This window comes from Enhydra lutris, unplaced genomic scaffold (genome assembly GCF_002288905.1).
Source record: "Enhydra lutris kenyoni isolate GAN:26980312 unplaced genomic scaffold, ASM228890v2 scaffoldscaffold28, whole genome shotgun sequence".
In the NCBI taxonomy this organism is placed as follows: Eukaryota; Metazoa; Chordata; class Mammalia; order Carnivora; family Mustelidae; genus Enhydra; species Enhydra lutris.
Window position 1 is genome coordinate 19,429,720 of NW_019154112.1, and position 72,089 is coordinate 19,501,808.

At 38.6% G+C, this 72,089-nt stretch overlaps 1 pseudogene; it reads left to right on the forward strand.

The window, feature by feature from the left end:
* The first annotated feature begins 23,663 nt into the window (after positions 1-23,663).
* Positions 23,664-46,465, forward strand: LOC111152482 (annotated as a pseudogene).
* The last annotated feature ends 25,624 nt before the right edge of the window (positions 46,466-72,089 follow it).

Sequence of the window (72,089 nt, forward strand, 5' to 3'; positions counted from 1 at the left end):
AGGCCACTTATACCAGAAGCTAAGATTGCATAAAATTACTACTCATTTTTTTATTTCTTCTGGTTTTGGTCCATATCTTTATTGATTTTCACTTGAAATTACTTTGAAATTTTTTCATTCTGCTTCACATATATTGGTTTCTCGCCCTAGTATAAAAAAATAGTTCTGTAACTTATCTATGTCATAGATAGTAGATAGACTTTCTTTAGAGGATCAATTCCAGTTGAAAATCAGGAGCTATCTGAAAAGGACTCCAAATCATGTCCACCCTCAGTAAGGAGTACATTGCAATCAATTAGCTAAGTTTGCTTTGAGCATGGGAGTGGGTAAAGAATAGGCATGTTATCCCTGACAGCTATCACCGCTTATAGAAACCCTTGTTATTTGATATTTCCCTCTACCTTATAATCAGACATGATTTAACTACACAGTAGAAAAACTTTCTTCATTGTTTCATGTGAGTAAAGGTTGACTTGCTAGCAAAATCCTTTGCTAATAATCCTAATATTCTATACTCAAAAATACTCTGTGATACCACAATATTTCATCTTTCCATTCTATCTAGGTGTCTTAGATCTTTTGACTTCCATTAACAAGAAAAATAAATTTAAATATATCTATAACATACTGTATAGCAGACAATTGGATTGTTGGTTGTCTACCTAAAACTCCATCACTTTCATCCTTTCTTCCAGAAATAATAATGCTGTTCTATTCGCCATCCTTCTCCACAAGTCTCCATGATTAAAGGAATGCTGATGCCACTGCGAAACAAAGAGTTGAAGTCAGTTTGAAAGAAGCCAATCCAAAAAAATAAATAAATATATAAAAAATTTAAAAAAAGAAGAAGCCAATCATGACAATCCTATTCCCCTGCTTGGTATTGGTTTAAGCCAGGAATGTGATGCAGTTCTGATGAGGTAAAGTCTCCTGATGAGGGGTGTCTGGGAAAGCCTTCTCTACTTTTCAAGACTCACAGAAATAGATATTCTTTCTCTGGATATTGCTGTGTCTAGATACTGTCCCCAGAACTGCTATAGACATCATGCTGTGGGTCTGAAAACAAGGCTTACCCAAAATGAGAGTGAAACAGAATAAATGAAAAAGAGGCAGAGCCAAAGCCCTAACAACCTGTACAAGGAGCGTTCCCTACCAATGGACTTCTTGTTAAAAGAAGTAATGATCCCAGTACTTTTTAAACCCACTTAAACTCAATAATACTTCACCCAAAATAATAGATACTCATTCTAAATGATAGCTGTACCTACATATTTGACAGCACAGACATAAAATTTCGGTAATCAAAATAATCTTTTCCAGGTATGTGTGTGTAATTTTAAATGTTCTTTCTAAGAATTCTATAAAGTAGCTCTTTTATAGGAATTATCATCTTCAATTAAAATATAAAGTAATTGAGATCCAGACATGCCAGAGATCACACAACTGGAGTATATTATTCATTCATTTCTCTAAGCCATCTGGCCTGGGTCTAAGAGTGACATTGCTGAGCAATATAATTAATTGTTCCATCCAAGAAAAACTTTGTGCCAGACATCAGTCTAAGGACTGGTGATATGCCTGAAAGAACCTTGATCTCATGGAGCTCTTAGTTTGTAGGGAAGAAATATCATAGACAGCTACTGGGAAAAAAATATTACACAATTAAAATTCTATTAAGTCCTGCAAAGGAAACAGACTTTAAAATTTTTAAGAGAATATGAAAATGTATTACAGAAACCTAATCTGGATCTAGATATCAGCATGGTCTTCCTCGAGCAGCTGAGCTTAATACTAAGATATGAAGGGAAAAGGAACAGTATATGAGTATACGCAAAGCCCTAAGTCAAGAAGGGGTTTGTGTGTCTCCAGGCAGAGAGAAGGCCCATCTTCAGGAACATCATGTTCGTGAAGATGTAGACAGACCATGGGACAAGGTGATAGGGTCAGGAGTGTTAGGAAGAACGGGAAGCCATTACAGAGTTTTAATTAAGTAAGTGGTAGGATCTTCTTTATACTTATAAAGATTTGGAGGATGAATTAATGAGAGGCAAAACTGGAAGGTATACATGTCATTATTGCCATACAGGCAAGAAATGATGGCGGTTTAGACAAACCTAATTAATTTCTCTTTCTCTTTCCTGTTTCTGCCACACAAATCCTCCTGCGCTCCAAAGTAGTGTGTATCTCCTATCTGGGTAACAGCACAGTCTACAAACCTTTACAGCATTGGGATTCAATTGCCTTTCAACCCAAGATAAGTGCGCAAAAGTCACAGGGAAACATTTCCCTGGGGCCTGAAGCATGAGTCACAAAAGTGGATGACTTAAGTGACAGGCCACACTATGCCAGTGTTGAGAAAGTGTTTTTATAAGTTAATTTTTTTAAAGATTTTATTTATTTATTTGACAGACAGAGATTACAAGTAGGCAGAGAGGCAGGCAGAGAGAGAGGAGGAGCAGGATTCCTGCTGAGCAAAGAGCCCGATGCGGGGGGACCTGAGGATCTCAGGACCCTGAGATCATAACCTGAGCCGAAGGCAGAGGCTTTAACCCACTGAGCCACCTAGATGCCCCTTTATAAGTTAATTTTCACGAGTTTGTGATGCTGGTCCACTCTCGCACAGGCCTCCTGCCCGGGGCCTATCACCCCTGGGGTGAGAGTGGCCCTGCTGAGCAACACAATTTGTTCTTTTGTCAAAGATAAGCCAATTACCAATTGTACAACTAAGTAGCTGAATGGACTTAAGTCGCTAATAAGTACAGGGCTGTTAAATACAAACAGGTTAAATGTTGAGAAACAACCATTACGAAGGGCAGTTCTAGTTCCAGAACAGACCTGCGGCCCCTCTCTTTAACAATTACACGGCAAATTCAGTTCGATACCAAGGACACTAGTGTGGCGATCAAAAGACGGTGCGAGCAGCAGAGATGATTCACCCCTATCCACGTGGACAGTCCCAAAGGTCCCCACGGTTGCACTCAAGCCTGGGCGGGGTGGGCGCCGCGCCTCCGCCACGGCAGCTGCAAAAAGGACCAGAGGCCAGTATGGCCCCCATACCACGCACAGAGAGAAAGGCAGGTGTGTGTACTCACCTGCGACTTCCCTCCCAGCAAGGAGCCCGTGGCCAGGAAAGCTTCCCACGCGGTCTGGCTGGGCAACGGGGACCCGTGCTCGGGAAGAGCCGTCGCCGTCGTCGCCCTGCGTTGTCCTGTGGGACCTGAAGAGAAGCCCTGGTGGCCGGTGTCGCCGCCGGCAGCACCTGGCCTGCTTCGTGTAGCTCCACCTGGACGCGGAAGCCCACGGTCCTGAAGGCCCAGCCAGAGCCCAGAACGTTGCTGCCGCCCCTCCCGCCGCATGACCCCTAGTGCTGGTGAGCACCGCGTGGGGGAGGTGGGACGCTCCGTAGTCCCGCCGACCTGGGCGGCTGTACGGGCCCCGGAGGAGAGGGAGGTGGGGCGGGAGAAGGAGTATGGTGGCCCGCAAGAGCCAGGACAGCCCAGGGAGGTTACTTCTCTGGAAGTCACCTGGTCCATCCAAAATTGTTACTATTTCGGGTGATTTCATCTTGAAGACACGTGTGAGACGATGCTAGACGGGAAGTTTTAAAACTTTGGAAAGCTATGTAATTGCTTAACGTAAGAGAGCAATAATTAGAAATTAAATGAAAATATACAAAATGCATCATTATGTTCTGGAAAGGTCATGGAAGACGTTCTCATCATGCTAATGGATAGATGCATGTATTAAAATCATCAGTTCAAGGAATGCACTGTGTCTGACAAAATTAATCCTGTAGGACTAAGTTGGCCTCAAGGGGTTGTATATCATGTTCATATAATGAACAAAACACGAGTCTGAATCATGACTGAAGATTAAAACTAAGAGGAAAGTAGAATAGAAATGTCACTATAGTACATATCAATCTCCTCTGTCTCCTGATCCAAAAGTTTGTTGGACTTAAACGATTCAGTCATTTTATCCAGAGATGATGATGGCAATAACAGGACTAACATAAAAGAAAACATATCTCATGAACTAGATAATGTTCTTCCCAAGTACCATCCTCTGGAAAAGTAGAAGCAATACTAAATAAAAATACCTATGGAATAGACCATGAAGTAAGGAACATTGCAGCAGATTCAGAGTTAAACACAGTTACATGACCAAGAAAAGCAAGAATAAAATTACCAGTTTGATAATTCAATTGCCAACGCACATTTAAAATGTCTTAAGTGATATCTCAGGAAATGTTAGTTGACCTTATATCTTTAAACTAGAAATTCTTTTTAAGGTATCATTTTAAATTGTGTAAATATACCAATAGGAACACTCTTCTGTTTGTAAATAGAGCCTGTCATTTTTTTTGTTGAGATCTTATCATGATACAACCAGAAGAACTGGAAAATGATCCTTTAGCTAGTACTCTAAATGCCTCTGGCTGGAAGGACCTACGTGGCTCAGTTGACTGGTATTGAGTCCCTGCTCGCGCTCTCTGCTCAAAGGAAGCCTGCTTCTGCCTCTTCTCCCTGCTAGTGCTCTCTCTCTCTATCTCTTTCTTTCTCTCAAATAAATAAAATCTTTTAAAAAAAATACCTCTGGCCTAACTAAATGTGAATGGTATAATGTCTGAAAGCTAGGATAGTGTTTCTAGAGATGGTGTAGCAGTTTATCCAAGGCTAAGAATAAGCCTGCAAAGAATACAGATAGAGTTTGGAATAACTGCAAAGGAATAACTTAACAATTCTGGAAGAACAATATATTATTTAACTTTTCAAGCTGGCCTTGATCCTCTACAAATATGATATTTGAAATGATTATTACTAACATTGATATACCAAATAAGGTTTCTAATTTTTCTGTGAAAATTTCCTTTCAAGAAGCCAAGAGCAGATGTATTACCTGTGAAGGCAACATCAAAGGAAGGTGTATATAAAAAGAAAAAAATTTTTTAAATGTGTTCTTTCAATCTAAAGTAAAACTTTGAAATAAACCAGAGTTGTGTTTTGATGGGGAAGAAATTAGAGCAACATCAGTTCCACTGAACCACAAAAAAAAAAAAAAAAAAAAAGGCAGTACATTAAGTACCTCCAACTAAAGGATGCTGTTTACTAATGAGGACCTGAACTACCTTATCATTAAAAAAAAATTTTTCTTAAATGTAAGAATCTCTTAATGAAATTGTCACAGATTTTTGTTTGAAGTAAGTTAATTTTCTACTAAACTTAGCAAGTCTTTATCTTTCTATCATATTTTATGTATTTACTTTCTGGTGTCAAACTGTCCTGGTTTTGAATTCTAACACTCACTTATTGTATGATATTGAGTATAGTTAATCTGTCTCCCCCTGTGTTTCCTCATTTTTAAAATGGGAAATAGTAATATCTCTATAGGGATGCCTGGGTGGCTCAATTGCTTAAGCATCTGCCTTCAGCTCAGGTCATGATCCCAGGGTTCTGGGATCAAGTACTGTGTCAGGCTCCTTGCTCAGTAAAAAGTCTGCTTGTCCCTCTGCCTACCGCTCCCCCTGCTTGTGCTGCTCGCTCTCGCTCTCTCTCTCTCTCTCTCTCTCTGAGAAATAAATAAATAAAATCTTTGAAAAGAATAACAATAAATAAATTCGGCTGGCATTTATCATGTTAGTGTTACAGTGTTTTCAGCTTTTTTTTTTAATTGTTACTACTTTAGATCAGGTAATAATTTAGTGAGCAAGTACAAAGTATGATTTCATTCATTTGCTTCAATAAATATTCTAAGTACTTCCCACAAAAATTGTCACCATTACCATCATCATCCTATATTTCTTATTTTATGTGAGGGTATGGTTTTCTCTAATCCAAAACAGCTATCAATACATTGTGTTACAAATTACTGAGAATCAGAACTCTGTCCCTCTTCTCTGCACAAAAGCAGTTGTTACCGGATTAATCAACAGATGATTACTAATAACCCCAGCTCTTATATTATATATTTTTATTTTTTATCTTTTTAAGAAACTGCTTCTTTTCCATCAACCTTATTTCCATTTTCTTTGCCTTTCTAGAAGAGCAACTTAAGACCACTCGGTGGTTGTTCCTATCTATTCAGTGGCCTGAGCATTGGGAGCTGCAAACCAGTCTTCAGTGGCAAGCCGAGTCCTCCAGTCTTCAGTGGGAACCACTGAATAGGCCCAGAGGGCACCTGTCCTCCTTCATACCAGTCTGTGACCTCGGGTTGAGTAGCAGAGAACTTCGGAACTGAAGCAGTCCATTCACCCTGATAATATTTAAAGCACAATTAAACATAAGCATGAATAACTGGGAGAGATATCAATTTCATTTTGTCTATAATCAAGTCTTGCCCACAAATTGAAGGTCAATTAATTCTTGTCCACAATGTCAAAACTGCAAACAATCTTATATTATCATAAAGACATGTTTCTACAAGGGAGAGAGAGTAAGTCAATAACAGAATAGCTATGCTTAAATCTTGCCTGTTTTTAAGGAGGAACATTAACATAAGAAATCAAACCTGCAATTCACCAAGAAGGATGTGGTCTATATTGTCAAAGGTATTTATTACCTATAAGTGGGTCTGTAATTTTTCCTCTCTAAAAAACAAAAGCATGGATTATATTTAGATAAAATCTGACATTAATAAACAAAGAAATTGGCAAGGATTGGAACACACCACCTTAAGTCTTTGAATAATTCAAAAGACATAAAACCTTCCATAAATAACTTAAATCCTTAAATTGGCTATAGAATATGAGGAGGCATAGGGAAACAGTTCAGTACAAAATACAAGGCAGATAATCTTCCTTTATAAAGCTGACAAAAATAAACATGTCACAAATCCACCAATCCTCTGACTTACTTCTCAAAATTCTACCTCAGGCAACCATATTTCAAAATCCATTCTTTTTTTTTTTTCATTCTTTTTTTTTTCATTCTTTTTTTTTTTTTTAAGAATTTATTTATTTATTTGGCAGAGAGAGGGAGAGAGATTAGGCAGAGAGAGGGGGGGAAGCAGGCTCCCTGCTGAATAGAGACCCTGATGCGGGGCTCAATCCCAGGACCCTGAGACCTTGACCTGAGCCTAAGGCAGAGGCTTAACCCACTGAGCCACCCAGGCACCCCCAAATCCATTCTTATTGCTCAGTTTGATGGAGCTTTCCACATAGTGTTATTTTACCAGATTTTTTACAGGGTTTTAGGATTTGAATTTGATAAAATCACAAGTGGATGCTTCTGATTTTTGTTTCACATGTCAATCACTAACTCGTTTGTTTTTTGTGGTTTTATTTTGTTTTCTATTACTTCTGTTTTATTTGCTACCTAAAAGTCTTTGTCAAAGCAAAAAGGTGATTTCCACATTTCTAGGATACTACATGTATCAAAACATTTTTTAACTTATCAAACTTGACAGGATATATGAAATTTCTCCTTAAGCGACAATCATGGACTGTGATAAGAGCAGGTAACCAATATATGTTAAAGCCTCTTTGTTCCTCTTAGTTTTCCCCACCCTCTAATCTCATTAATCTAACCATGGGTAATATTGGTTCTGGTTTGTTTGTTTGTTTGTTTGTTTGTTTGTTTGTTTTTCCTAAGATGAAAATAAAGCATATTGTCTTTTAATATTTAGTCCAACGCATCCATCCTAAGAGGATATAAGCAGAGATAGTTTAACATTAAATTATCTATATTGCTGGTTTTCAGGGAGGAAATGTGGCTAAAGTCTCCATTAATGTTCCTGCATCTTCCTGTAAAGGGGAAGGCCCATAGAGATAAGACCCACTGCAATCACTCTAGGAAATGCCTCCTTTAGTTTCACATCAGTCTTGGTAATCAGTGACCAGTTACGATGAATTCAGAAAGGTGTGCAAAATAAATAAATTATCATCAAGAAGACAATCAGCATTTGCCAGAAATACAGAATGTACTTTGATTGTAGTGATAAATGTTAAGAAAAATCTCTGTCATATGAACCGAGGGTCTCAACAGCAAACCCAATCCTAATCTCAGCCAACCTTTCTACCTGTCAGCACAAACAATGAAAAATCCAAAACTGAATATGGAGAATTGAATTTCAAACTTCTCTTACAGTTTTATGATATAAAAACTCAAGTAATATTACTACATAGTGTCATGTCTTTCATGACCTCAAATGGCCACATTCTATAATATAGGACAGATGATGGATCTCATAATAAATAACCAGGGAGTTTAAAATCTGTCAAATTCATTGCCTCAGGTACAGAATTTTGTCCCAGATCTTAAAAGCTAAACTCATCCAGTTCAAGGTAGAAGTTCACAGTCTCCTGGGAATAATTCTTGTGTACTAGATGATGTTAATGAAAGAGACAAATTAGGAACTTTATCAAGAACTCTCACCATGAAGACAAGAAATAAAGGGTAATTGATTAAACAATATGTTATTTAATAATAAGATGCAATAAGAAAATAGGTAAAAGAACTTTTTTAAAAAGTGAGAAATGAACTGAATTCTCAATTAGGACTAAATATTAAGAGTTAAAAATACTGAGATAGACATGAGATTTGAGACGTAAAGTCTATGCCAATAGAATAAAAAGGGAGTGCAAAAGAGATAATGGATTTTTTAAAATGTTAATGTAGAAATAGAAAATGTAAAAATATGTAGGATTCAAGTTTAGAAACAGAATTAAGCACTAAAAGAAAAAAGTAAGTAATAGTAAAACTATAAAAGTAGAATGGGAAATATATTTGAAACAATGAAAATACTATGTTTGAGAATTAGAAAAAAATGTAAGACAAAAAATACAAATACACAATTAAAAGCAGAAATAAAACATTTACAGTCTAATAATAACCAACACTTCTCAAGTGTTTTCAGGTTATTACTATTCCTCTTGATCATGGGCTGTGGCATAAATTAAAATTTCTATTTCTTTGTGTATATACTATAATCTCAACTTTATGAATGCTCCTCCTGAGTAACCTTTTGGCTTTTAACAATGATTGTCTCCTTTCTAAAATGCGGATGGCAATTATACCTCCTCAAAAGGCTCTCGTAAAACTCAAATGAGTTAATTCCTATAAAAACCTTAGAACAGTGGGGATCCCAGATTCAAGGAGAGGAGACATAGATTCTGTCTCAGTGGAGGAGTGGCAACATCACATTGCAAAAGAGCAGGTGAGGTGGGAGGTGTTGCAACCATCTTTTGAAACACAATCTGCCACAGGAAAAATACAATAAAAACATATAACAATGACTACCAGAGCGAGTGGGTGAACACAGTGCATGAGATGGAATAAGAGGAAGATGGAATATGTAACTTTACATAGTTAAAAAAAATTTTTTTGGAATCAATTTAAAAAACTATTTTAAGGAAGCCATACTTTCTTTGAAACATGAAACAAATATTGATTAAATGGGCAAATTTTTCCTTGGGACCATTGACTACATTTATGCTCCTTAAGATCCATATCAGAAAACATCAGTTACAGAGAACATCTCACTCCACTTCCAGGCTTATGTTTCCCAACAAAACAACTGAAATTCCACCAAGACATCCTTGCAGGGTTAGGCCGTTCTTCTGGAATCACACCACAATTCAAACATTAAGATCACTGTGTGTGATCACACACACACTCATCCTATTATACCTAGTATGCTGCTTATAAGTTATAAGTTGAGGTAAGAAATTAGAATCTCCTAATCATCTTTATAAGATGTCATTCATATTTTTATAAATAATGTCATATATGTTATTTTTAAAATATTATTAAAGTGTCTGATGCTTAAATATATTAAAAAACAAATACATGTCACTGTATGTTATTAACATCTGGGAAGATGGATGCGTACCTGCCCTTTGCTCAGACAAAACTTTAAGAAGATCCCATTTTAAATTTAAAGATCTCCTAACACATGGTTCTTGATTCAACTATGTAGAACTCAAAGCAATAATTCTAGCCTCCGTCTGCCCCCAAAATGTATGAAACAAAACCTCAAATATAAAACCACAACATCTCTTATATTCTTTTGGGTGACAGAGTAGCTGAGGCATGCTATCACTCCCAGGACAGTACTAGCCTCTATTTTCCTATGAAGCTCCTTAATCCTACTCAGTTCAAAAACGAAGGCCCCAGGGAGCCTGGGCAGAGCTGATGAGAGCCTTCTAGGATCCATCTTTGTCTCCTCAAATCCTGCTTCCTGAGGACCTCTGCTAATCCCAGTGCATGGTTAGATCATATGGGTTGTTTTGATAGCTGGATTTCTGGGCTATTTTTTCGGTCAAAGATCCGCTCAATAACTTCCCAAAGATGCTATGGAGCAAGTAAGCAAGTAGAAAAATCAGGTTGAAATAAGCAGCTGTTACATAACAGAGTATATTACATAGGATCCATCTCCAGAAAAGTCAGTTGGCAATGAAAGCGCACTCTGGCTCTTCCAGTAAGATTTGATGATACCCATGTGCATTCCTGACTCAAGTAACATCACTTTATCCTGATTTCAAAACATAATGAATTATAGTCATTAAACACTAATATAAACCCTGCAAGTTGGTGCAGCTACTTTGGAAAACAGTGTGGAGATTACTCAAAAAAATTAAAAATAGAGCTACCCTATGACCTTGCAATTGCACTACTGGATATTTACCCCAAAGATACAGATGTAGTGAAAAGAAGGGCCATATGAACCTCAATGTTCATAGCAGCAATGGCCACAATCACCAAGCTGTGGAAAGAGCCAAGATGCCCTTCAACAGACAAATGGATAAAGAAGATATGGTCCATATATACAATGGAGTATTATGCCTTCATCAGAAAGGATGAATACCCAACTTTTGAATCAACATGGACAGGACTGGAGGAGATTATGCTGAGTGAAATAAGTCAAGCAGAGAAAGTCAATTATCACATGGCTTCACTTACTTTGGAGCATAAGGAATAACATGGAGGACATTGGGAGAAGGAGAGGAGAAGTGAGATGGGGAAAATCGGAGGGGGAGACAAACCATGAAAGACTGTGGACTCTGAGAAACAGACTGAGGGTTTTGGAGGGGAGTGGGGTGGGGGATTGGGTGAGCCTGGTGGTGGGTATTATGGAGGGCACGTATTGCGTGGAGCACTGGGTGTGGTGCATAAACAATGAATCTTGGAACACTGAAAAAATAAAATTAAATTTAAAAAAATATATATGTATATATATATACACACCTTACAGTTAAAGTAACCTCCAAAACTATATACCATGTCAATTAGCATACTGAGGAAAAGTTTTTTTGGTTTGTTTTTGTTTTTTGTAGCTCATTAATGGTACTTTCTCAACATAGATGAGAGCAAAAGTCATTAACATATGCAAAACGTGACCATTTAGTAAGGAAAATGATGTGTGGTCTAGGAAATTCCATGCTTTCCTTTGTGGTCACATCCACCACTGAGCTGCCATCCCTTCTATAGTATCTATCTTTTCAAATATTTTCTTTTAAAGGAAATCTCATTATGTCCAATACCTAGGCCAAATCAACCATTGCAGTGTATAATAATTTTCCTATATTTTCTGATAGGTGCATTTCACCATGACAAATACTGCATCTGGTGTTCAGTTACAGCAACTGGAAATGTAACAATTTTTACACCATCTCCCAAACTAATCAGAATGCTTAATGGCTTTTTAAATACACGTGGATGCAAGATCATGAAGTCCCAAAAAGCTCATACAGTAATTTTCCCCTTTTTATTTCTTCTTCTCTTTCTTCTCTTAAAAAAAAGTCTCAGAATCAAAGCCAAAGCAATTCCATCAAAGTGTTCTAGAAAAAGAGCCACATTATTATTCATTTGTCAGTCTAAATTATATGCCTCTATCATCCTCCCCACCTTGAAAATAGACTCTTCAATAAACACAAGAGGGAGAAATAAATAGGTTAACCAGGAGAAAGGTCATGCCTTGTCTGTTGTAATACAGTCTGATCACCCAAAGTGATTGATTTCTTAAAAGAATCCATATCTGCAACTCTTATAGACATCCTGCCATCCTACAACCATCTACAAGTAGCTTGCACTTCTAAGGTCATTCAGACTGCTTGAATCCCTGTGGTTCTCTTAGGAAATCCAAGATGTTAAGTAGTTCCACATTTTTTGTGGAGTGAGGTTTTCAGTCTTTTTTTTCCACTCAGGAAAAAAAGAAAAAAGAAAAGCTATGAAAATGGAAGTATTAAATAAGAATGACTTAACAAAACTATGTATATTTGCAAATCAATATTTTGCCTCCATCCTTAAGGTAAAATCAAGGAAAACTATTTTCATTATTATAATCAATCTATTTCTGTTTCTATTCCTATTTCTCTCTCTCTCTCTCTCTCTCTGAAAAATAAAAAAAAATGTGGTAATGAACATTGAATACACTCGGCCCTTGACCCAGGCAAAACAGAGCTAATTCAAAGGAAACATTGATTATTTTTGACTGCTTTGTAGTAAAACAAACAAACAAACAACCATTCTATGACTTCTCCTCCATTCTTGTCTGGTACAGTTTTTCTTCGCTTCCACATAGATGGATTCTTTCTCCTCTTTTCCAGGAAACACCATTATACAGGATTCCTAACACTGTCCTAAAATCAATGAAAGTAATAAGCATTGGGCTTCTACCACAGCAGCTGTCTGATTTACCTTCTTCCTCAAATAAAACAATATAAGAAAAATGAACCAGAATCAGAGAAAAGTAAAAAATTCACTCACACTATGCTAATTGTTCCCCATCTATTTTGTTCTGATCTTTTTCATAACAGCCACTCTTCACTACCATTGTTACTAACACCACTACTACTGGTGATTATTTATCATGGAAAAACTAAAATTTAGTCCAATGCAATTAACCTTAATTTTCCCAAATAATCTAAGCTCTCTCTTTATGTAACTCAGTCTCTGTTTTTATGACTCCAACAAATCTTCCATGTCCCATTCATCCCTCCCCTCCTCCTCTTCAAGACGGCATCAGGTGAATAGGGAGGGATGTGACATACAAGGCATTAGAGGTTGGGAAAGAGAGCCAGAATTTCACTACTCAGGTAAATATTTAATCATACATATTTTTATTTTTTGGTGTGAGGGATCATTTTTTCTTTTTTGTTGGTTCTAATCACTGAAACCCTTGAACTCACCCATTTGCCTCCAGTCATATAGTATAGAATGCTATGTCTCTAGACTCTACCTCTAAGTACCTGCACAGCTCTCCCCAGAACACACAGATGTTTCCAGATCCCTTTAGTAACCAGCTATCTGAAACTGAGATAGCGAACAAACCCAATATGATCAAAACATAACTTCTTAAAAATCCTTCTTTCTTAAACATTTTTTAGATTAAGAAAATCTTCTTAACCCTGCCCTTAAGACTCTTTGACACTTAGAAGCAATTCTTCAGTCATTACAACTCACAAACTTTCTAATTTGATAAATTAAGCTATTCTAGATGATAATCAAAACTCAAAACATGACTTTAACTAGCACCTCCTCTCCTCCCCCTTGCTGGGGCCTGAGCTGCCCACTTGCAGTGGGAAAGGAGGGCTGTGGTCCTCCTCCTTCTGTGCTTAATCCTACTCCTCTTCTTCCACGAGCTTAGGAAGGAAAATTTAGAACTCTCCAAGGTTGGGCCCTGAGGAAGAAATGATTAAGGGCAATGGTAGATCCCATTGTTTTCTGCCGAGAAGGTCTTCAGGAAAAGGTGTTTAAGACTGACTCTTCTTTACAGGGGAGCTCATGTGCTCCTTAGAGATGGCCTTCAGTGAGAACTTCCACTTCTATCCCTTTGACCAGTGCCCTTCCTGGGCCCTCAAGTTTCACAGTGTCTCATTCAATTTGGACTCTCACTACTAAACACCCTTAATCCTCTCCTTGTTCCACATGGGCTACCAGGGGAAACATATATGCTTTGTCCCAACAAGCTCTAGAAGAGCTGGCCAGTTCTCACACTGCCACCTCTACCTTGCTGTCATAGACAGGCACAGTTCTTTACAAAACCCAAGTGCTGGGAATGCATTTCAAACTCTGAGTGGTCCCATTAAAGCCCCTCTCAAACTGAGCCTTAAGTGAAAATGATAGGAACACCTCCCCCTTCACAAACACATGCATGCATGCACACATATACACATCCCTTTCCCCCTCAACACTCTCTTTATATACACTTCCTCTACCTTTTCCTAGTCTTGATGTAGATAAGGACCCCTAGATGAGAGGCTATGAGATGTAAAATTTGGTATTTTCCATTTCTTTTATAAATTCAGTATATGGTAATCTAGAAACTCATTTTAGAATTTTACATAATTTCTATTTGTGTGAGTCCCAAAACCTGAATTGTGCTTCCTTTTATACATCTAACTATTGTTCCTTTGACTTAGGTCATCCCCCACGTGTTATGGCATTGAACAAAAGCTGATTTTCTCCTAAATTCTTATAGTCTTCCTAATAAATTCAGAGAAGCTGGCCATACACTTGCATATTCTTGGGCTGCTTCCCATACTATTTGATTGAACCGAAGTAAAACTCCTCCACATCAAAGTTTAGAGAAAAAGAGGGAGGAAATCAGACATCCTGTTAACTGACTTTCCCATTTCCCTGTCTTCCTGTCCATGATCCACCAGGATCAGAAGGGGGGGATGCTTTTCTCTAGTTCTTTCTGAGGGTCTGTGGCTGTCTTCTCATACCCTTTCATTAAGACTTCCAGGCATTTTTACCTGGGAACAAAGCCATAATATTTCTGCCAGGAATTTTGTAATAAGCAGCAAACCTATTGAAGCAAATGTTCTCTATTACATGTATTGACACTAAGATTGCCTGAAATTTTGCCCTTATAAAATCATGAAGCTTTTTTTTTCTTCCCTTTTTAATTGCTAAAGTAGGAAATATGACAACCTCTATAGTTAAATCCAAGTGTGGCTTATTACCAGAATCACATAGGGAGAACTTTAAAATACTGATTCCTGGGGCACCTGGGTGGCCCAGTAGGTTAAGAACTCTGCCTTCAGCTCAGGTCACGATCTCGGGGTCCTGGGATCAAGCCCCACATCAGGCTCTTTGCTCGGCAGGGAATCTACTTCCCCCTCTCTCTCTGCCTGCCTCTCCGCGTACTTGTGATCTCTCTGTCTGTCAAATAAATAAAATCCTTAAATAAACAAATAAATAAATAAATAAATAAATAAATAAATAAATAAAATACTGATTCCTGTCCTCCCACCTCTCACCAAGAGATCACTGGGACAGAATTTCTAAGGCTGGGGTTGGGGATCTTATCTCCCACCACCCATGATTTTGAGAGTCAACCATGCTTGGCAACTACTATTTTCTATTAAAACTGAAGTCTCTATAGGGGTTATAAACTACTCTACAGAGAAGAAATATTAGGTATACACAATGAGAATCCTCCATAAGACTTTCAATTTTAATCTCCTCCACATTTCCAGCAATTTCCAGAATATGAGGATTCACGGACATTTCTAAAGTTTTGCTACTGATCAGTAATCAACATAAGCCTATTAATCAAGCCTTAATTTTTGGAAAGCCTAACACGTACTACTCTACAGTAGTTTTCACAGTACTTTCATAATAAAAATTGGAATTGATTTTGGGGTGAAATTTTTTTATTGCCTTGCTTTCATCTGTAGGACAGTCATAGAAAGCATTAATAGATTTTGATATACATTTTCTAAAATGCTAAAGGAACAAAAGCTGAATAGCTCTTTGACATATATATATATATATATATATATATATATATATATATATATGATTCTCACATGGTAAAAGAATTCAAAATCCTCTTGATGTCCAAGGGATGTATAATATGTGAATGGAATACACCCGACGTTTTTAATGCCTAAGCCTCACAACTAAGTCAGAAAGAAGAGGATGTTATTATCAAGAAGCTTTTGAGGATGAGAGTCTTCATTGCACCTATTCCAAAATACACTTGCTGCTTTTACACAATGACACAAAAAGAGACTTAGGATAAAAATTTAAAAGACTTCTATCTTAAGAAGTTACACCTCCTCGTGCTAGCCTCTTTTGAACAAATAAACTTGAATAGTTCAGATACAACTCAAAAATTCCTAAATCATAATCTGAAGATGGTTTTAACATCAGTTGTTCCTGCAAATAACAATAGGGGGAACTTTTGTTGTCTCTATATATAGTCATTGTTTCTGCTATGGCTTATGCTTCAAAATTTAGAAGGCAAAAAAAAAATATTTAGAGGAAAAAAATAGAGAAAACAGACTGTATCATGTTTACTCCCACATTAAGGGAAGCTACTATTACCTTTCCCAGAGTTAAATATATTATACCCTGGGGTTTTAAGAAACTACTTACAAAGAAATTAATTCTAATTCTATAGTTATGTGGAATAGTGATTTCCCAACTTATGTGAGAAACAAGTCCCTTTACCAATCTAAAGTCAAGGGGAAGTAATCAGAAGTTTTGTTTTAGGTGTTCTCCCTAAAATAACACTTTTAATCTCTTCTATGCCCGTTTTTCTTGCAAGTCTTTTGAGATCAATTACATTAGTAAATGTTGCAGCTCGCCAACAATCTCAGAGCATTTGTAGCTGTATCTTCATAAGAACCATCTTGTAGCTCACAAGCTCAGTTCTGGAATATTTTATTTTATCTGGACACAGTAGATCTCTCAGAGACTGATAGCATTTCTCATAGATGTTACCTAATGGGTTTAACACTATGCCTCAGCAAATGCATATTTGAGTTAACCTGGACTTTAAACAGTTTAATTGGAACTTAATTGCTGGACTTCTCTTCCCTAAAAAGTTGTCCTTAATGGAATTCATACAGCAGTGGAGTTAAATGAGGTGATTCTAAATATTTGTCAGGAGTCATAGCTACTTTATTGAGGACCTACCGGGATTTTTTGACTATGACATTTGCCTTTACATCCATTACCATAAAATAAAGTAAATAGACAGATAGCTTTTTTAGGTTATCAATTCCATCACATTATCAAAAATGGTCTCCAAAATGGTATTCCCTACTCCTACCAGGGGGTACACAGGCAATCCATGTGAGTTGAGAAGAAAATATTAACATTTCTATTTATTTTTTCATTAAAAAAATTAAGCTTTATCAACTTTCTAGCACTTAATATTCAGGAAAACATTCACTTTCTCATCCATCCATGCATCAGATAGTTTGTCACAAATAGGAGATAAGGTACCTTGAGGGAAAAGAATTGTTTCCCAATGTCGAGAGATTAAAAATAGGGTCACACCTGTACGCTTGCCTATAGTGTAGCAGACAGAGTAGACTTGAAGTGTGATTAGCTATGTAGATTTATCAATTTTTTTTCTAGTTTTATCAAAAGAACTCTTAAAAACTAGACAGTAGTTTAAAAATACTCCTGCAGGGGTGCCTGGGTGGCTCAGTCAGTTAAGTCTCGGGTCATGATCCCAAGGTCCTGGGATCAAGCCTACATTGGGCTCCCTGCTTGGTGGGGAGCCTGCTTCTCCCTTCCCCTCTGCTGCTCCCCCTGCTTGTGCTCTCACACTCTCTCTCTCACACACAAAATTAAAAAAATTCATTTTAAAAATAAATTTTTTAAAAACTAAAAAAAAAAAAAGTAAAATTACTTCTACAAACACCACAGCTTGAATACAATACTAACAATGTAAACATGGGTGAACAATAAATGGCAGAGTGGATACTGTTCCTTACATGAGTTTTTCATTATAGAATGCAAACAAATAATTATAATCTGGCTACCAAAAAGAAATTGAATTTATCACAAATGGTATTTAAAATATGGATTTACATTTACTATGATTAGTAATTGCCCCATTTTAACTCTCTATAAGTGCCATAAACTATCAACAAATTATACCATCATTGACAAGATATTTAAAATAATTTATTTATTTATGCTTAGCTTACTTTGTATTTCTGTGTGCATTTTTTAATGCATATAATATAGTGGTAAAATAGTGAATGTACTTAATATATAAGCAAGTAAATATATATAAAGATATTCGGGAAATGTATTCTAAAAATATTTTACCAACAAATGTACTACTAAAATAGTTTACAGACCATTGACCTACAAAATGGCAGGAAGAAAAGATACAGTAGAAAATATCAAGTAACCCATAAATAAGGTGTGTAGATATAGATATAGATATAGATATATAGATATAGATATAGTTGGGATATATTTTACTGTTTTTATACTTATTCTGAATACAAGTGTGCTTTATGTTTTGGGAATACATAACAAGCTAAAAATAATAAGTCCCACACTGAAGATTTGACTTAGAGAGAGATTAAAATTCCTAAATATCCCTTTTATCTTCCTTTCTTCACCATATATTTTCATTGCCCAATTCAAACTAAAGAAGGAATCACTCCTGAGATTTTAAAAAAAAAAAAAGAAAAAGCAAAAAAACCCCAGAACTTGAGCAGCAATACAATTAGGTTCTCCTCTGTTTCTGGTTTAAGGAAAGCCACACTTACTTAATCCCAGATTAAAATATACCCTGAGGAACTATGGAAGTATTAGCAGGAAACTATCTCTGTGCTAATTTTACAAGCTAAGCTTGAAATTCGGGCCCAGCCCTTGATGCCCTCTGTGGAGTGAAGGAGTTGTCACTAAAATAAGCACTTCCAAGGAAGGTTGAGATAATGGCTGCCATCACCTGAGAGCAGCAGAAGAAAAAAAGAAGGTAGAACTAAAAGAAAAATAAGAATCTTGGAACACTGAAAAAAAATAATAATAAAATTAAGATGTTAAAAAAAAAAGAACTTAAAGATCAAGGACTTTGGCTCTAGAAATAACAAAAACTCATTGTGATTATAATAAAATCCAAAAGAAGACACCTATGAGCCACTTACCACCCAATCAAATGTCTCATTCTTTTATAGAAGTTAAAATATTCTCAGTGAGTTGACCTTTTCACTTTACTATGAGTTTCCCTAAGGGTAAGTCTTTAGTAGAAATAATTTGATTGAGGGTTCCTACTCCAAGGGTGGCAAAAACCTAGCTTTCCCTTGCATATGAAAGCTGCCTTTTCTTGTCTCCTATAATTTTAAAAGGTATTTAAAAAATGTTCCTGAGATCAGACTTTATGTGCAACATGTCACAAGAGAGTGAATATTTATGATTAAATTGCTCTTCTAAAATGTATCATAAAATCAGGTTTATAGTAAATGTTCTTCAGACCATTAGCTACCATAATTCTCTAGTCCTTTTCTTAGCTGTTTTATTAATAGTGTACAATCCTCATTACTACTAACTGTTACTTGTTAAACACAGAGCCATCCGCTATAAGCCAGATTCTCATCTTGCTCCCTGTTTTACAAAATACTTACAATAAATAGTTTCAAGACCCATCTGTCTAGGATCCTTGAGAACCTTCCCTCCTAGGAGCAAGGGAAAGAGGCTCAACTATCTCTTTGGGACTTTTTGATTACTAGAGCTTAGTAAGTCTCAAAACTCACTTTGGAGTTATAATTCATTTGGGGGGAAAAATATTTTTAATGAACTAATCTCCTGGTAACTTGCTGTGCAGAAGAGAAAAAAATAAAAAGGAAATTGACATTCAGAAAGGACAGAGAAAGACTGGAGGAGGAAAACCCAGAAACAAAAGAGAGGCCGTTTCCTTCATGCATTATTACTTTTGATGTCAGTGTCACCTTACAAAGTCCAGTTAGTAAAACTGACAGCAGTGGGTATGTTTTACTTTCAGACTCAGTCGTGTGCTATCAAGAGTAAATGGAGGCACCTTCTAGAGGTCTCTGACAATCCCAGAGGAAATCTTCCTGCTTCCTCACCGAAGCCCAGAGGGGGAGGCTCATGGCAGTTCAGCTGAACCAGATTGCTTATGTGATGAGGATGGACAGCAGGAGGAGAGCGAAGGGATTCTGCACAATGGATGGCGAATAATCAAAGAGAAGACAGATAGCAGGAACTTCAAGGACTCAAGGGACACCATCTGAAGCAAAGTGACATTGATATCAACATCTAGGAAATGATAGAGGCAGATAAATTGCTCCGGCAAGAAAAAAAGAGATAGGATGACCCAGTTTAAGCAAAAAGTAATTTGCTAATCACAAGGTAAAGAAATAACACAATAGGCTCCTCTCTCATTCACACGCAGCAGGTAGGGCCGTTATCCAGACAAAGCGGTAGACAGGAAAGGAGCTCCACTCAAATGTAGCTGGTGCTCAAACCACAGAGGGCTTCTTTGGAACAAGAGCTCACCCCAAAGAAAAATTGGCAGCCAGTGCCACCTGCAGAGGAAAGATATATCTTCTGCAGGCACCAGCTCTCCAAAGCTGACAGGCTGATATATTCTGCTGAATAAATCGAAAAACTTTCAAGTGGTCTAAAAAAGGTAGTCTGAAGTAGACGGCACTGCAGGGATCCAATCAAGTTAAGAATGTCAAGAGCCTGTGGCAACATCCACACCAGGAGAAAAGGCCCCCAAACTCTGAGTTAAGAGCAAATGAGAAAATATCATGGTGTGTTTTGTTCCTTTGTGTGAGTATATTTTGGAATTTTTTCTAACCATGGTTGTATGTTGTGATTTTTTTTTAAAAAGATTCGAAATTGAACATTGCTCTTTTCATATACGGAGAAAAGCAGACACAGAAAATACATATTCACAATGCACATATCGGGTGCATTACTTTTTCCTGAATTTTTTCTTCAGCTTTTCTTTTTTTTTTTTTTTTTTAAGATTTTATTTATTTATTTGACAGAGAGATCACAAGCAGGCAGAGAGGCAGGCAGAGAGAAGGAAGCAGGCTCTCTGCTGAGCAGAGAGCCCGATGCGGGGCTCGATCCCAGGACTCTGAGACCATGACCTGAGCCGAAGGCAGCGGCTTAACCCACTGAGCCACCCAGGCGCCCCTTCTTCAGCTTTTCGACTCCACCTGGAACTGACTTTCCTTTCCTCCAGGCTCTGCTCAAGCCCCGCCTCCTTCGTAAATCTTTCCCGAATGAATCTTGCATTGATCTCTCTTCTCCTTCAACTCGTAATTTGCTTATTGCTTGAACCATTCAATGCAGAGCTTAATTAAACACTGTCTTACCTTCTAATTGCTTCCTCTGGGTAAATGTCACCTCCCCAACAAAACTACAAGATCTCTGAAAGCAGGGTTATGTCCAACACATATATTCTGTTCCCTCAGCTAAGCCAGACATCCATACTGAGGGTTTGTCTTCTATCATCTAATTCGAGTAGTGTGAGAAAGTCCTCCTTACTCAAAAATATCTCCCTCCTTCTGTGTTTATTTTCTTTGAGCCAAGTATTCATTCCTCACCCTGAGGTTCCTAGGATGATTTATACATTACACTGTTCCATAATGAAATGCGACGGTAACCCTTGGGACTCCCAAGACCTGGATTTTACTCCTAACTCAGTCACTTCCTGATGATGCAATCTTAGCAAGTTATTTATATCTTCAGTGGTTTGTTCATCTACAAAATGCGGAAATAACATTCTACTCATGATTGTATGACAACTGAAAGAAAAGATATACGTGATATTTAGTCCATAGTACCCGCTTAGTAAGCATTAGCTTTGTTAGCAATAATAGTAACAGTAAGTGCTGAGAGATAAATAGTGGACGGTCTGAGATTTAACCCTAACTGCAGTCTGACAACTGATCCGCTGGTTCCATGCTACCAGAGGTCACTACACCACTGAGTCAGAGACAATGGACTTTGCTGATCACAAAGCAGCAAGAAGCCTAAGCATTCTGTTCACATCGCTTCTACTCACTCCTCAAGTTCCATGAGCTTTGGGTCATCATCCAGAAACTCAGCCTAGGAAACTCAAATCTCTTATAATGGGCTGCAAACGAACTTACCCAACCTTTGCTCTGGATGGGGAATATTATCCTTTCTATAATCAGTCTTCAGGCCTACCCTCTGCTCTGGAGGGAAACACTATCTTCCAAGGCAGTTTGCTGTACAAACATCCCTAAAAAAAAAATAAATAAATAGGCCGGGACCAAGGCTGTCAGTGCCATCATTCTCAGTGTGTACAGGAAACAAGCAATCCATGCAGAACTGTCTCCCAACAAAAGTTACCCCCTACTAGCAAGGACCTTACAATCCGTAGGAAAAGAGAGAAGTACATTTAAATACTGAAGGGGAGGGAAATAGGTACTATTCAGAAAACCACTGGATACAAAAAAAGCATGCAATAAACAAAATACCATGTAGCTTTACAAAAGTGTGGAGCCATGTATCAACTAACATGAAAAATATTTCTGATACATTGTTAAAGGAAGTGGATCTGAAAGATAAGCATATAGTCTCCTCCCATTAACATTTTCAGGTAAATCATTATATGATATAGTGTCAGTGCTCAGCAAGTACATTTATTTATATAAAACATTAAATTCATAACACATGATATTTTTAAATACAGGTATCCCCCACTTTGCAAAAGTTTGCATCACACCCCCTCACTTTTCAGGAAAGCCCTGAATTAGTACCTTTTTTCACTAGCTAAAAGTGTTCCTTTTGCAGAGTGCCACTAGAGACAGCGTTCACCGGCACCCCGAAGGGCAGAGTGGCGCCGCCAAGCTCTTCCCACAGGAACTACAGGCAGCATTTCAGCATCAAGCCCCCTTAGCGATTAACTGTCAGTGAGTCTCTGTCCTTTACCTTGACCTTGGTTGTGCATCCTAGCAAGATGGGTCGAAAGGTATCAGAAAAGCCTAAGAGAGGTTATATTTGGGGTCTGGGAACACTCAAGAATTTTTCTACATAAATTAACGGTAATTGCTTCTTCTCTTTACACCATTTAGGCTTTTGAAAGTTTTCATATGGATGCTCTACTTTTGGATAGCAGGGGAAACTTATATTTTCCTGGAAGGATATAAGGTTGGTCACACACTCCAACTTAAGAGCTGGGCATCAGAAGTTATCTAAAAAAGATAGGGAATCCAGGCAGGCTTCCTAGAGGAAGTAATGATTGAGTAGACTTTTAATTAGATATAAAAAGAAGAAAATTCAGTAAAGACAGATGTGAACACACTAAAGTCAGGATAGCTTGATGTATCCATGAAACTGTAACACTGCCTGTGGTTTGATGTAGCTGGTGTGAAAGACGGATGTGAAAAAATAGTCCAAAGTGGGTCTAAAGATGTAGCCATGGACCAGATTAAAACAGCAACCACTAATGTGCACTAAAAGGTCAGGAGATCGAAGACAGACCTTACCTATTTCAGAGTTCTGCCTAGTAGATCAGGCCCCTTTCAAAAAGCCAGGTTCAATGCTGTGCATATGTTGCTGCTTGCCGAAAGGGGATTTGAACTTAGTCTCCACTTCTCTTCATCCCTGGGCTACATTCATGGATCAAACTAGTATAGGATATCTTCACCTGGATTACCTTGGGCACCTCAGATTTGTCATGTCCAAAATGTATATACATCATCCCTTCTTCCCCCATATACCTACTCCTTTTTCCATGTTTCCTTCTCAGGGACTGACACTGCCATCCCTCTTGTACCCCACACCAAAACCCACTTCTCCCTGCATCCTCTTTACCACCATTCCCCTCCCTGCCTTCTCCCCTCCCCTACCACAGCCCAGTCAGACATATTTTCTTTCTGTTACATCCACAGACTCTTAGTTCAGCCCCTTGCCATGACTCTCTGGATGCCTATAGCAGCCTCTTGCCAGGTCCCTACGATGTATGTCCTACACAGCCACCGAGATGGAAGTGTTACCGTGCTCATGCTCACTGGTAACTACAAGGTAGAGTTCACATTCCTTCTCATGGGATATGAACCCATTCATGAGCTGTCATGTTTTGCTTCTCCAGCTTTGCCCTGCCTGCCACCCTAGGGGCACTCTGCCTTCCCACATCGAAAACTACAGAAGTTCCTCAGAAAGTATCACGTCCTTCCATTCCTTCTAATCTTCTCATGGGCTACAGCCTCCACCCAGAAAGTTCCGTCTCTCCTCCCAGCACCCCTAGTCCTTACCTTAGCCATCTGGGGAACTATTTGTTATCCTTCAAGGTCCAGAGGAAGCTTCTTCTGGGCAGTTAAGTGCTTCTTCCTGTGCAAGTAACTAGTGTTGCATGGAGGTTTCAGCCCATTCGATACAAATACAGCAACTGACACATTGCTTTATTTCTTTATTTCTCACTTTGATATAAATATTTACTAGTTTGGGAAATCCTGGAAGGCAGGGAAAATATCTTACTCTTTGCATTTTTAATGCTCACCACATGATGGATACCTTACAAATGTTGGTTAAATGATTGGCTGGTTGGATAAATGGATAGATGGATGGTTTCTGGTTATTTGTCTATATTAGCACAACTGAAACTTTAAAAGAATTTTTCCAATAGAAGAGACATGTTGTCTTAATCTCAGCTCATCTAGGGCTTTAATCTCTTTTTAAATACATGCACATGCATACACACACACATACATAAGAAATTGCTTAAATGAAGGTCTTGTTGTAGGAAATACGCTAACTATTCACTGAAGCCAAATATATTCACTAAATGTAATAATTATTTAAAGAACATTTAGCGGGGCACCTGGGTGTCTCAGTAGGTTAAGCCTCTGCCTTGGGCTCAGGTAATGATCCCAGCATCCTGGGATCGAGTCCCACATCGGGCTCTCTGCTTCCTCCTCTCTCTCTCTCCGCCTGCCTCTCTGCCTACTTGTGAATCTGTCTCTGTCAAATAAATAAATAAAATCTTTAAATAAATAAATAAATAATAAAGAACATTTAGCCAAGTTTGTCTATTTATTGCATGTTCATTAAAAGCCTTATTTATCTTATCTTCCTATGATGTGTGTATTGTTATTCCCTCTTTATAGAAGACAGAACTGCCTATTAGAGCATGTGAAGACACGTGGTTAGGAAAACTAATGCAGACTGGGACATTAAGCCATGAATACCTAATTTAAAGTCAATGCTTTCATCCACTACTGAAATCAAATCATCAAAACTTACATTGGGAAAAAACAGCATAATGGATGTTACTTTCTCTTACATAATTATAAACAGTATCAGTATTTTCTTGTACATGTTAAAGATAGGATTTAACCAACAGCTCCACCATGAGTACAGCTGGAAAGCAATAGCAGAACTGGTCAATACAAAAATTCATTTTATACCACATAGTTTACACTGGTCCATTTATAGTTTGTTTAAAAAAAAAAAAAAAGAGTTTGCCAACAATAATCTGTAATTATTTTTGCAATGAATATGAATAAGACAGCAATGTTTCTGTTTCAGGCCATGTTCTTTAAATTGTTTTCAAACAATCCCAAAACACTCCTAGCAGGTTAGAGAACAGAATTCTCAGTAAATATTGTCATAAGTGTTTCTAGTTTTAAGAAATGATTTCTTTTGGTTTTTTTCTTCCCCTAATGAGAGTGAAGAGTACGAATGAACTGGAACTTAGCTACACTGTAGAGAATATTTTGTATGGAATTTGGTTTGCTCAGTTTTGTTTCACATAACTGCTTAGAGTATTAAGAAATCCTAGAAGCTCAAAATAAGAAAAAACAAATACAGCTTACCTTTAATGACACTGTGGTAGACAGTCTCCAGGGTGATCCAGATTCCTGCCTCCTAGTGTTAACACTCTTGTATAGTTCCCTCCACCCTCACGGTTGATTTGTGGGACCAACTGAATACAGAAGTTATAATATGTGACTTACAAAACTAGGTCATAAAAGATATTTTGGTTCCTCTATCCTCCTTTCCCTTCTCTCCATTCCCTCTCACTCTGGGGGAAGCTAACTTCCATGACATGAGCCGAACCCACCTGCCTCTCAAGCAACCCTATGTAAAGGTCCACATCATGAGAAACTGAGGCATCCCGCCAAAAGCCAGTGAGGAACTGAGGCTTCTGGCCAATACTGTATGAATGAGCCATCATGGAAGTGACCTTCCAGCCTGTCAACTTCCAGATGATGGTAGCCCTTCTCAACCATATGAGAGACTGTGAATCGAAGTCATCCAGATTAGCTGCTCCCAAATCCTGACTCTCAGAATCTATGGGAAAAAAATAAATGTTTGTTGTTTTCAGTTGCTAAGCATTGCAGTTAATTTGTCACCTGGTAATGGGTACATGACAAAGACACTACCTAAAAGTCCACACACTTCTTGAATCCCATTGCCCAAAAATGTAGTTTCCCAACCACAATTTGATAAGTGTTGGTATAGAAAACACAGTCTTTCTTCTGGCTAGCCATGCATCCTGTTAAAAATTAGGAAAAAAGGCAGAGGTGCACAGATAACTAGGAGATACACAGCAGCCTGTAGGAGACTCTGACATGGGCAGCCTCCAATAAACCACACCTCCCAGAAGTCATACCCATGTAAAGTTTCCTCCTGTGTGGACCTACCCACCTGACTCACATTGGCCAATGGCATATTAGCAAGCATGATGCAAGCAGAGGCTCACACACTGAGTCTCATCCTCTTGGCTCACTACCTTTTAAGAACCTAGCTGCCATTCTGTAAGGAAGTCCCAGTGATCCTGCTGGAGAGAGAGACCATGTGAAGAACCAAAGTGTCGCAGCCAAGCTTCTGGCTGACTGCAGCTGCATGAGTGATACCAGCCAACACTATGTGCAGCAAAAGAAGCCACACAGAACCATAAGAGAGAACCAACGTTGTTTCAAGCCATCAAATTTGGAGGTATTTTGCTACCTAGAACAGATAACTGAAACACAGTCTTAGCACATACAAAGTAATTTACCTGAAAACATACTGCAAACTATAAACTATTTTCTAAATAAAGGAATTTTTAATTCTGCCACACAATAGCAAATCTTCTGTCCTTGATTTCAACCAGATAAGCCAATTGACTTATACAACTGAATCACACAATTAAAATTTCTTACAATAGAAAGGGTATATCTTACAGATCACAGTAATTAGCTATTCTTTTTTTTTTTTTAAGAGTTTATTTATTTGACAGAGAGACAGCAAGAGAAGAAACACAGGCAGGGGGAGTGGGAGATGGAGAAGCAGGCCTCCCGCTGAGCAGGGAGCCAGATGTGGAGCTTGATCCCAGGACCCTGAGGTCATGAACTGAGCCAAAGGCAGACATTTAATGACTGAGTCACCCAGGTGCCCTAGTACTTAACTATTCTTATACTGTATCTAATGTTTGTTTTTTTCCCTAAAATAACATTTCTTCTTTTTTTCTTACAGATCTTATTTATTTGAGAGAGAGAGAAAGAAAGAGTGCATGCATAAGCCAGGGGGTGGAAGGGAGAGGGAAAGGGAGAATCAGACTCCCCCCCGAGCAGGGAGCCCAACATGGGGCTTGATCATGACCGGAGCCACAGGCAGATGCTTAAATGGCTGAGCCACCCAGGTGCCCCAAACATCATTTCTTAAACTGTGACATGAGGACCATGGATTGACATCGGGGACCACATGAAACAGGTGCCAAATTTTTTGTCTTTAATTTTTTTCTAGATATATTTGTGATAAATGTCAAATAAGACTTTGTGATGTATATTCTATTTATAGCAAACTACATTATTAAAGCAGTGTTGACTCCAGATAATATAGCATAGTAGTGTACTATCTGTACTGTACATGGTCACTTAATTTATATCCATTATTGTTTTCTTGCTAAGATATATAGAATAATTTTCCTTTAGAAAGAATAAAAGAGATCTTAAACTACCTTATTTTTGTAGACATAGTATTTTCAGAAATTGTTTAATGGAACTTAGATGTAAAATACCAAAGAAAATGAAGTATGATAAATTTTTTATATTTTTTTATTTTACTTCTATAATTGAACATAAATTAAAAACAAAAATCTCAGTGCTTTATTAAAAGGTCTTTTCCAATGAAAACGTGAAGCCAACAAAATTCAAAGAGTATCTTATGTCCATCATGATACATTAGACCACGTAAATCTTCATGAAAAGACTGGATTTAAAAAGGCTGGAATTTTACTAACTCTTGGATTTGTCCCAACACAAAAGTCTTGTCTTGAAGAATTTGAAAAGGCGCTACACCTGACAGAAAAGATCTCATTGAAACCATGTGTTCTGTTTTGTGACTTGGAGCAGAAAAGTGATAATGAAACAGTGTCCTTGTAAAATAATGTCCCTGACTCCATGAAGCAGGTCATGAATTATAGGTAGCTCTGCCATTTCCCTACACCTGAATGAGACCATCTGGAGCTCTCAGTATAGCTAAAAATCTCAGGTTCTTACATTAATATACACTGATTTTTGTGAGGTTTGGGGGGGATGTTGTAAAGACCATCTTTATTTTTTTTTTTAAAGATTTTACTTGTTTATTTGACAGAGAGAGATCACAAGTAGGCAGAGAGGCAGGCAGAGAGAGAGAGAGAGGGAAGCAGACTCCCTGATGAGCAGGGAGCCCGATGCGGGACTGGATCCCAGGACCCTGAGAACATGACCTGAGCCAAAGGCAGAGGCTTAACCCACTGAGCCACCCAGGCGCCCCAGACCATCTTTAAAATAGGAAAATGTTTTGGGGTGCCTTGGTGGCTCAGTCAATTAAATGTCTCACTCTTGATCTCAGCTCAGGTCTTGATCTCAGGGTTGTGAGTTTAAGCCCTTAAAAAAATAAGAAAATGTTTCTTTATCAAGAAAATATCTGTCTTGAGAAAAATCATGAGAATCTTTCAGAGATGCAAAGCCACAAATCTTAGTGCCCTTCCTTAAAGAAAGGAGCTCCACATATCACCAGGGTTCATTGCTTCCAATAGCATTATTCCCTGGTATCAAAGACTGCCACCACCCATGAAAAAATTCACAGGAGTCTCTCTGAAAATCATTAACATGCACAGTCGAGGCCTTTACTATGTAAAAGTTCACCAACATTCAAGAGGATATAGTGGAAAGAAGCCAACCGAAGTTGATTTCAGTTTCATATTGGTCACTTACTAATAGGTGGTCTTGAGCAACTTCTCTAACCCTTCTGAGACTCGACTTTTCCCATCTGTAAACTGATAATAATATCTATCCAGGGGTGTCTGGGTGGCTCAGTCAGTTAAACATCTGCCTTTGGCTTGGATCATGATCCCAGGGTCCTGGGATCAAGCCCCACGTCAAGCTCTTTCCTCAGTGGAGAGTCTTTTTCTCTGCCTGCCACTCCCCCTGCTTGTGCTCTCTCTCTCTGTGTGTGTCAAATAAGTTTAAAAAAAAAAAAAACTTAAAGAAAACACCTATCCAAAAGTGCATGCTAAAGATTAAATATGATAACATTTAAATACAGGAACTATAGAAAATGTTTCTGGTACTCAGTAAGTTTTGGGTTGCTTTAAACTGAATAAAGATCTCAAAACTCTCTTGTTCTGTCTTCTAAGGCCCCAACTCTCAATTTCCCTAGTGGGCTAAGAGCTTTTTTCCCTTAAACCTCATCACCATTACTTGCAGTTCTCCAGGACTGGCAAAACCAAGTTTCTCCTAGATCCACCACCCAAGAGGGACCCCTTTCTCAAGGTCAGCCTGTAGCTGCCCTGACAGAGCCACCAGGGGCAGCCTCTCTCCCCACCCAGATCTGGGCACTATGTCCTCTCACACACCTAAACTCTTAGCTGCTCTCTCAAGGTTTAGAAGAAAGCCCATCCACTTAATAACGCAGTTTTTCTCTGAGCTGCGTACAGCTGTCTTCTCTGATGAGCAGCACTGCTCCAACTCAACATCTGTCGTTTTAATTTTTAGTCAGTTAGCATCTGACATCCACTAATCTAACCACCCTCTACACATATGGATATTGGGTTAAGATAGCAGATGACAAGTACAATACTCAATTGAACCCTAATTTACTTTGATGTTTTAAGCTAATTCATCACTCCATCTGAAGATTTTACAACTCACCATTTGACCATCGAGTAATTCTATTATTTTTAACTAACATCAGTTAGTTAAAAATAGTGTTTTACATTTACAGTTAGTGTTTTACATTTCAAACATTTTTAAATAGGTAATTTGAACTTCACAGAAATTCCGTGTGGTAGATAAGCCAGATATTATTAGTTCCTTTTTTTTTTTTTTTTTTAGCTGAGGGACAGAAAATTTCAGTCAACTGGCTAAAAAACTACTTGGTTAATCCACTGTCAAATAAACTAGATCCTAGGTCTTGTGGTTTAAAATCCATGTCTTTCCTGCTACACTATGCTGTCTCCTAGTGTCTCTGAGTATCTATTATCTTTTATCTAACTGGTAATAGAAATAGTCAAAACAAAATGAAGCCTCTGACATTAGCCACAGGATATGTGTATCAAATCAAGTGATTAAAGAAAGCAAAGCTGTACCAAGAAATGCTTTCTTTAATTTGTATATAAAATGTTATATTTCTTATAAAAGCAGAAATGTAAAACAGAATTATTTTCAGGTTATAAAAATTACATGTGATAATTAGAGAAAATATTGAAAATGTAAATGAGAAATAAAAAATCACCTGAGTGCAATTTTGTGTGTACTAAGTATGTCTTGAGCATTTTGAGTATGGGAATAATACTTAGGCTTATGTGATTTCTGGAACTGGGGTATACTTCGAACATCCAGTTGATGGGCTCTATGTAGGATGTGAGCAAAATAGAGATGTCAAGAATATCTCAGGATTCTGGTGCAATGGGAAAGAGAAGGTGAGCAGTAGGTTTAACAGGAAGAAGTCTTAAATCCTGTTTTGGATGTTTTATGGTTGTTGTATCTGTTGGTCATCTATGTGGACTCTCCAGTGGGCAACTGAATGTATGAGCTTAGAACACATGGGCAAGTTGGGGCATAGGACAGAAACGTAGATGTATTATTACGCCCCACTGTCTCAGTGCAAGAATGCGTCTTGAAGTTTGTCTCAAACCATGCCTATATGATTTAAGTAGCTGAACAATCAGCAGTTACTTCAGTCATTTAAGAAGGTCAATTTCGATCAACTCATTTAAATTAGTTGACTATGTGCCTGAAAGTATTAATTTGATAACACTACACTTGACCAAGCTGGGTAGAATTTATACAAAGGAAGACATTTGCCTTCTTAATAAAAATTTGTTTAATGATTATTATAAGAAATTTTCCCAGGCATCACTCAATCCCACTTGCTTTGTTAGTTTGGATTTTTTAATTTTTGTTGTGTTGTTTGGGAATTGAGTACATCTTCGTTTCTTTGTATTTATGAGGCTCAGATAGGTTTTCAGACACTCAAAACAATTTTTTTCTATTTTTATTTTCAAATTATTCATTTTAAGTAGTAGCAATTGCAAAATCTTCAGCTGCATGGTTTGATATTAATTCAAAATAATTTCTGAATAAAAAGTACTTTTATCCTCTCAAGCCTGCACCAATAATGGCTGAATCGAACACCTATGTTGGGGGGAGGGGGTCACTTCATGTCTCTAACACTGATTCCTAGAGCACCAAGCAACCTTCTTTTTTTTTTTTTTTTTTTTTAAAGATTTTATTTATTTATTTGTCAGAGAGAGAGAGGGAGAGAGAGCAAGCACAGGCAGACAGAATGACAGGCAGAGGCAGAGGGAGAAGCAGGCTCCCTGATGAGCAAGGAGCCCGATGTGGGACTCGATCCCAGGACGCTGGGATCATGACCTGAGCCGAATGCAGCTGCTTAACCAACTGAGCCACCCAGGAGTCCCACCAAGCAACCTTCTGATTATGTTAGCTTCCTATCTTGTGCCAGTAAGAATATGCTAGTCTGCATAAGTTACAATTCTCATAGAAATGATTGCATTGGTCTTCTGAAATACAATACATACATACATACATAATGAAACTTTTCACATGAGAAGCCAAGAAGCAAAAGAGATGTAATAAGATTTGGAAGAAACATAATAAAAGGAAAAACTTAAGAGAAAACAGATTCACACGGATAGCCAGTGACTTCACCCATTAGAAATAAGGGCAGGGGGGCACCTGGGTGGCTCAGTGCGTTAAAGCCTCCGCCTTCGGCTCAGGTCATGATCCCGGAGTCCTGGGATTGAGCCCCGCATCGGGCTCCCTGCTCAGCTGGGAGCCTGCTTCCCCCTCTCTCTCTGCCTGCCTTCTGCCTACTTGTGATCTCTGTCTGTCAAATAAATAAAATCTTAAAAAAAAAGAGAGAGAAAGAAAGAAAGAAAGAACGAACGAACAGCAGGGATTCAACAGCTGATAGTGATGCTGGAGAAACAAACTGAGGGTTTTGGAGGGGAGGGGGCTGGAGGATTGGGTGAACCTGGTGGTGGGTATTAAGGAAGACACGCATTGCATGGAGCACTGGGTGTGGTGCATAAATAATGAATTTTGGAACACTGAAAAAAAAAATAAAATAAAACAAAATTTAAAAAAAAAAAAAAAGAAAGAAGGATGGCAGTGAAGCACAGCAGAAGAAAAAGAGAAAATTAAATAACTTTAAAGCCTAAAGGGATGCCTGCCGCATGGACACCTGTCCTACTAAACTTAGGTGAACGTCTTCGAAGAAATGATGCATTGTTGATGTGGGTTAATAATTATCTCCCTGAACCACATTGGTCCTTGACAGTGTCAGGGTACCAAATGGTGTAGTAGACTAGCCCAAGAGGCAGAGGAAGAGATTGCTATGCCCCCAACACAGTCTATGACAAGCTAGGCTATTGATGATACAGTACTACTGAGTCAACGACAACGTCTTTCTAGTGGGCACTTTACGATAGGCACGATGCTAAGTGCTTCCCATACATTTTCTCGTTTACGTCTCAAACAATCTTGCAGATAAATTTCACCACCCCGTTACCACTATGGCAGCAGAGTCCGTGAAAGATGAATGGTCTGAATGGTATACACAAAAGCAACATAGCAGAGCTGCTTTAGGCAGCCCTCTACTGGGTACCAATGGTAGAAAACCAATTTGAACAAGCTTAAGAAGAGAAAGTAGGCTTGATTCAGGCAAGCCAAATGTGTGCACATGCGTGTAGCTGTTACAAGGACACTGGCACCAGGACTGGAAAGCTGCGGGACTTCGGCCACTCCGCCCTGCTTTTCTCCCTGGGTTGGCTCAGTTGCCTCGTTCTTCAAAGGGGCTTCCTCCTCACCACGAGGAACAGGGCCGCTGGGCAGCTTCTAGCTCATGTCTCCCAACTTCACCCCCTGAGAGAGATGCCCTCTTGCTAAACACGGACCACCTAACTAGCTGGGGGTGGGCTGCCCTGACTAGCTTAGCTCTCCCGGCTTCTCTAACCTCCGCATTCATCATGGCCAGCGGCGCAGGGGAGCAGCACACACACCGTTCCCTGGGGGATCCCGGCGCCAGGGACCTCCACAGATCATGGGCATTACACTGTCCTCAGAAATGAAATGACTTGTCAGACAAAGAGAAGATGCAACACATGAGAGGAAAAGAAATGAAACTTCACCACAGAATTTCAGAAGTTTAGTTCCAGAACATTCATGACGGATTAATTACCAGTTTGCCTGCATTACGTGGTACCGGAACCCAGAAAATGAAATACTTTGGAATGTTCACATTCTCATTTACCTACACCTGGGAAGCAACACCTCCATACATAAAATAATCCTCTTCCTCAAGTATTCAGAAATAAACAGCAGAAGTGTTAACCTTTGGAGTTCCGGTCCCCTTTAAGGATTTCATGGAAACTGTGGGCCACTGGCCCTGAGTTTATTTAAAGCTCTGAATCCACCCAACTCCGCCACGCTGCAAGCCGCATTTCCGCTTCGCGGGCTGATGCCTGTCAGAGTCTGCCAATAGGGGGCGCTTCAGGGAGACCGCAACGGAGGAGGAGGAAGAGGAATCTTCCGTTGGCTTCCAGTCACCTTGTGGTTCCTGGGAGCAGCACACCACGCAATGCGTTGTGACCCCAGCAGAGGCAGTTTGTTTAGGAAACTGAGTCTAACGAAGAGATTCCAGCATTCTCAGAACCAACCTCTTTCTGCCCCCTCCGAGAGCTGGCACCAGCCTCCCCTGTTCCCCCTAACAGGACAGAATCCCAGCACCACGTGGACGGTGGCTCCTCCAGCCTCTGACCTGTTTTACTCCAACTCTAGGAGTAGCAGCTGCTTCCTGAAATTAGCTGCTTCTCTTATAACTCAGAATGTCTTTTTGCCTTTTCAATTACCGTGTTGATAATTTTACACTTAGCAGTCTTCGTAATTCTCTCTAATAAAATAGCTGGTGTGATTGCTGTCTCCTAAATAGATAGTTACGGCCATATTCCCAGAAATAAGCTCATATTAGGTCCTTACTCCCCATTTTGCATAAAAATTTTAACATGTTCATCAATACACTAAAATTAATTTACAGCCACTTATAGAATCCATGAAGCCAAAATTAAGAATCTCTAGTCCAATGCAGGACATGTTCCATAATGGTGCTTAGAAAATAATTTGAAAGTTCCCTGGGTTCAGGCTACCACTCACTAGGAAGTCCCAACAGTTTTATAAGTAAATGCACTAGTACCTGTGTTGTGTGCTGTTTCCGGAAAGGTGGCCTTGGCATTTCAAGTGAGACATCACAGTAGAAGACTATATATTCACCAGTGAAAGATAGTTAATAAATCATGATCTTGAAGGAGAATTTCACAGTCTTGAGGACCTTCATTTTGATGATAGTCTATTCTCTGAATAGTTTTAGAAAACTGATTTTTTTTTTTCAAGTCTATTCTTGTAATGTTTTTCAACCTTTATGTTGGCAGGTTCCAATGAATCAAGTTCCCTTGGGTTTAAGTAGACTCAAGGTAAAAGCTGATATTAAGATCTAGAAAATTGCAGGGCTGGAGTCATGTGAGAAGTGTCATCTCTTTCCTCTAATAGAGAGAACTCCAAGATGAAATGCAGATTCTCCAGGAAGTGGGCAAGATGATCTCCTGAGGAACAGAAAGAACCTTTAGAGCTCCTATTTGTATCTACGCTTTATCTGACACTTTTAAATTTCTATTTTTGGGGGCGCCTGGGTGGCTCAGTGGGTTAAGCCTCTGCCTTTGGCTCAGGTCGTGATCCCAGGGTCCTGGGATCGAGCCCCACATCGGGCTCTCTGCTCAGTGGGGAGCCTGCTTCCTCCTCTCTCTCTGCCTGCCTCTCTGCCTCCTTGTGATCTCTGTCTGTCAAATTAATAAATAAAATCTTTAAAAAAAAAAGAATTAAATTTCTATTTTTGTGCATGTTTTATAATGCACATAGTATCAGTTGGATAAAAACATGTGAACATTTTATAAATAAAAATAAATACCTATACTCTGAGTACAAGTTCAAAGCTTTTTTAATAATAAAGGTCCACTTTCAAAATATTTTGGAAAACACTGCTTTAGTGGTAAAGAACTATGTTTTGGAGCAAGTTGCAACAACATTTAGCTGCAGGCCAAGTCAGATCCATGATCTGTTTTTGTCAGAAAGAGAAGGGGGAAAATCTATGACAGGGACTGTATATGACCCACAAAGACTAAAATGTGTACTGATTTCCCTTTACGGAAAATGTTTGCAAACCTCAACTTTGGAGCAAGCCCATTTGAAACACCTCTAAAATTCTTTGAAAGGGTAAGAGAGAGCTCCTTTCTCAACTTACCAATGAAATTAGTACAAATGAGAAGGGATGGTGGAAGTAAGTTCATAGACTCATGCTTGTGGCCCAACTATAGAATTATTAAATATGTAATTATTAACAATTATTTGAATAGGGATGAAAAGTCAAAAGTAGAGGGAGTAACAGTGAAGGCACTGACTAACTTCTCTAAAGATGATGGAAGCATCATGGTATTGGGATGGTATTGGTATTTGGGATGGTATTACACCATCCCAAAGAGTCTGACAATGAAACAGTTTTCATTTTATGAAAAAAAAAAAAAGCAAGTAAGAAAAGAGTTTTATATCAGTGTATATGACTATAAAATTTCATAAGAACTGATGTTCAAAGGTGATTCTGAACCGTCAAAATTAGGATAGGTTATTTACAGTATCTCTTCATTAAGGATTCTGAAATACATTTTAGTAACATTTATAGCAGAGAAAAATCACTGAAATAAATAATCCTGAACTTAATAATTTATTTCACATCCAAAAAAACTAGGCTACACAGAATGACTTGATGCCCAGTTGACCAATTCTTCATAATATAAAGATGAAAACAGAAGCTTTAAGCCAAAAAGTGCTGAGAGCCAATTCATTGAAGATGCCCCTTAGTACCTGTTAATGAAGAAGAGGAAATTAAAATATAAAGTAATTAGGCTACCTATGTTAGGGGCAATAAGGCTTTCCAGTAGGCCTAATTAACTGTAATATGTTCATTCTGTTCCATTTCAGGCTCCACCAAATATGCTATTCACAGTGCCTGAAATCTGGAAGCTGGGAATATATCTGTCCTTTGACCACTGGATTGAATAGAATTAACCTTTTCAAATTTAAATATAAATGTCTAATAAAAAGCATACACCTACCACAGTCTGTGACTGCCAGGAAGGAAAAGTTTTTATTGCTCACTGAAGCACCATTTTAGAACAGCTTGCACACAGGGATTGTGTCTGGGGCAGACATTGCTACCATTGTTGACTACCAGTATCCATTCCACATCTTCCTGTCACACAGAATTTCAGTTTTGTTTGGGGTCACTGTGTACACAACTAAAAATATCTCCAAGCAAAGACTGGCCATGGAACCCAGAACCTGCCAATGAGAAAATGCAAAGCTTGCAAGCAGAAGACTTTGGTCCTTCCACCTCCTTTTTTCAAGGCTGCAGATAGGTATGGAGGAGCAGCAACCACTTGCCACCATTAAAAACAGGAGCCACCAGCTTAAAGCCCCATGAAGGAGAGCAATCCTGGGACAGGCAGCATTAGTGAGGAGCTGAGCCAGTTCTGGGCTGTCTCTCTCTGGCCTTGTTGTTATGTGAAAAAAGAAAACCCCTTGGTTTTTTAAGCTATTGCTGACAAGTGTTCTGTTAATCTCAGCTAAGGCAGCCCTAACTTTTAGAATGTGTTATTATGATTATCAAATTACAGTACTAAGTACTATAAAAACACTGTCTCACTTGATTTTTTCAAGAGCTCTATGATGAGGAAACTATTACCATCTATTTTACAGGGATTTTAAGTAACTTACCCAAGATGGCCTAGCTAGTAAATAGCAGAACTCAAATTCAAATCCAGATCTAACGGTCTCTATTGCTTCTTGCGCGATGCCAAACCCAGTGCATTATACGTAGATGGTTACCAGATAATGGCTTTGTTTAAAGATGTTTGCATAACCCACAGCCACAGAAGCTAGAGAGAATGTCACTCTCCTGGTCAGAGAGCACATTTATTTTATTGCTCCAAGATAAAAAGTCTTCCTGCTTTCCTTAGAGGAGATTTGTTTGTATTCCAAGGTTTAAAAAAAAAAAAAAAAGAATGTCTTCCTTGGGGGCAAAGATTGGGCAGGTTTGCCAACAGCCCCTTCTAAGCTTATAGGATTTAAAAGATCTCAGGGTTCCTCACCTGTGACCAATAGCCCTGTGTGCACAGTATCCCTTGGGTCCTTGTCTTGGAACCTCTCATTCTGTGACCATACTGGAGAACCATCTACAGGAAGATGGGTCTCTAGGCTGAGGCATCAGAAACCAGGAAGCATTGATCACCTACCTCATGGTCCCAAGGACCATTTAGTTCCTACATAATTGAAATCCAGAAGGACCAAACATCTTCAGGTAACAGAAAGCACCCCAGGACTTCAGACTGTGAAGAAAGTAAAGAGCAACTAACAAAAAGTTATGAATCTTCCTGTGAAAGCCATCAATTAAGGTATGCAAGAGAAGAACCTGCCCTTTTCATCTCCATTTCTAGAGAACTCTTCTATAGGAAATGTATCTGTGCTCTAAGGTCCAAATGACTGACACAAGCCTTCTCTAGAGTATCAAAAATAGTTACAAAAATGAATGTCCATGGTATGCAAAGCATCAGAGTAACATCTGGTGGGAGATTGGCTGAAGTTTATCACAGAGCACTAACCCTCAAAGAGAAAACCTTTTGCTCTGTTGTAAGAGCCGGAGGGGATAGGGGTCAGAGAGAACTGATACATCTATCTAATGAGTACAGGTTTACTGCCAGGCAGCAGTTAACCTAAAAGTGTCCCTCTAAGGAAGACAAGAAAGGATCAGAGAAAAATCTTCAGATACAACCACAAAACAATAAAATGGCAAAAATATTAAAAAAAAAAAACAACAACTACCCATGGAATTTGGGGCTCAAGGGAAACTGATGTAAGCATTAAGCTGATGCATAAACTGTCTAAACACATTTGGGCTTCTTCTCTCTTCACAAAAGAATCTATGGAGGGGCGCCTGGGTGGCTCAGAGGGTTAAAGCCTCTGCCTTCGGCTCGGGTCATGATCCCAGGGTCCTGGGATCGAGCCCCACATCGGGCTCTTTCCTTGGTGGGGAGCCTGCTTCCTCCTCTCTCTCTCTGCCTGCCTCTCTGCCTACTTGTGATCTCTCTCTGTCCAATAAATAAATAAAATTAAAAAAAAAAAAAAAAAAAGAATCTATGGAAATGTGGCCATTCGAAGTAGGAACCACAGTGGTCTTTGTGGCTTAGGGCCCACTTGACCACTTGCCAGTAGATAGGAGATATTTTAAATTAGGTAATACCTCCTTTTAGCCCTAAAGAATGATGTTGAAAGAATTAAGAACTTCACATTCAAGTGCCTCATACTATTTTCTTTAAGATGTAATTATGCCAAAGAAGTAGTTTTCAATCATATTGGAATTTGTCACACTCTTGAATTTTAGAATTTTGGCAGCACACGTGAAGGAATTAAATATCAAAATCATCATCAAAGTTACTAACAATAACATGGAAATCACTACTGTAATATAACATCTCATGGTTTCCATAAAAGCTTCCCTAGGTATGGCTTCATTCGTTCTCTTGCAGTCTTACTGTAAGGTTTTCTGTACGGCTGTTTGAATACAGCTGTCTTGTCCCCTGACCTCTAATATCCTCAAGGTGCAAAAGATCTCACATGTTCCAATAAACAAACCCTCTTTCTTCAGTGCCAATCTTATATAGACCACACTGTATCAGGCAACCCATTTGCTCTCTTACATCTCACTGAGTTCTGAAGGACAGTATCCAGTTATAGCAAAGACAAAAATGTTATACTCTGATAAAATGTTGTGTCGTGTAATTTGGTAAAGGAATATGGTATATGCCTGCCTAACACTCCAGATGAGAACCTCTGTCCTCGGGGCCCTGGACAGCGAATCAATGTTTACTAAACACCCATTGTGCACAGAACATGATGTTCCAGGCACAATGGAGCAAGATGACAGGTATTTTTAAATGATCCCTGCTATCAGATATAACATACTTTGGAAAACAGGACATGTGTGAAATACTAAAGAACACATCTATAAATAATACCATTATAAGAGCCAATCAGTGCAGTGGCTATAAAGCTCAGTCCACAATCCAGGTGCACAGAAGACATTAAATAAACTAAATTTAAGCCCAAATACCCAGCCTACTGAGTTCTCCTTCCCTTCAGAATACACAAAAGTTATATGTGTAAAAGGACCATGGGTAGGTGGGAACTCCCTCTCACCCCCTGCTCCCCACCTGGTCCTGGTTCATCCATCTTCACCAATCACTGATGAGATCTGGCTGAGATCATCCCTTCATTGGAACATGAGAGTCTTAGGCAAGGCTAGAAGGCCCTGTGCTCAGAGTGAAGGCTCTCTGTGTGAAATGTACAGCCTTCAAGAAAACTCTCTACTCACTCAGAGAGTTTGTTTCCATGGAAGAGTGCCAGGACCCACACTGGCTGTGACCCACCAACCTCTCTCCCCTTCCTTATCACAGGGAAGACCCTCTCTCTCTTGACTTCCCTCTTTCTTTCTCTCCTCTATACTTATCTTTTTTCTTGGACACCTAGAATTACCTCAAATACAACACTTATTCTATTATTATACACTACAACCAAACTAACAATTAGGTGGTATTTGTTATGTGCCAGACACTGTTCCAGTGCTTTATTATATTTATTGTATTTATTCATTTAATCTTTACATAAACTTCTATAGTACTATAGTTATCACCATCTCACGGTTGAGAAAACTAAGGTATGTAGAGGTGACTTTGTCCAAGGTCATATAACTGGTAAAACTGGCTGATTGCTAGTTTTGACCTTTAGTACAGTTAAGAAGAGCCATTGACCTCAAGAACCTTCTGTTTTTCTATATAAACCTGTTTGCACAGTGTTGTGGAAGCTTTCTCATAGAATACAAACCACAGACAAAGATAGGACATGAATATGTTCTAGTTCCCCCTCGCCTTTTTAAACCATAAATTAGAGTCAGCCATATTTTAAACACCAGACGAAAAACTTAACAGTTTTCTTATGATAGTTTTTTAAACTTGGAGTAGGGTCAGATTTGAATACTATTTGGGCTTAAAAGGTTTCATTCAATTGCTCAAAAACAAGGAACATTTGACTCTTGGAATTTATTACTCAATTTTATCTGGATGTTCGATAGCTGGATACTATCCTGTGGCAATGAGTCCTAGCAATATCAATTTGTGGCTTTATAGGAAGCAGGGTCAAGACTGTTTAGATCACAAATCCTCAAGCCTGACCCCAGATTTGCCATCCACAGGAAATTTCAAATAACCCTCAGGTGAAAAACAATCTCCTGGACTCCCAAAAAGTACTCTTTTGAGGGCTCCTGCCCTTTTGGGATAGAGGAAAGCTGAAAATAATGATCTCTCTCTCTCTCTCTCTCTCTCTCTGTCTTTCTAAGGAGTTTTATTTTTTTTTTTTTAATTTTTTTTTTAATTTATTTATTTGACAGACAGAGATCACAGGCAGGCAGAGAGGCAGGCAGAGAGAGAGGCAGGCAGAGAGAGAGGAGGAAGCAGGCTCCTTGCTGAGCAGAGAGCCCGATGCGGGGCTCGATCCCAGGACCCTGAGATCATGACCTGAGCCGAAGGCAGCGGCTTAACCCACTGAGCCACCCAGGCGCCCCTTTCTAAGGAGTTTTAAAAGTTAAAGCTAAATCAGGATACTCTTGATAGTGTATTCCCAGAAAGTGAGATTTCTGGGACATCTGGCATTTGTTCCCATCTAAATGAACACTGTGAAAAACCAAGACTTATTTTTCTCCTGACGATTCATCCGCCGCGATCAAAAGTGAAAATGATATAAATTTCTTGTGTCATATTTTTCTTATTCCCAATAGTAATCATTATGAAGCAGCCTTCATTTTTAAAGGGGAAGTACAAAGTCTGATGGGTATTTCAAGAAGAAAAAACAACAATTGATTCACTCTATCAAAGCTTGTCATGTAACAGCTGAGCCCTGGCACTACCAACAACAAACAACAAACGTGCCAAAGACAGCAAGATGCATTAGGGAGATAAAGCACAGCTTCCTTCGTGCCAGAGCACCACTTGAACGGATGAAGAGAGGGCATGAATGCTGCTTGAAGAAGGTGGGTGCTGAGAAGGGGCTGGTGGCAACACGACACTGGGCAGTAATTGAGAATGTCAGTCTCGTTGCAGACCTCTGCGACGGGGCAGCTGCGAAGTGTCTTTTGACATTGCCACTTGGAGCCAAGTCATCTTTCTCATTAGGCTGTTTAAATGCCACCTGGCCATGCTGAGAAATCTTCTGCAACACAAAGAAGAATGTCAGTGTTCCCCCAAAGAAAGGTAGAGCAAAAAGCTAAACAAAGGCAATGTTAACACAATGCAAAACTCTAACCTGCCACGGGTACATTATCTATCCTTCGGAGTTGCCACAGACCATGGTAGCTTAATCTGAAAACCTAACTGCCAATTATAGAATGATTTGGCAGTTTCTCCCTTCTATCGTTGCTGGAAGAATTATTCATGTGTCGAAGCTAACTATGCCCATGACTACTGAACTCTGAATGTCATCTTTGAAACTCAAATCAAGAATTTGGTGGCTGGCCTCTCGGTTCCCAGATGTAGGGCAGTCAGAATATGTTTCAATGCATCTTCAATCTATTACCATAAAACATCCAGAAAGATTCCCAGAAAAGATAGAGAAGATTTTTGTGAACTACTGGAAGGTTACTTACCACAAAGTCTCTGACTTGATCTCTATCTACTTCTTTGGTACCTCCCTTCGCTATTCTAATAAGGGAGCAGAGAAGAGACCAAAAAATTAAGAGTTCAGATAAAATAAGGTTGAGGTGATTGCTGTTAATGCATCTTCTGACAGTGAAAAGCAAGGAAATGCTAATCACTTAACAATTAGCCATGTTGTTCCCTTAATTAGAAGTGTACTGCATTAAGGAGAAACTTGACCGAATAATTTGCTACTTGATTGAGATGATTATCAACCCTAGAAAGACCACTGGGGCACAACTTAGGGAGATCTGTAAATACATGCCAGATCTTTGTTGCTAATATCACTGTGGACAACAGCTCTCAAGTGTGGTCTGCAGACCCACTAGGAGTCCTCAAGATCTTCTCAGAGGAAATATTAGATCAAAACCATTTTCATAATAATAAGAAGCAGCTTTTGCCTTTTCTACTGCGTTGACATTGCACTTATAGTACAAAAGCAATGTGAGTTCATGAGTAAACTTACTGCCTTGAGTCAGTCATTGCATTCTTCTGTACCTAAGAGTGGGATGAAAGGGTTGTTTCACTTAAGAGTGTCCTTGACGAATCAGTGAAAAGCATTAATTTTTTAAATTAATTCTCAGTTCATAAATTCACTTCTTCTTACATTTTCATGTGACAAAATATACATAAAACCCTTCTGCTCTATACAAAAGTGCAGTGGTTGTCTCAAGGAAAAACACTTACGTGATTGTTTGAGTTGTGAGGTGAACTAGCTGGCCGGGCGTTTCAGTCAATAGAGAATGATAAACCATTCACTCATTCAATTAATACCTCCTGAGTTCGATGTTCTTCTTAGTGAGAATTAAGCGTAATCGCCATCAACTCCCTTTCAAAGTTGAATTATACATTAACAAGTTTCCAATCCTTTCTAAATAATATTGATATAAAATTCATATTCTGTACAATTCATAAATTTTAAATACACAATTCAGTGGTTTTTAGTATGTTCACAGAAGTGTGCATCTATCACCATAACCAGTGTTAAAACATTTTTATCACCTTAAGAAGAAACCATGGCAATCCTTAGCAGTCTTTCCCCATTTCTTCCCAACATACCCAGTTCTAAGCAATCACTAATCTAGCTTTCATCTTTATAGATTTGACTATTCTGGGCATTTCAAAAATCATACATTATGTGGTCTTTTGTGACTGGCCTCTTAGCATGTTTTTGAGGTCCACCTATGTTGTACCATATAATCTTCATTTCTTTTCATTACCAAATAATACTCCATTGCATGGATATACCACATTGTATTTTTCCTTTCATCAATTGATGGAGATTCAAGTTGTTTCCACATTTTGGCTATTATGCTAACAATATGCTGCTATGAAATTTTATATACAATTTTTTGTGGGGGTTACATTTTTGTTTCTCTTGGGTGGATATAGAAGTACAATTGCTGGGCTATATGATAACTCTTTCTTTAACTTTTTGAGGAACTGCCAGACTGTATTCCAAAGCAGCCAGGAAATTAAAAACTCAGCACTAATGCATTCACTCATTTAGGAAACATTATGTCCAGTTCCATGTTCTATATGTTACAGATGTAATGGCAACCAAAACAGAGTCTCTGCCATAATGGAGATTATAACCTGGCAGAGAAGATAGACAAAATCATAACTTTTGGGCTAAATATAATGATAAGGAAAGTACAGGATATAAACGGTCAGATAATCGAGGGACCTAACCTGTTTAGATGCCTGGTAAGATCTCCTGAGGAAGAAATGTTTTTGCTGAGACTCAAGTGAAGGGATAATCAGAACTAACTTGGCAAAGAAGGAGGAAAGTGTTTGGTACAAAGGAGCAAAGTCATGTAAAACCCTAGAGGTAAGGAGGGAGTATATTTTGTTTGAAAAACCAAGAGAAATTCACTGTGACTGCAAAGTGTATAGTGTGCAAGATAAACGAGGGTAAAGATTGAGTCTGGGGAAATAGAGACCACTGAAGGGTTTTTAATAGAGCAGTAATGTGATTAGATTTGTGTTCCTAAAGAACACTCTTGTTTCTATCTGGAGACTGGATTGGAGGAAAGCAAACTAGAAGCTTCACACCAGTCCAGAGCATATAAAGAAAGGGTGCCCAGAAGTTATGGTGGCCCAGACTACAATGATGGCAGTGGACCTGAAGGAAATGGAATGGAATCAAGAAATATTAGAGAGTAGAATCAGTAGGACTTGATGATTGATTGCAAATGGAGAGCAAGAAACAGGAAGGAGTCAAGTAGATTTTCTATTCAGGTACTGGGTGAATGGTAATGCCATTTACAAAGATGGTGGTAACACAGGGAATATGACAAATCATGATCACAGCTCAATGCACAAAGAAGGAACATTTCCCATGCACTCACTTCATGCAAGGCACTGGGGCTAGAGCCTGAATATAGAACTAAGTAAAATACATATGCTCTAGACAGATAACAATCCCTCCAAATATGTCTGCATTCTTATTCCCGAAACCTGTAATATGCTACCTTACATTGTGTGAAGGAAAGAGTTAACATAGCAATTCTAAATGTCTATCCTTGAAAAGACCTCCTTGCAAGATTAGCCCTTGGCTAACCTCTGGGAATTTAGATTTTGGAGTGTTCCTACCATTAACTGGTAGGAACGGCTCACTGTGCCTAAAATGTTTGTGCAAGCAATATGTTTTGTGTTGAACATCTGCATTCCTTCTAGGAATCTGGAATTCTGGCACACAGCAGACAAAGTATGCCTACATAACCAGCTCCAATAAAGACCCCAGGCACTGAGTCCCTAATGAACTTCTCTGGTTAGCAACATTTTACATGTGCTGTCAGAACTCATTGTCGAGGGAAGGAAACACATGCTATGTGATTCCATTGAGAGAGGACCCTTGAAAGCTTGCACCTGTTTTCCCTCAGAATTTGCCCCATGTGCCGTCTCCCTTGGTTGACTTGGCTTTGTTTCATTGTTGTTGTGACTGGTGTTTGTGCTCTGATAAATTGTAGCTGTGAATATTATTATATGTTGAGTTCTTTGCATCCTCTCAGCAAAGCACCACACCAGAGGGTGGTCCTGGGGAGCCCAAACACACATAGCAAAAGTGATTTTGCAGATGTGATTAAAAGCTTTGAGATGAGGATTATCTGAGCGGGCCCAGTGTAATGAAGCAAAGGTCAGAGTGAAGATGCAGGAATGGGCCATGAGTCAAGGGAGGCAGGCAGCCTCCAGAAGCTACATAAGAATGTAGACTTTTCCAAAAAACCTCCAGAAGGTTTTAGCCTAGTGAAATTAATTTCAGACACTGACCTCCAGCACTGTAAGATAGTAAATTTGTGCTGTTTGGAGCCAATACATGTGTGGTAATTTGTTATGGCAATACTAGGAAACTAATATAAATGACCTGAGGGACCATGAAATTTTGTGACTGAGACAAATACATATACACACAATACTTCCCAAACATTTTAATCACAGTCTTTAACTACTGCATACTATCCAGTTTGCCAGAACTATTCCCTTTTCCAAGTGTAATGACAGCATTTACGAATTATCAGAAAGTAAAGGCTTTCCAACCTACCCAGAGAAGGGTCTTTGTTGTGTTGTTCTGTGTTTCCATCCTAACTTAGAGGGAAACTTTCATATCAAGAGTCCTTGATGTCCTGCACATGAAAGAGGAGTCCTTAAATTCCTTGCAGCAGGAATCCACTGAGGTGGCACCAAATTTGACTTCCATCTACAAAAAGAAAAGCAATGGCATCCACATCATAAATCTGAAGAGAACCTGGGAGAAGTTTCTGCTGGCAGCTCAGGCCATTGAAAGCCCCGTTGATCTGAGTGTCACAGGCTCCAGGAATGCTGGCCAGCTGGCTGTGATGAAGTTTGGGCTGTCATTGGAGCCACTCCTATTGCTGGCCACTTTACAACTGGGACATTCACTAACCAGATCCTGGAAGCCTTCTAGAAGCTGAGACTTCTGGTGATTACCAATCCCAGGGTTGATCACCAGCCTCTCACAGAGGCAACTTATGTTAACCTGCCTACGTTGTTCTATGCAACACAGAGAAGAGTCTGATGGACATTGCCATCCCATACAACAACAAGGAGCTCACTCAGCTGGTCTGATGTGGCGGATGCTGGCCCAGGAATTTCTGCACTTGCATGGCACATTCATGTGAACACCCACAAAGGTCACACTTGATCTCTCCTTCTACAGAAATCCTGAAGAGATTGAAAAGGAAGAGTAAGCTGCTGTTGAAAAGGCTGTGACCAAGGAGGAATTCCAGGGTGAAAGGATTACGGCAGGTCCCAGATTTATTGCCACACAACCCAAGGTTGCAGACTGGTATGAAGGAGGGCAGGTGCCCTCTGTGACTATTCAGTGGTTCCCACTGAAGACTGGAGCACTCGGCTTGCCACTGAAGACTGGTCTGCAGCTCCCAGTACTCAGGCCACTTGAATGAGAAGGAACAACCACCGAGTGGCTCTAAGCTGTTCTTCCACAGACTCTTAAATGAAAACTGGAAATAAGATTGACAGAAAGTAACATTTCTAAAAAGAGAAAGAAAAAAAGGAGAGAAGGAAGGTAGGCAGGAAAAGAGAAAGGAATTCAAGGGACAGCTTGTTATATATTAAGAAAAGTAAAATAAAACTCTCCTACTGGATATTTTTCAACTCTTGTCACATATAACAACACTATGCAATATGTAAAGTTAAATGACAAGCTGGTTTAACAAATCATGAACCAGAATACATTTTATACAGGTTTTAATGCTTGCTTTAAACCTTTTTTTGAGGGGTGCCTGGGTGGCTCAGTGGGTTAAAGCCTCTGCGTTCGGCTCAGGTCCTGATCTCAGGGTCCTGGGATCAAGACCCACATCAGGCTCTCTGCTCAGCGAGGAGCCTGCTTCCCCCTCTCTCTCTGCCTGCCTTTCCGCCAACTTGTGATCTCTCTCTCTGTGTCAAATAAATAAATAAAATCTTTTTTTAAAAAAAAAACATTTTTGAGGGGGTGGGGAAAAAATACTAGCTGGAAGTTGATCAGGTTAGAAAACTCTGATAGGCTTTCTTGATAAAAACTAGAAGGTAACATGATGTTAATTATTGTGAGACAGAGTTAATTGATGTACTGGTCAATTATACATATAAAATAAGGTTTCAACTACCAAGAAAACAGGTGTCTGTTTGATGGAAAGGCAAAGTTAGACAATACAACCGCCTTTAATTTCACAGTCTGTGATTCTTCATAAAACTTTTAAAGATCAATTATGTCCTATCAATGTTAGATCCAAGCCAAACTAAGTGATTTATGTACAAATACCCTCACACATGGAGTAATTGTTGATTGAGTAACTTATCTTTATTAAACATGAACTCAAGAGATTATATTAGGAAGCAATTTACACTTATGACTTTCTACACACTTTTTAATTCACCTCCACTTTCTTTTTAAAAAATATACCCCTTAAATAACTGGAGGACAAGAGATACTGCTTTTTTTTTTTTTAGAAGTAAATTAAACACAGTAGTTTAATGCGGTGATTCAGATGTGTCTATAAAATTTAGGTGATATTATATTTAATGCAGTTTTTCAAGTAAGAGCTTTCAGTGGTGTTGCACGTCAACAAAAATTCCAGTCCCTGAGAGCTCACTTCACTATTAATTATACAAACACTCATATGGTATTCACTACTACATTAAAGACACAGTGCTCAGCAAATATGAATAAAGAACAGCCTCTGATCTCAAGCAGTTCATAGGCTAATGGTGGAGATTGACACATGAACAGATCATACTATAGACGGGATGGAAAATTACTGAGATAGAAATATGCAATACACAGGCACCTAATCGAGCCTAGTGGTAACAAGAGAAACATGCTAGAATCAGGACACTTACTATGAACATGAGTTATGTGGGCCACAGCAAATGGGATTGAGTCAGTAAAGACTAAAAGAGAATAAAACCTTTTATTTAGCAAGTTGTTAGCGGGTGGTTTGTTTCTCTGACAGCTACAGATCTAAGTTTGATGTGAGTAATAGGTGAAGTGCCATAACATAGTATGCATGTGATTGGGGGAAAAGATATTTAAAATGCATTTTTGTTTTAATAGTACTATTTTTGATCGATCCCTCTGTCTACCATCCAATCGCTAAAAACAGTTAATGTGTGGAGTTCGTTTAACACCTTCCCAAATTTTTATTGCTGCTTTCCACTGTACTAAATGGCTTTATATTTAAATGTTTAGAAAAGGAGAATCCCAGGGCACCTGGGTGGCTCAGTGGGTTAAGCCTCTGCCTTTGGCTCAGGTCATGATCCCAGGGTTCTGGGATCGAGCCCCGCATCGGGCTCTCTGCTCAGCGGGGAGCCTGCTTCCTCCTCTCTCTCTGCCTGCCTCTCTGCCTACCTGTGATCTCTGTCAAATAAATAAATAAAATCTTTAAAAAAAAAAAAAAAAGGAGAATCCTAAATTTTCTTTTGCTATATTTCTTTCTTAGATTAAGCACTGACAAAGAAAATCCCTTGGAAATAGTATTAAATCCAGGAAGAATCTGGGAAAATACCCACATGCAGCCTCACACACCAACAGCATTCCTAAATCTTTGTTGTCCCCCAGTTCTCATGTCATCCTGAGCTGTAAATGAGTTGAGTGTATCTGTGGAATCCACCCTGTGGAGACAATCGGATTACTAGGAAGGTATTCCTGGAGCAGACTGCAGCAATAGTAAACTAACCCACTCATCGCCCTTGAATACCTAGAACTTAAAAGAAAACTCAAAGCTCACATAATAACTGGACTCAGTAATCCCACCATGAAAAATGGGTGATAATGGATTGTACAACTGGCTTCTGAATGAATATATTAATAGACTAAGTAGAACTAACTATATGCTTTCTAGTCATTTATATTCTCAATAACCAATAAGAGAAAAAAAGGAAATCATATCCCTATTCAGTATTTTCTCCAGTGAAGTGCCAAGTACAATACTGAGAACAATGCAGTCCTAGAATCTAAAGTGATCATGCTTTACAAAATCTCAGTGTACTTTCAGTTTCTTCGACTCATCTGCTCAAACTACGTGAGGCAAAGAGGACTATCTTAATGTTTCGGGTGCAACTCCTCTAACAGAATGTATTTTGAGAAAGAAAAGCTTAAAGACATGAAAAAAATGAATCCTCTCTTTGTAGAAGATGTAATTTCAAGTTAAATGTAAACTCAGCAAGTCAAAACTTGCATTTCACAATTGCATTTACAACCATTAAATAACAGTCCAGTTTTTTGCTAAAACAAGTTGTTATGGATCACATAGAGACAGAGCTTTAGATATAAAAGTGCAACAAATTTCATTTTACTTATTAAGCAGCTACCTAAAAAAGAAAAAATATTATCTCCTCTGTGCCAAACACTGAAATTCCCAGGAATACAAAATACCATATGGAAAGTGTTATACGTGAAATATGAACAAAGAATGGGGAATGCAGAGACAGCTTCACAGATGAAGAATTCTCACAAAAGAAGAATCTAAGCCTTGAAGATTGAAGTTCACCAAGCAAAGATGGAGAGGAAGGAAATCTGGGGCCCAGGAGTCAATCAAGGCACTGAGGCATGGAAGACACGGGAGTGTGGGGGGAACTCATCTAGTCTGGTGCTGCTGGGGTATGAGCACATGGCTAAAAATGGCAGGAGAATAGTTAGGGCACACAGGGAATGATTGTGGGCTACACTGAAAATAAGCAAGAGAATGAGATGCAGGAAAGTGTGAGTAGAAGGACGACTCAGGAGCCATGCAATACCCTGGAAGCAGAGACACAATTAAGAGGCTACACTACTTGGGGCGCCTGGGTGGCTCAGTGGGTTAAAGCCTCTGCCTTCAGCTCGGGTCATGATCTCAGGGTCCTGGGATCGAGCCCCATATCGGGCTCTCTGAGCAGCAGGGAGCCTGCTTCTCCCTCTCTCTCTCTCTCTCTGCCTGCCTCTCTGCCTGCTGTGATCTCTGTCTGTCAAATAAATAAAATCTTAAAAAAATAAATAAATAAATAATAAAACTTAAAAAAAAAAAAAAGAGAGAGAGAGACTACACTTCTTGTGCTGGTGAGAGCCGATGGAGACTTTCACCAAGACAGTGGGAAGAGAGAGAGAAGGAAATGGACCTGAGAGACACACCAGAGGCAGAATAAAAAAGAAGTGAAGGCTGAGTATATAGGGAGAGGAAGACAAACGTGATAATATCGAAGCCTGGAATAATGCTATTTAATAGAGAAAGGGAACACAGCAGGGTAGGGCTACAAGGAAAAATAATGCATTCTGGCTTTTTCTGCGTCTGGTGTGCACTGCCTACAGGACTTCCAAGCAGAGATGTTCAATGTATCATTTGGGGGTGGGACTTTAGAGGAGAGGAGCTGAGTATAAATGATTATCAAATTTGTGAGAGGCTAAAGTCTTAGAGGCTGGAAACTTTGCCTTTGACTGCCTTGTTCCTAGTGCACATTATCTAGCATATCGTAGGACTCAATAAACTTTTATTATGTAATTCTATTTCTGAAGGAATGAGAATAAGAAGGGAAAGGTAAGGCATTAAAAAGAGAACCTTATAAATACACTTGGGGCACAATTATATGTGAAGACAGGGAAAAGTAGAGATTGCAAAAATAAGAACAAGAAAATATCAGAGGGAAGGAAGAAACCCAGGAAAGAGACATGTCTTAGAAGCCAAGAGAGCAACAATAATGTGTAGGGAACAAAACAAAGAGATCTAGTGTACAGGCTGGTAACAAATTACAAAGAAGAAAGCTGACACCGAAATGCAAATTAATTTATTTCTAAAACATACTTAACCTATGTAGGCAGATCATCTGCTATAAACTATCTTTAGGGACTGCAACATTTTAGTCTGGTTATTAGTTAGCATTTACATTTGTCAATGCTTCAAAAATATTCTTTATATTTAACATTATAAACATGCAAAGATGGTTTCATTTAATCCATTTAGTTAGTAAGACAACTGGGACCTAAAGAGACATGTAACATCCTAGAGTTCCCACAAAACAGAAATCGCACAAAACTGAAAACTCTATTGTTCAACAATTTGTTACACATCCCTTCACTACATTTTCAATGACAAGAGTCTTCGACCTAAACTATTGGTAAAAGCTTATCAGAGAGGCAGTCCCACTCCCTCTTGATGTAAGCACCCTCTCAACTGATAATTTCCCAATACCTTCTTTGGGGATTCAGATACTTTCTCTCACATCTGTTTCTGATCTTCAAGGGGCCATTGCATTTGCTGGAAATACTTCTCCAAAATGTAGAATCTCTAGCCAGAAACTAGACTTAATCAAGTAAGTATCCAGAGAAAGAAAAAACAAAACCAGAAATCAACGGCAACAAAAACATTCGGTAGGCAACCACAGGCAAGTTTAGCTCCAAGAATCATAGAAACCAATGGGTTCAAAATTTTTACAAATCATCTAGACCAAAAGATCCCAAACTTTACTGCTTATTGGAATCCCCTGGGGAATTATTTATTTATCAGTGCTTCTCAGTTTTTTCCCAACCCATTCGCGTCAGAGCGTAAAGAGCTTCAAGGTGCATCACACAAATGCACAGATTTAAAGAAAGATAAATGTTACTGTTTGTTAATTTGGTTAGTTGTACCAAAATCAACTTAGAGTCCATTAAAAATAGAATAAATTTGGGGCACCTGGGTGGCTCGGTAGCTTAAGCATTCGCCTTCAGCTCAGGACAGGATCTCAGGGTCCTGGGGTTGAGCCCTGAGTTGGGATCCCTGCTCAGTGGGGGAACCTGCTTCTCCCTTATCCTCTCCCTCTGCCCTTCCCCCAGCTCATGTTCTTTCTTTCTCTCTCTCTCTCAAATAACTGAAATCTTAAAAAAAAAAAAAAAGAAAAGAAAAGAAAGAAAAGAAAGAGAAAAGCAAAGCATAAACTCTCCTGGATGATACCGGGCATGTGGATAGGGAAGAGAATATATTTCCAAGGAAGGAGAAATGGAATTTCTGACTCATGAACTTTGGAGAAAGTGCTAAGCCAGTGTGGTATGGTACTTCCAGGTTCTCTTTGGTAGATGTCTACCTGCAGCCAGGGTACATCTTGTCAGCTTTCTTCCATGAAGACTCTGTCTCTGTGGAGTGTGGCCTGTGGTTGGGGCAGCTAAGTCTGCCTATGTCAGCAGTAAAGTATTAAAATGTGTGCAGCCACACATCACTCATGTCCTCCAATTGAGTTTCCCTGGGGGGCGGGGGGGAGAGACTGATAATCTCCCCAAGTGTCTAATTCCTGTGTTTTCCTTTCAATATACTTGAGTTTGGGAGGGCAAGAAAAAAGGTTTACTTGTTGGTTCCCTAAAATCCGTCTTCTTTTTCCATCTAGGCTTTACCTGGGTCACAAGTTTCTCTGTGTTTACAAGAAAGTATGCGTTGCAATATAAATTGATCCTCCAAAGTTTTAGCTCCAACCACACCTTCCTGAGGCTGTCCTGACCCTCTAGATTGGACAGAAGTAACTTTTCCTCTGATACCCATTTGGAGTCTTCCACTTATTCCTTGCTAAATTTATTTCCATTTCATATACATAGATGCATTTCCCAGAAGTGACTGTAAGCTTTTTAGAGGGAAGAAGTATTATATTTCTCCTTTTTGTCTTTTGGTTGCTTTCTTAGTGCCATGCACAGAGGAGGCAATCAATGATTGTGGATGCCCAAGTGGTCCTCCCAAGAAGTTCTGACAGCCACACTTGAAATGGTTTGTGAGTCACATTAATCTCACGGTCTACAAATAACTAACCTCTCCTCTCTTCCAATTTGATCCATAGCAGGATACAAAGCTTATTGCTGTGAATTCCTGCCTCTCTACAGAGCTGTTCTGCTACTATAAGTTAGGTGCCAGTGTGCCCTTGAAGCACTTCTTCTGTCCATTTCACTTACAGTCATATCCCTTCAATTCACCACACATCAAGGGCGCTGGCATCCTGGTGTCATCCATTCTCATTGCACTATTGGCCAAGCGTCATGGAATTGTGATAAGCTTGGCATGAATGCCTATGGAAGGTCTCTTGTTTCCAAACCTCTTCACTAAACACCATTTGATGTGAAATAAAGCAAGCAGGTGTGGCAATGAACTCTTCCCTAAAGCCAAAAGAATATTGGCTGCTAAGAGGTCCAAATGTCACACCCATCCCATAAATAGAGCAAATTTTGCTTTGTTGACCTTTGCATTCTTTAAAGGCTGAGCTCTCTTCTCCGCTATAAAAATCTGTTAGAAAATTGCCTCTCGGAGCCAACTGTAAAAACCAAATGTTTCTGTACGTGTGGGCCTAGGAGGGAAGTGTTAAATAATTCCAACTTTTTAAATACGTTCCTAATATTTTTTCTTGTTTTGTTCAGGGAGGGGGATTAGGCATAGACCCTTTTAGCTGAACTGCAAAGGCATCGGGACGTAGTCCATAATTGAAGACATCCAATAAAGCTGACAAGCAAAGGTGCTAATGGAGACTTGGGGTTAAATAAGCTGGTGGAGTCAGAAACATCGAGATCTGGATGCAAAGTAAACATTCAAGGTCGGGATGCAGGTTGAGGCTAATAGGGACATGGACTCAGGGCAGCAGAGTTCACCAAAAAGCCAGGATAATCAGAGGCCAGTGTCAGAGAGGACAGAGCCTCTCCTTAGGGCCCAGAGCTTGGAAGGGAAAGGCAAATTGGCGGGGATGCCCTTCTCACCTTGACCACTCAACCTAGCTAAAGCTAGCCTCAAAATGTACACCAACATTTAGATAGCAATGCTTCTCAAATGTTTAATGTCAATAGGAATTTTTTTTTGAGATTCAGATTTGGATGCTGTTAAGTCAGGAACAGGGCCCAGGAATCTGCATTTCTAATAAGCCGCTGCTGCCATTGGTCTGCAGACCACACCCTGAGTATCCCCAACAGGCCAGATACTGCTTTCTGCTCTTCACCTATGTTTACCCATTTCATTCTCATGACAGGTACCATGATTATCATCTCTCTCATCCCAGAGGACACAAAGAGATCATAAATGTGCCCCAATTTTCATCGCTAGTAAATGGCAGAGCAGGATTTGAACCCAGGCGGCCTAATCCCGTAGTCTGGGCTGTTGTAACCACCAAGGTACCCTGCTCCTCCGAGGCCAGGTAGTGCAGACCTCTCTCAGCATCCCTGAGTAGAACTAGCACTGAGCTGAGTCAGGGTGCCCCGCCAGAGCTAGGTCATTGTACCCATCACTTCAGTGTCCAACTTATTCCAACAGGGAGAGCAAGGGACTTTAATACTATTCACTCAGTTGAATAAGAGTCATGCGAGCGGCAGCATGCCCGCTACCGGCTTGTCGCACAAAATGGTGTGTGTTTGCATAGACCTTCTCCCATCATTTATTTATGGTATCATTCCTACCTGAATCTGTCCCAATTGAAAATAGACAGCAGATTAGGACCATGAACAATATACATGGATTTACTCTCATTTTTCCCCCAAGAGAATCTGGCTCAACTTCCTCGTCTAGGTTGTATCTCACCAGCCTCTGCACAGTGTTGCTTGTCTTTGTGAGGCACAGAAATGCTGGCATCTCCCGTGGATTAAAATAACTGTAAAAACCCTGATTTGAAAGGGCCTCTGGGCCCTCTGCCTGGCGGCTCCCGGCAGCTAAAGATTAGAATTCTATTGAATTACAATCTACCGTGGTCAGAGGCAGCCGTGGCTAGGGAGGGAGGGAGCACCGGGCTTTTCGCCCGCCAGCACGGCTGCCCTGAGCCTCTGCACGGCTTCCCAGCAGCTCTCCAGCTTTCAGCAGCTGCAGCCTCAACCCACCAGCCGAGGCTCCTTCTCAGAAATGGCAACCCTCCCTCCTCAGGGAGGCTTAGCTCCTCCGTGTGTTCCCCAAACCCCGGAGAGGCTCATCTCAATGCAACAGACACATGCAGGCAGAGCGACAAGAGGAGGGCGGCAAGAAATTGTGAAATGACGCCGCACGCCGCCCTGGAGAGGGAGAGTAGGAAATGAATATAATATTCCCTTATAAACAAGTGGAAACAAAAATTGGTCCCCTCCCCCTTACTTGAAAAGACGTCCCTTCTTTAATATTTATTGAAATTTTTTCCTGATAAATTTCCATCTTGGGCACAAAGGAATAACATGCAGAATAGGCAGGAAGCTTAAGTGTGGAAAATGGCATGTGACTCCAGTCACTGTTAACAAAAATATGTAGTGATTTGCCTTCTTTTGTGATGCTATCAGTTTCATAAAAAGGAAGGCAACGTTCCTATAATGATACATTTTTTAAAGATACATTTAGATTTTCGAGGTAAATTAAACTATTATATGTATAATAAGTATGTTCAGCCTGTGAAGTATATTATTATAAAGCTAAGAGAATATCCAATTCATATCTCTGCCAAATGCCAACATAAAGTGCTTTTTACTTATCATAATTGATTCTTTCAGGATAAGTGGATGTAAATATATGTATACATGTTTGGATAATACAAATATTTTCCAATTAACTAAGAATTTGAAATGCAATAAAAATTTTACATGGTTTTCTTTTTAGATTTTCTTTTAATTTTAATTCATTAGCCAGGGTAGCGGGATAGCAAATATTTAGTTCACAAATCAAATCAGATGTGCAGAGAAAATGTAATTTTTTGATTTGTAATTAATCAGCCTTCCTCTCAAGCTGGTTGGCAAGGGAAAAAAAATAAACTACCTGTCCAATCTCTTTATTTCATGTCTGATCCTGTAGTTTAAACAGTATCTTTTAGTATGACTCCGTTTCTTTTGGACAAAAGTGCTTCTCAGAGGCTTTCCTTCCTTCTGCTTCTCTCCTTGAGTTTGCCTGTCAAGCTTGGGGGTGAAGCAAGACATGGGATCTCTTGGCTTTAGGGCTAGTTGTCATTCTTAGAGCCATAATGAGTCTTTGTATCACATCATATGCTGGGCCCTTTCGTGTCAAGGACCAGGATATCTCTTCACTGACTGGACATTGTTTGACCTTCTGTCATTTAAAAACGACGCCGTGTCATGTATAAGTTGTAGTTTATTTGCTTCTAGGTCAGGGCCTCGTAGTGTTCCCGCGGTGATTCAGCTTCAGCTCAGTTGGCAAGAGTAGTTAGACTCCTTTGAGGTTTAAACTGAACTTCCCAGACATTTTACTAAGTGAAAAGACAAATACTGCATGATTCCACTTGTATGCGATACCTAAAATAGTCGAACTCACAGAAGCATAGAACACAGTAGTGGTTGCCAGAGGGTTAGGGAAAATGGGGAGTTGTTAATCAGTGGGTATAAAGATGCAGCTGCATGATGAGTAAGTTCTGGAGATCTGTGGTACAACATGGTACCTGTAGTAAACAATACTGTATTGTATGCTTCAACTTTACTAAGAGGGCAGATCTCTTGTCAAGTGTTCTTCACACACACACACATACACACACAAAACAAAGAGACACAAGGAAACTTTGGGAGGCAAAGGTTGTATTTATTACCTTAATTACGGTAATGGTTTCAGGGAGGTACACAGACGTCCAAACTCATCAAATTGTATACATTAAATAAGTACAATTTTTTTGTATATCAGTTATACCTTGAGAAAGGTTTAAGAAAAGTAAAATAAGTAAATTGGACCTCCCATTGGCCTCAGCTCAGATGGTCCACTCTATAGCTCTTGCCCTGGCCCTCTTCTCAGCCGCTGGTATATTCAGCTATGCCATATGGAAGCCAAGAGTAAATTGGGAAATTAGAACTTGAGAGATTGAAATCTCCAGAATCCAAAGAGAAAAACCCAAGGAACGGAAATCAGAGCACATACCTGATCAACTCCCATTTTTCTCACCTCTTGTCTTCCTCTTCCACAAATCCCCTAAGTTTTACTTTGAAAACATTTCTGCTAGTCTTGCCCTTCTACCATCAAGCAACAATCTATCATTGATGAAAATGTTAAAATATGACAGAATTCTATGCACAGGGGTCTTTCATATTTGGTTATTAGACATTTTATAGGAAGTGATAGATTTTATGAAAATGGTTTTCCCTGCATCTCAAGATTTACTTGAAAGTCCCATTTTGCATATTAAAAATTGGCCATTATCTTACTCTTTCTCTGTGTTATTTGTGATGAACACTACATTCCTCATATAGACAACTTGGCCTTGGGAAAAGATCTAGTCTTCAGAACTTGGGAGAAGATCTAGTCCTCAATTAAACAAAAGAAAAGAGCATATTGCTAAAATGTAAAAAAAAAAAAAAATCCCATTAATTTGCTCAAGGCAAACTTAGATTGGATTTGGAAATTAGTGAGCTATCCTCTACATCTCTGCTATCTTAAGTGATTATTGTTAGCTTATTACATTTAAAACACATTTAGAACCAGCCACTTGGTGGAGAATGATGTATCTAAAGAAAGATTAAAAGAAAAAAGTTTTCCAGAGAAATGTACTCTTTGTCTTTGGGACTTAACTATTATATGAAATAAAAATAATATAAACAGGGGTCTTCCAACCCTTGTGGCAAAGAGCCACAAGAGGGCCGATTAAAACTACCTACTTCTCCTATCCCTCTGCTACAGGCAGATTGAGCCCCCCCCCCCCACAAATTCCAACATTAAAATCCTAATCCCCAGTATGAAGATGTTAGAAGGTAGTGTCTTTAGAAGGTGATTAGGTCATGAGGTGGCGCCCTCACAAACTGGATTTAGTGCCCTTATAAAAGAGATCCCAGAGAGCTCTCTACCCACTTCTGCCATGTGAGGACACAGTGAAAAGTTAACTGTCCATGAACCAGAAGTAGGTCTTCACCAGACATTAAATCTGCCAGTGCCTCAATCTTAGACTTCCCAGCCCCCAGAGGACTGAAAAATAAATTTCTGTTGTTTTTAAGTCAGCCGGTCTATGATACTATGTTATAACATCTCAAAAGCCTAAGACAACCTCCTCAGGTTGAGTCTCTGAGAAAATCTCTGACTATAGAAGTTCCTCTGCTCCACATCCCACCAGGGGGATTCACACAGCATCCATCCACTTTCTTTTAATTAAAGGCAGCTTTCCTCCAGTTCTGTGAAACATCAAGACCAAGATCATGAAGGCAATGTAATTCTCAGTGTACCTTATAGAATGACTCTTTTCTGGAGCTTTGTCATTGTAGTAGCTTTTCAAACAAAAAGTACAGTAGGAAATATATAACTTTGGATAATCTAACATCCCAGGCATAAAACTGAATCATTAGAAGTTTCTGTTTTGCCTGGAAGAGTTCATTCACATTAAGCTGTTGAAGAGTATAACAGAGACTCCTGGGGCCCATAATATCCTTTTCTTCTCTTCTGGGCATCCAGCTAAACTACATTTTAAACTCTCCCAGTTTGGCTAAGACCATGTGACTCACTTTTGGCCAACAGTATGAGTGAGACAAATATATATTATTTTGTGTCTATATAGCCTAAACGAGACTAATCCAGCAGTCAGCAAGCTATAGTCTAGTGGCTAAACCAGCCCACCATATGTTTTTGTAAATAAAGTTTTATTGGAACAAAGCTATAGCTACAGCTGTTTTTCTATTATCACAACAAATTTGAGTAATTGCAACAAAACCAAAATATTACAAAACACAAAATACTATCACAAAATGCAAAATATTAACTATCCTGTTGTTTACAGAAAGTCTGTGAAGCCTGCTCTAGTCCCTCCCTCTTCCTGCTATGCAGTAACTTTGGAGTCTATGTTTGAAGATATTGGTCCCACAGTATAAAAGAAGTCTGAATTCTTGAATTACAGAATATAACAAAGCTCATCCTACCCCACTGGACTGGATGATAAGTGATAAATGAGTTTTTATCATGCAATGCCACAGAGATTTTGAATTATCTCTTGCAACCACTAGCATCACTTTCCCTGGAAGACCCAAAGGCGATCATGAATTTGCCTGTGTGCTTTTGGTTAACCCTTGACATGCAAACTGGCAATATGTCATTTTATAATGGAATCACTCAAAATATCTTCCTTATCAATGCCTGTGACACTACACTAACTCACATAATTTTTAACTGCACAGGATCCAAGCTAGCAGATGACCATAGAAAAGATCTGTGTTCTCTACCTGGAAAAGTAAAAATTCTGCTGGTTTAGGATAAAATTAAGAGGGCAAGTGACTCTCAAACTCTCTAGGTATCAATGTGGATTCCTAGTCCCCACACATTGAACAAGATTGTGGAAGGGCATAGCTCCTAACAGGAGCACTTCTTAATACATTTACTGGAGGTAGTTTACCTGGAAGGCCACACATGGGAAAGACGTTAATCACCGCAACCCACTGTCTCCCACACGAGACTCAGTTACGATATACAAGGATAAGCCCTTTGCAAATGTTACTTATGGATTTCCCTAGTCAAAGCAATACCTGTTCTTTTTCAACACAGTAAGAATTTCCAAGATTTTTAGTCACATCATCCGATATATGCTTGAAAACTACAATTTAGATCCTAAGGGTAGAAGAGAGAGCATCTTAATCAAGACCCAGAGATTTCTTGACTCGGAAAACATGAAGAGTAGACCATAAAATGACTCTAAGACCTTCATTATCTCATTTCTGTGCAGCAGCTGTAGCTGGAAAAAACACAAGATCGCTTTCAATGGAGCCAAGTAACTCTTCTGACTGTGGGGCATCGATAAGAGGTTAGCCTTGAGAATGAGCTCTCACTAGGACCAGTGTGTCTTGATGATGAGAATAAACTTCTTTCTATAAGCCAGTGCCAGGGAAGTCAGAAGGGTGAAACAAAGCAGTCAGGAGGATAAGCACATTTCAGATTTTAAGTTATCCCTTATTGGGTGGTTTTGGAAAAAGAAAAAAAAAAGAAAGAAAAACAACAGGAAAGATGGCAAAACAAATATAAAATTATGCAATTCAAAAAAGGAGGAAAAGATTCCAGTTGTTCCACAGCCCAGACTACTGAAGACTATTAAATTATCGACAAAAATCTCCCCAAACCTGTTTTTCAGCAGGCATGGGAAGCTAGGTACATATCATCACCTTCAAATGTGGCTTAAGTGCTAATCTAAGCATATTGGTTTTTAACCAGAATTGTACTTGTGAAAGGACATATAAACATTCATTCCAGTACAAATGTCCTCATAGGAAATCTCTTTAAAATGTATTTCTTTGTACAGAACATATATAGAGAAAAGTAATATTTTATCTAGACAAGTTTTTATGATAGTTATTCTCAGAAGAAACCATTTATTATCTTTTAATCTTTTTTATTGAAGTATGATACACATACATTATATTAGTTTCAGGTGTACAACATAATGATCTGCTATCTGCTATTTGTGTATATTGTGAAATGATCACCACAATGATCTAGCTATTATTTTTTAATCTTACGAGGAGACTGGTCATAAATCATGACACTGCAAAAAACAGACAAGTAAACAAGCACTTTATATCAAAGTATACCCCCCTGGTCCCCCTCCACCCTTACAAGCATCACTTCCCTCTGTTACATAAGGAGAAAAGAGGTAGGTTTTCTGTGAGTCCTTCCTGTACTGCCTGCTTCACAGTGACTCTCACCGTCAGCATCTGTCTCTGACACTTAGAACAGCAGAGTGGACCTGCCTGGTGCCTCCCAGGTCCCTGGGATTGAGGTTATTCCTTTGTTATATCTCTGGAGAGCTTATGTGGGGGCGAGTCACATTTCTCTTTACCTCACTTTATCCTTAACAACTCTACCACACCCAGCTATATGGGAGTACTCAACTTCATTCGGGTTGAAGAAATTAAAGAGAATTATTCATTGGAGAAAACTGAAACTGTATAGTAAATACGGCTTTTCTGATAGTCCAAAGGATAAAAGCCTGGAGAAATAAACCTTCCTGGGACTCCTTGCTTGGTCACTTCCCACTCATAACCTTTCTCTGCTCTTCTGAGGTCTGCATGCTTCCACCTTCCTTCCATGCCTCTCCCAACCCTGTATGCTGTTGGAGACCACCTCATGGCAAATCCCACTGTATGCCCACAAGTACTGTTTTCAAAACAAATTCATCTCTTTTTTTTCACGCACTTCCCCAAATCGGATTAATTTGACCTGGAATAAAATTTTGGAGGGTTTCAGCCATGTGATCAGTGGTGGTATTTGGCATTCTATATTTGAAGAATAGGCCTGAACAATGAGGTATAACATAACACTGATACTCCAAAGGCCTCTGGGACAGAGAACACGTCAAGTCTCTTGCCCTTCAAAATTTCTCCACCAGGTACTTTTGATCACATCTTTTGATTTTCCTAGCCATTGAAATATTTGCTTACCTACACACACAAATACATACACAATCACAATCATATAGAGACTTCAACAGGTAAGCATTAATTCTCCAAGAAAGTACACGCTAAACAGTGTTGCCGTTTTGTAAAAGTCTTTCCTCGTGTCTTTGTAACTTCCTTTCCCTGATGTCAAATTATATCTGCTCCGACCTGCTGAGAATATAAAATAGCCATGGCTCAGCTATCTTTCCCTTAATAGCTGCTACTTAATAGCACAATGACTGGCCTTGGGTAAATTTCCAAGTTTGGAGGCAACAAGATAGCTGGACCTGATTCACCTTCTCTTGCCTTCCAGTTAAAGTTGCTAAAGACTCAAAGTTGTAAGAACATTTAAATAAAGAATATCAATGAAGAAATTATCCAGTTTGGGAAATAAGTTATCTCTAAATACAAAGCAAATGAATGGATTTCAGAAATGATTAGCACACAAGTCATGTCTAAAGCACATCCATATTGTGGAGATAAGAGGTGAAAAAAAACACATCCATTACCCTTAATTTATACATTTGAAACTGTAATTATAACCTAGATAGCTGAGAGTCACTCCCCACCGCTCCCATTGTACAAAGAAGCTCTTTACCCAAAGGAACTTGAATATCAGTGTCTCTTTACATCCATTCAGGAGACCACAGCGCCCAATAATACAATACAGGGCAGGGGTGCAGCACTTCCTCATCTGTGACACCAAGAGTGAAGCTCTGGTGGTCAAGAACCATAATTCATTGCATCAGTTGGCAATCAGGATGAAGGCAATATAGTTTAGCAGCAAAGATTATTAACACTAGAGTCAGAGAGATGTGAGTTCTAGCCCCGACTCTTCCTCTTACTAGCTGTGTGATGTTGGGAAAATAACTACAGCTTCCTGAGTCCTTTGTAAAAAGTGGACAATACCTCTATGATTGTTTTTGAAGAAAAAATGAGTTAATTTAAGAACTTGTCACAGTGTCTGCCACATGGTAAGCATTTAATAAATAGTATTCAAGAGCAGATAGAGTATGAAATAGTTTAAGACACAGGGTTGAGAGCCCAAGCTTCCCTTCCAGCAGGTGTGATTAGGTTCAGCTAGTTACGACTAAATTCTGGCCAATAGTGAGCAAAAATAATGTGAGCTGCATATGGATCATGTACTTAAGGAGAAGTCCTCCTCTTTCCCTTTTCCTTTCTGCTGGATGAAATGCAGACATGGTCGTGAGCCATTTTGAATCATACAGATTAGGGCAACACACTAGAGACCATGAATTAACAAGACCTCTCTCCTCCTGCTCCAACTTAGACTGATTACATTCTAGATCTGATCCACAGCTGTCATTGTGAGACTGCCTGCATTTCTCTTTTTAGGTGATTCTTTTTGTTCCCAAATGTCACATTCCTATCTTATTTCATTCCCTCATTTTATTTCAGTGAAGAAAAATACATGAAAAGCAAACTTTCTATGTCTCTGCATGTCTCAAAATGGTTTTCTGTTCATGTTGAGGGATAGTTTAGCTAGGTATAGAAGTTGAGGTTGAAATTCATTTTAGGGCATTTTTTTTAACATTATACTCCACTGCTTTCAAGAATCCAATATTTTCCTTGGGAAGTCATATATTCACTTAATTTAGCATTCAATAATTCTCTTTCATTTGAAGAATCAGTCATTCTTTAGTTGTGAGAAACTACAGGTTGTATTCCGTTAATAATTTTCTTCTTTGAATCTTTCTGTTCTCTCTTCCTGGAAGGCCTATTATCACATGTTGACATATCTGGAATTATTCTGTATGTCTCTGAAACTTAACTCCTATTTTCCCTTTATCATCTTATTTTATACTATGCTGTTTCTTTAATTTTTTTCTTCCAATTCTTCTATTGAAATTCTATATTTATAAACACAATTATATTTACCAAGAATTCTTTATTGTCTGTAAATATGGACACATTTTTTTTAACTATCAAATTGTGCCAAAGTCTTTGTATGGACTATCTTATTATTTCCCAAAATCATTCTCTGTGGAATAATGAACAAATATTATTATTTTACAGATAAGAAAAAGAAGTATAGCAAAATTACATTAATCATAAAAGATCATTTTTTCAGATCATAAAACAAGCAAACTTAAGTGATAGAATTAGGATTCCCACTCAACTAGTTTGACTTTAGAATTAACAAATTTAATGACCATGTTATACTACTCTTATTTTCTTCAGATAGATTACAATAGTCTGAATAATGAACCCCCAAAGATTTCCACATCTTAGTGCTGCAAATCCCTGAGTGTGTTACATTTCATGGCAAAAGGGACGTTATAGATGTGATTAAGTCAGGGACCTTGAAATGGGGAGATTATCCTGGATTATCCAGGTAAGCCCAATGTAATTACAGTCCTTGAAAAATGAAAGAGGGAGGCAGAAGAGTCTAAGAAGAAGCAGAGATCCAATCATGCATTGCTGGCTTTGAAGATAGAGGAAATGGTCATAAGCCAGGGAATGCAGGAAGCCTCCAAAAGCTAGAAGGGGCAATGAAATATATTGTCCTCTAGAGCCTCCAAAAGGAATGCAGCTGTATGAACCTATTTTGGACTTCTGAATTCCAAAACTTTAAGACAGTAAATTTGTGTTGCCTTAAAATGCTTATTCTGTGGTAATTTAATACAAAAGTGATAGGAAATTAATACATAGATCTTGCACATTTTGGTTAGAGTTATTCCTGGATGTTCTAAGCTTTTTGGGTATCTTATTTTTAAAGATTTTATTTGTTTGTTTATTTATTTGTTTATTTGAGAGAGAGAGTGCACACATATGTGGAAGCAAGGGGAGAGGCAGAGGGAGAGGGAATCCCAAGCAGATTTCCCACTGAATGTGGAACCAACCGCAGGGCAATCTCACAACCCCTGGATCACCACCTGAGCCATAACCAAGAGTTAGACACCCGAACAACTGGGCCACCCAGGGACTCCACTTTTTGGCTATTTTAAAGGATATCCTTTCATCAATTACATTGATGAAAATTCCATTTCTAAATGTTGACATCTTTGAAGTATATTGATTTTTGTGTGTTGACTGAATAACAAGCCATCTTCCTTAATTCTTTTAAAAGTCCTAATGGTTTTGGTTAAAAATTTTATTATGAAATCTTAACGTCAGAGTTCCCAGGTGGCTTAGTTGGTTAAGCATCCAACTCTTGATTTCAGCTCAGGTCATGATCTCAGGTTTGTAGTCTGCACTGCGTGCAGAGCCTTTCTGTCTGTTCCTGTCCCCCAGTCCCCAGCTCCTGCACACATGCTCTCTCTCTCTTAAAAAAAAAAAAAAAAGTAATGTCTGAAATTACTCATTTTTCCCCACATTTTTTGTGTGTATCTCTGATCTATTTCTCAATTATTTCTTGTTCTATTTATTGCATCACCTGAAAAATATTAACAGTGATAGTTTCTGATTTTAATGTCAATGCTCATGATATTTCAAATTTAAGTATATTTGATGGACTTGAATTTTTAACACATTATTAAGGCTATTTGTGCTTATGTTTAGAAATAAAACAGATCTTTAATTTCCTCTTTTTGTGGTATCCTTATTCAGTTTTCTTATTGATATACAAGTCTTGCAGTATTGGTAAGCCCTCCATCCTTTCATATAAAATAACTGTTTCCTTATTTTAAATAGAAATTGCTCTTAAATTCTTCTGGCCAGGTACTTTTTATATGGATAAATTTCTAACTCCCTTATCAATATTTCTATCAGGAAATATTTCCAATAAGAGTTATCAGCTCTTATAAATTCAGATGGGTAGCATATTTCCTTGAAAACACTCCATTTCCTATAGATTTTGTTTCTTAGCATAGCAATGTATATATGGTGATTGACTAGCTTCAGAAAAAAATCCCAACATTTTGTCTATTTAATCTGATTTAAAATTGATCAGTCTGACTAAACATAAAATAGTTTCTTGGTTCTGTGATCACCACAGACAGAAGAATTAACATTTAATCATGCCATATTAGTCTAGTCCAAAGTTGCAAAGTTATATAACCAGCCTACAATAAATATATTTGGAGTGGGAATTTAATAATTAAAAGCAAATAAAAATAACACTTAAAATAATACTTTTTTCAGAATTACTTTTTTGTAATACAAAAAAGAATATTATAAAATATTTTGCAGAAGGACAAACACCTTGATTTTTCCTTTAAAGTGAGAAGTATATCTTTTTAACCAGTATTTTTATATTTAAACACTAGTAATACAAGTTCCACAGCTCTACATAACATCGACTTTTTTAGGTCTTGCTTTCTAAACTATAAGCATCTTAATGTCAAGAAGTCCCAGTGCTTAAAAAGGTGTCTAGAGCAAAGCACAGAGGATAAAAATCAATTGAATGAATGAAAAAAAAAAAAGCATGGAGATCACAAATACAAGTAGCATTTCTTCATTATTTTGCCAAGTCCTATTAAATACAAATAGCTTTGATAAAATAATCCATTCTCTCAAGTATTTTAAGAGACTAAATTTAAGACTACATTTTTTGGCATTATTTTCATTACAAAAATACACATTCGAAGAAAACTTTTAACTTAAAATTTCGTTATTTCAAAACTCACTTGTAATTAAGAAAATTTTGTTTATTTGAGAAGTACTAAGCAAACAGAAAATGTGATTTTTGCCAATTTAAGTGAGACATGATTTCACATACGCTAATACCCAAGATCTCTTTTAGTGATTGCATGTAGTAATTACTTTTGGTGTTAAAAATCAATACATTTTACATGACCACAAAGAAATCACAAGTGTAAATAACTTGGATATGCATGTATGTAAGTGTATTGTCCATGAATTCCTCAAAAACAAAAATCATACTTCATGCACCATTCTTATCCCCAGCCCTAGTACCTTGTCTGAAAAAATGGATGGGAAACCAGAAGTAAGGAAAATGTAGGAAAGGAGGTCAAACAGCAGAAACACAAGAAGATAACATGTAGCAGTGTCTGGCCCATAGTACATAATAAATATTTAATGCATGGAAAATAAATGAATTTTAAAAAAGAAATGGGAAAAAATGGGATGAAGTGAAAGGGTAGGTAGCTGGGTATTTATTGTGAGAATTTTACCAATGAATAAAATGCATGACTTTTTATAATAGTGCCAGAGAAATGTTAAACTATTTTATTGTTCATGTTTTGCTTTTATAAAGACCTATGAAAGAAAACACTTGGCAAGGAATTAAGTGCTATTCCAGAAGGAAGTGTCTTAAAACACTTACAAAATAAAATTTTATGTTGTTTTAATTAAGACCAAGGAAAAAGACATCATAAAGCTATTCTTTAGTGTCTCAAAGATAATCTGCAAGCTCGGAAATTTATGAAAACCTCAGGAACTCATGAGTAATGTGTTCTCAAAATTAAAAGAGAGATGTTTTGTTTATTTAAGAGGAACTTGGAAAGTATGTTTTACTCCCATGATTCCTTGGAAAGCGTGTTTACCAACTTACAGTTCTTTCTTTAAAAAGTATGTAAGCTGAATTACAATAGATTCATGACAGGAAAGGGGTAGAGAGAGGATGCTCCAAAGTATAATTTTTGGTTTCTATTTATTGAAATCATACCTTGGCTCATGGCCAATTCAAACATATTTTTGAATAAACAATTCCATAAAAAAAGTTAAATTTAAATGAGATTTAACTTTGGCATTAACTTGCTTTATGAGTTTCAATATGGCACAGATTACTCTTCTATGTTGTTCTTAAAGGTAGGGTAAACCCATTAAAAATATTTGGATACAGAAGGAAACTAGTCATTCTTGTCCACAACTGCAGTAAGAATTTTGTTGCTATAAATAATTTTTATGACATGTGACATAAATTTATATGTACTTTATGTCATATAAATATTTGTATATATTCATATATATTTATATCATATAAATTTAAGTGTCTTCAGGTATAAATGATTTTATCAGTTTGTTTTCATATGCCCAATTGAAGGCATGAATTTCCTAATTTTTTTTTTTAACCAGTTCTATCCTCTCTAGGCCTAAACTCTTGCAGATTGGCAAACCCAATGGTTTTTCCTTTCTCAATCCACCAAGCCCTGTCAATTCTATCTCTGGCGACTCTCCAGCTCCTTCTCTCCATTCCAATTGCCTTAACTGAGGCATCCTCATCACTCCAAACATTACCACAAACTCCAATCTTATCTCCCTAAACCTTATCAATCCACCCTTCACATGCAGCCTAAGTGGGTTTTGAGAAAACAAGCTCTTGTTAATACCTTCTTACTTAAAACTCTTGGTGGTTTCCTGTGGCCACAACTGGAATAGGAAAACCTCCCAACCCTGGCTTACAAGGCCTTTTTCAATCCAGATATTACCCAACTTTCCAAGCTCATCTCCTGCCTCTTCTGTCCCATAAGCCCACTTACAGCCATACTGTCAGCCTTCTGAACACTGCAAATCTCCTCATACCTACCTGCCTTGGAAGGCTCTTATTGCCCACTCCTATTTGGTAGACTTTTATTATTCAAGCTCCAAATTCAACTCTTACTTTCTCTGTAAAATCCTATTAAATCCTCCCTCTGATCATCCCTGAATGAAGCTCTCCTTCCTCTAGTGGAAAATATCACATAGTGTTACTTATTTTTATTATTATTTCTTTACTTGGTGTCTTATTCCACCCACTCTCCCACGACGCCTTGGAATGAAAGCATTTCAAGTTCAGAGACCAGGCCTTATTCATCTTTGTACTTTGAGGCTTAACAAAATGTGTAGTACATAGCGGTGATTCCATAAACATCTGCTGTTGAGTACTTCTAACTCTTATTTATGTGTAACAGGGGGTGGGGAAATGAGAGTAACTTAAAGCTACTATTAAAACAAAACCACCATCTCCTCCAAAATATCCAGGGGTAGATTACCTCTGATTTCTTCAGGCACTCTCTTCCCCAATGGGCTAAATATTAAAACAGTGGCTCATGACAGCTGCTAGACAGGGAAAGGAAACGGAAGTAGAGGCTTGAGTCTTGGAGCAAGACAAATGCAGAGGAGCTAGAGAGGAAGGAGGCCTGGAAAGGACCAGGTCTACCTAATTTACCAATATCAGCTCCTGGAATCAAATTACTCCTCTCCTCCCAAACCTCACCCTCTCCAACAACAATCACCCACTGTCTAATATCTGAACTTCCCTGAGGAGTAAAGACTTCCCTTAATTCTTACTGAACATCCCTTTAGTTAATGCAAAATTCTACCAGAGTCACCCATAAATGAAAATGGTGAGTTGTTCTTCATCTTCCGAGCCCACATTACTTTAAAAACAAAAATAAAAACCATGTGTCAATAACAAGAAGATCCAAGACAACATAAATAACAGGCACTGATTGAGGGGAGAGCAGGATTTACAATTTGCTTTCTTTCAAGTTGGAACTCATCACTTGGTGGGAGACTGAGATAGGTCAACCTCAGTAATCTGAGAAAGTTTTAATATAAAAATGTACTAGATTCTCTTCTTGCTATGTCAAATTCACACACACACACACACATACACATTCTCACTGCCCATCTTAGTCCATTCAAGTTGCCATAACCAAATACCATGGACTGGGTGGTTTAAGCAACACGGTCTCACAGCTCTGAAGGCTGGAATGTCCACAATCAAGGTGCTGATGAGGTAGGTTCTTTCTACAGCCTCTCTTTCTTATCTTACACATCTCATAATGTGCTTACATGTCCTCTTCTTTGTGTGCACAGAGAGAGAGAAAGAGACAGTTATCCTTCTGGTGTCTCATCTTACCAGGGCATTACTGCCACCACGAGGGCCCCACCATCTTGACCTCATCTAACCCCAATTACCTCCCAAGGCACCCTCTTTAAATACCATCACATTGAGGTTTAAGGTTTCAAAAAGGACTGAACACAAATATTCAGTCCATCACAGCCCCAGATCTACAAAATAAATAGCGTTTAATACCTTGTATGACTTGAGCTCTAGGCATCATCTATTCTACACTGGGAAGCATTGCCACTGGTCATACAACTTCCTCAGTTTACAGTTATATAATAAAAGGTTGACATTATCCACAGTTCTTTTTTTTTCTTTTTTTTTCATTTAATTTTATTTTTTCAGTGTTCCAAGATTCATTGTTTATGCATCACACCCTCCAGTGCTCCATGCAATATGTGCCCTCCTTAATACCCACCACGAGGCTCTCCCAACCCGCCACCCCCCTTCCCTCCAAAACCCTCAGTTTGTTTCTCAGAGTTCACATCTTAATAGGACAACCACCCCTTTGTTTTTAACTACTAACCAAGTGGAATAAAAAGACTTAAATGCAAATGTAATAAAGAACTTATAAAAGTGACATGTGAAAGAACAACAATGAACTAGAGTATAGACATAAATGACTGCATTTAAATTCATGACAGGTGCATATCTATGACACATATATTACAATGAAGAGAATGCAAAAATAACTCTCATATTGATGGTCACTTGATTTTCAACATGGTTGCCAAGATGTTCTACAGAGAACCAATAATCTCTTCCACAAATGCTAGAACAAGTGGTTGTTCACATTTAAAGAAATGAAATTGGATCCCTATCTCACACAAGACACAGAACTAACTCCAAGTAAATCATAGATATAAATGTGAGAAATAGTACTATAAAACTTAAGAAGAAAATATCTCAGCAAGACATTGTCACCTTGGGTTTGGCAACGACTTCTTAAATATGATACTGACAGCACAAATGACAAAAGAAAAAGATAAACTGGAATTCAACAAAATTTACACCACAAGATCCAGTGTATCCATTTAATGGTGTGTACTTAGAAAAAAAGAAACCAAGTGCCTTTACAATTTATAACATGGAGGAACTTTGAAAAGATTAAACCAAGGAAGAAAAGCCAGTCACAAAAGACCACATATTATCTTACTCCATCTGCATAAAATATCCAGGGCATTCAAACCCATACAGTCAGAAACTAGATTGGTGGTTGATTAGGTTGGGACTTCCTCTGGGAATGGTGAAAAGATCACAGTTCTTTTTTATCTTATATCATCTTCCTTTCACTTACTATTGCTTGTTGGACTTGTCACACTACCACCAGCACAGAGGTTTTCTTCAAATTAAACAATACAACTCCTGATTTCTAGTCACTAGCATAATCTAGCTACCCCTATTTGTTCATGATTACCAGCATGTTGTTTGAACTAGTTCAAATGATGCCTCAGTGGCAATTTCTACCCTGGAAAGGAGAAACCAAATATTTGTAAAAACTCCTCAAGCAGGTATGTAAAAAGTCCACTGAGGTAGACAGGTGTCATTTTCTTTAGTGTCATACAAATGCATAGTACCCACAGCTGTTAAAACACAAGGTGTCAAAACACTCTGACATGAAACAAAATTGATTGTTACAGAGATTCTACAGGGATCATATTCTTATTAATATTTTAATGGAAGTTTTAAATTCCCTAAAGCAGAAAGGTGATTTTGTTCAGTTTATTTTCAGAAAGGGGGAAAAAAAATTCTTAACTCCCGTAACCAGCTTAGAAGAGACAAAATGGAAGGAAAATTGGTGAAAACAGGGATGAACAGAAGTGCAGCCCTTTGAACTAAGCAGAGGAACAAATCCTATAGTACTGCAACATAAAAAGAAAAATCCATCATTGACAAAAGAGACTGTCTGAGGACACTGGTCTCCTTTGAAAGTCTGCAGAAGCAGTTCAGAATAACAATGATGGCCACTGGAATGACTACAATTTGTGCATTATAAATGGTATGTTTTTAATAAGTTCTTACATATCTCTTTGTTAGAAAGGTCATATTTCTCCCCAGGTCATTTTTCATGTTCTTCTCCCTGAACATAGCCTCCTTTTTCTAGCAGAACAGCAATACCCATATTAATGGTGTAAAATGGATCTGAGTAAAAAACAAATTGTGTGATGTAGCTGTAATAGCTCTGTCCCTGTCAACTGAACTGCAATTGACCTTGGAGGGAAGGTTAGGTGTTAACACCCTAAGGACACTCTTTCAAGCTGAAAAAACGCTGACTGTGGAGGTGACAACACACTAAGGGAGAGAGAAGGAATGACAGCTGTTTGTTTTACCAACATAGGTGCTAGGGAATTCACGGTTCAAATGGTAATGCCAGCCTCTTGAGGTACTCATGAGCCATAGAGCGGCTTCTCCTTGACCACAAACCATCCCTATTATACAATGAGAGGAAACCATCTTTTTTTCCACAGGCTTTGCAACTAGAAGTGACTGTGACAGTTCTTCAACATATAATATATGTGTCCAAATGTGTGTTGTTTTTCAGTGGAGTCCACTATAAGCTTTATAGGTTTGTTCTATTGGAGATAATCATTATCCAAATCACTTCAGGATAAAATGGGGCAAAGCATTCCAAGTAGAGGTGACAGCAAGTGAGACACAGTTAGTGGGTTTTTTTTTAAGGTTTTATTTATTTATTTATGTATTTATTTACTTATTTATCCCAGAGAGACAGAGAGAGAGCACAAGCAGGGGCAAAGGGAAAAGCAGGCTCTCTGCTGAGCAAGAAGCCTGATACGGCACTTGATCCCAGGAACCCAGGATCATGACCTGAGCCAAAGGCAGATACTTAACCCACTGAGACACCCAGGCGCCCCCACAGTTAGTGTTTAAAGCACCCAGGCCAATGGGAGCAGAGTGTCAGGGGAGATTTGCTAGGAAACGCAGGCATTGTGGCAGCAGTGGCCACAGTGCACCTTACTGGGCTTGATAGGTCATAAAATAGAGTTTAGAACTTAG